The sequence below is a fragment of the Gopherus evgoodei genome, chromosome 1 (assembly GCF_007399415.2).
Source record: "Gopherus evgoodei ecotype Sinaloan lineage chromosome 1, rGopEvg1_v1.p, whole genome shotgun sequence".
In the NCBI taxonomy this organism is placed as follows: domain Eukaryota; kingdom Metazoa; phylum Chordata; order Testudines; family Testudinidae; genus Gopherus; species Gopherus evgoodei.
The window spans coordinates 164,634,238-164,706,326 of NC_044322.1; the positions used below are offsets into that span (position 1 = coordinate 164,634,238).

The 72,089-nt window shown below is 42.9% G+C and overlaps 1 protein-coding gene across 2 annotated transcripts; it reads right to left on the minus strand.

The window, feature by feature from the left end:
- Positions 1–11,351: 11,351 nt before the first annotated feature.
- MORC3 (MORC family CW-type zinc finger 3) lies at positions 11,352–58,991 on the minus strand. 2 transcript variants are annotated; one of them, XM_030578109.1, is made up of 17 exons: positions 58,861–58,991; positions 49,001–49,073; positions 46,189–46,321; positions 44,907–45,121; positions 44,453–44,597; positions 41,808–41,958; positions 40,440–40,571; positions 40,092–40,211; positions 38,034–38,131; positions 32,014–32,118; positions 31,747–31,869; positions 31,578–31,652; positions 30,680–30,722; positions 25,045–25,232; positions 21,146–21,977; positions 16,016–16,179; positions 11,352–13,514 (listed from the first exon to the last, which is right to left on the minus strand). In XM_030578109.1, exons 1-17 carry the CDS (start codon positions 58,897–58,899, stop codon positions 13,361–13,363), a joined length of 2,790 nt encoding a protein of 929 aa, XP_030433969.1. In that variant the 5' UTR covers positions 58,900–58,991; the 3' UTR covers positions 11,352–13,360. The 2 variants fall into 2 exon arrangements, with proteins under 2 accessions (XP_030433969.1, XP_030433978.1); XM_030578118.1 differs by lacking the exons at positions 11,352–13,514; positions 16,016–16,179 and adding an exon at positions 16,198–16,882.
- Between the last annotated feature and the right edge of the window lie 13,098 nt (positions 58,992–72,089).

The following is a 72,089-nucleotide window of genomic DNA, read 5'->3' on the forward strand; positions in this document are numbered from 1 at the left end:
AGCCTTCCAAGGGAAGTAGTCGGGGCAAAAGACTTTCCTGGCTTTAAGACAAAGCTTGATAAGTTTATGGAGGGGATGTTATGATAGGATTGTTAATTTGGGCAATTGATCTTGGATTACCACCAGATAGGTCTGCTCAATGATCTGTAGGGAGATGTTGGATGACATGGGAACTGAGTTACTGCAGAGAATTCCTTCTTGGGCGCTGGCTGGTGAGTCTTGCCCACATGCTCAGGGTTTAGCTGATCGCCATATTTGGGGTCGGGAAGGAATTTTCCTCCAGGGCGGATTGGCAGGGGCCCTGGAGGTTTTTCGCCTTCCCCTGCAGCGTGGGGCACGGGTCGCTTGCTGGTGGTTTCTCTGCAGCTTGAGGTCTTCAAACCAGTTTTGAAGATTTCAATAACTCGATCCTGGGATAGGGGTTGTTATAAAATTGGATGGGTGGGGTTCTGTGGCCTGCCTTGTGCAGGAGGTCAGACTAGATGATCAGATTGGTCCCTTCTGACCTATTAGTCTATGAGTCTATGATGGAGATCAGGGATTTCCCTAGACTCCCCCCCCCAGGGGGGTGTACACCCCCCCTGAATTTCCCCAACACCCACCCTAGTTTTGTGAGCTAGTTACATACCAATTTAGTGACTGTTTGGAAATCTGAATTTAAACTGAAACATTAATACACACTTAAAAGCTTATACAGTGTATGATAAAATATGTGTATCTGAAAAAGTATACTAGATTTGTAAACTATGAACATAGACTTGCTTCCTTATGCAGCGGTTGTTGTTTTTTTGATGTCAGTGCATTCATGATGTTGGCCAACCTAACAATATCAAATGATGATTTGTAAGCAAAGTCTAAATGAGCTCTCCCTGACAGCTAGTGAGCTGGGGCTGTGGGACCAGATTATATTTACATTCACACCTAATCTACCTAGGTATCCAGCAAACAGAGCTGTGTTATCCAAGTGATAGATTTTGGCTGGGGTTGGGTTACAAACCACTTGAATGTGGGGGCGGGCGGGGGGATGAAATGTTGTTCTATTCTATGAGTAAAGGGCAGTAGAACTGTACTTAGGCCATGGCTACACTGGAGAGTTGCAGCGCTGGTGAGGGGGTTACAGCGCTGCAATTTAGGATGTGGCCACACTTGCAAAACACGGCCAGCGCTGCAACTCCCTGGTTGCAGCGCTGGCTGTACACCCGGTCGAGCCTCGGGTGTAGGGATTCCAGCGCTGGTGATCCAGCACTGGTCAGCAAGTGTGAACGCCCACCAGCGCTTTTATTGACCTCCGTGGTATAAGGAGGTATTCCAGCATACCTTAGAAGCCTCTCTGGTAATCATGCACTCTCCACTGCCCTGGGCTCAGTTGACCCCACCTTTAAATGCCCCGGGAATTTTAAAAGTCCCCTTCCTGTTTGCTCAGCCAGGTGTGGAGTGCAATCAATCAATCAATCAATCAATCAGCAATCATGCCTCCACGCCCCAGACGAGCCCCAGCATGGAACAATTCCAAGCTGCAGGACCTCATCAGTGTTTGGGGTGAGGAAGCTGTGCAAGCATAGCTGCGCTCCAGCCAGAGAAATTATGATACCTATGGGCAGATATCATAGTCCTTGCTGAGAAGGGGCCATGAACGGGATGCATTGCAGTGCAGGGTCAAAATAAAAGAGCTGAGGAGTGCTTACTGCAAAGCCCGTGAGGGAAATCGCCGCTCAGGAGCTGCCCCCACAACTTGCCGTTTTTACAAGGAGCTGGATGCCATACTTGGGTGTGACCCCACTGCCAATCCTAGGAGCACGATGGAGAGTTCAGAGCAGGGAGAAGTGGGGGAGGGTGTAGAGGAAGCCGACAGTGAGGCTACTGGCGTGGAGGGAGACACCCCGGAGTCCCAGGAGGCATGCAGCCAGGAGCTCTTCTCAAGCCAGGAGGAGGCTAGCCAGTCGCAGCAGCTGGAAGTTGCTGGTGAGGAAGAAGCAGAGGATCGTGCTCGGGGTAAGCAGTTTTTTATGTTTTGGGAGAGGAGGGTTTGGGTTATGGCTGCCTGCATGCATGCCTAAACGTGGAATAGCCCATTGATTTGCTCTATCACATCTCTGTAATCTGCCTCGGTAATCTCTTGAAAAGTTGCAGCCAGAGCGTGGGCAATGTGCTTGCGCATGTTTATAGGGAGAGCCACTGTGGTCCTTGTCCCGGTCAGGCTAACTCGTCCGATCCACTGTGCAGCGAGGGGTGGGGGGACCATGGCTGCACACAGGCAAGCTGCATAGGGGCCAGGGCAGAATACACATTGCTGTAGAAGACCCTCCCTCTCTTCCCAGGTAACACGCAGCAGTGATATATCTGGCAGTAGGAAACCCTGTTGAGAATTTAGGGATACTTGAGTGCAGGGCGCCAGGTTCGCGGTCCCCCCACAGCCCCGCGGTGCGTTCTGGTCTCCCCCCCTCCTTTCCAGCAGGAAGCCAGCCCCGCGGTGCGCTCTGGTCTCCCCCCCCTTTCCAGCAGGCAGCCAGCCCCGCGGCGCGCTCCGGTCTCCACCCCCCCTTTCCAGCAGGCAGCCAGCCCCGCGGTGCGTTTCCCCCACCCTCACCAGCAGGCTGGCATTTACGCGGACCGCCCCCCCCCCCCGCCAGCAGCTCGCCACCTTCCTGTTCACTACTGTCCCCTGTGCAGGACACCAGCTACCTCCTGTACCCAGTGCAGATAAACCCCAGTGACCCATCGGTCAGTTCTCCCTCCCAGGTGCAGTCGGGACGGAAACACTCACCCCATTGCTCGCCATGCCTTCGCTTCCCTGGCCCCTCTGTGTTATGTTAGGTATGTGGGAAGGATGCTACAAAAAGTCTAAAAACTCCTTCACTGTGTGATAATAAACAATGTAGCCTCTGTGTATTACATGTTTCTGTCTATGTTTTTTTTAGTGACTTTGACTAATGCAGCCGGATCACCGGCCTCACGTCGCTTGCAGAACTTGAGAAAAAATCCGCGAAAATCAAAAGAAGAATTGATCAAAGCAGTTATGATTCACTACAACAGAGAAAGTAGGAAGACGCAGGAATGGAGAGAGAAAATGTATGAGTGGAGGCAAACAGAAAGCAGGACAAAGGAATTGGCTACCAAAAAAACCTCAAAGCAGATGATAAGCCTCCTGGCTTGCCAAACTGAGTCTTTCGAGTCTCTCGTAGCCATGCAGGCAGATCTGTACCGTGGTAACGCACACCCCTCCCAAAGCTCTCTTTCTTGTTCCCCAGTATTTGCACAAAACACCTTTCTCCAGCAGCCAGTTTCTTATTACCCCCAGCTGCCCCCAACACCTGTATGATCACCTACCAGCCCTGATAACTACAATTCTTACCCTGTGCACTCCATCCCCATTACCCTGCAGCATAGTAATCCTGAAGTGCAGCAGACATTGAACAGTAATCCAAACAGGACATATTCAAACCTCTGAATGTACAGTCCACCACCCTAACCCCCCTGGCCTTTTATGTACTGTACTTTGAATAAAGGATTTTATGGCTTTTACAATACGTTTTATTATTGCAGGAAGTGGTAAATATTGTACCCCAAGGTAGAAAGGAGCACAGCAAAGGCACCAAACATTACTGTTGGCTCTCAGCATCAAATTGCTCCCTTAAGGCATCCCTAATCCTTGAAGCCCTTTCCTGGGCCTCTCTAGTAGCCCTGCTCTCTGGGTGTGCAAATTCATCCTCTAGGCGTCGAACCTCGGAGGTCCATTCCTCACTGAATCTTTCACCCTTCCATTCACAAATATTATGGAGGGTACAGCACGCGGATATAATAGCGGAGATGCTGCTTTCCCCCAAATCTAGCTTCCCATAAAGACACCTCCAGCGGGCTTTCAAACGGCCAAAAGCACACTCCACAGTCATTCTTCACCGGCTCAGCCTGTAGTTGAACCGGTCCTTGCTCCTGTCAAGCTTCCCTGTATACGGTTTCATGAGCCATGGCATTAAGGGGTAAGCGGGGTCTCCAAGGATCACAGTGGGCATTTCGACGTCCCCTACTATGATCTGGCGGTCTGGGAAAAAAGTCCCGGCCCTCAGCCTCCTGAACAGGGCACTGTTCTGAAAGATGCGTGCATCATGCACCTTTCCAGGCCATCCTGAGTAAATGTCAGTGAAACGCCCACGGTGATCCACAAGCGCTTGCAGAACCATGGAGAAATACCCCTTGCGATTCACGTACTCTGATGCCAGGTGGGGTGGGGACAGAATAGGAATATGCGTCCCATCTATTGCCCCTCCACAGTTATGGAAACCCATTTGTGCAAAGCCATCCACAATGTCCTGCACGTTCCCCAGAGTCACAGTTCTTCTTAGCAGGGTGCGATTAATGGCTGTGCAAACTTGCATCAGCACCATTCCAACGGTGGACTTTCCCACTCCAAACTGGTTTGCCACCGATCGGTAGCTGTCTGGAGTTGCCAGTTTCCAGATTGCAATAGCCACCCACTTCTCCACTGGCAGGGCAGCTCTCAATCTCGTGTCCCTGTGCCGCAGGGTAGGGGCGAGCTCAGCACACAGTCCCATGAAAGTGGCTTTTCTCATCCGAAAGTTCTGCAGCCACTGCTCGTCATCCCATGCTTGCAGGACGATGTGATCCCACCACTGAGTGCTGGTTTCCCGAGCCCAAAGGCGCCGGTCCACGGTGCTAAACACGTCTGTTACTGCCACAAGCAATTGAGTGTCTTGAGCGTCAGGCGTTTCAATATCATCGTCTGACTCTTCACTGTCACTTTGGAGCTGAAGGAATAGCTCCACTGCCATGCGTGATGTGCTGGCAACATTCATCAGCAAGGTCCTCAGCAGCTCAGGCTCCATTTGTAACAGAAATCTCAGAAATCACGCTGCAGACTCACAATGCTGCTAAACTGCTCAGAATGTGCAGCAAAGCACCACGGGGCGTTGGAACAGGAAGCGGAAAGACACTCACACTTCCTTCCCCTTCCCCTAAGCCACAGCGCCAAAATGGGACAAGGTGGTCTGTGGGATAGCTGCCCACAATGCACCACTCCCAACAGCGCTGCAAGTGCTGCAAATGTGGCCACACTGCAGTGCTGGTAGCTGTCAGTGTGGCCACACTGCAGCGCTGGCCCTACACAGCTGTACGAACACAGCTGTAACTACCAGCGCTGCAAAACTGTAAGTGTAGACATGGCCTTAGCCTGTAATGATTTGAAGGCATCAAGCGAGAGGGTGGGGATCTGTCCCTCGCCAGTGTTTAAAGACAGAGCTGATTAGGCTCCATACATAGTCTTTTGTTCTGTTAAGTGACCACTGCAGCTGAAATCACTGACAATCAGGTCTAAGGCCATGTCTACATCTAAAATTTTGCAGCGCTGGTTGTTACAGCTGTATTAGTACAGCTGTATAGGGCCAGCGCTGCAGAGTGGCCACACTTACAGCAACCAGCGCTGCAAGTGGTGTTAGATGTGGCCACACTGCAGCGCTGTTGGGCGGCTTCAAGGGGGGTTCGGGGAACGCGAGAGCAAACCGGGAAAGGAGACCAGCTTCGCAGCGGTTTGCTCTCGCGTTCCCCGAACCACCCTGCAAACCGCAGGGAAGGAGACCTGCTTGCTCGGGGTTCGGGGAACGAGAGAGCAAACCGGGAAAGGAGACCAGCTTCGCAGCGGTTTGCTCTCACGTTCCCCGAACCACCCTGCAAACCGCAGGGAAGGAGACCTGCTTGCTCGGGGGTTCGGGGAACGAGAGAGCAAACCGGGAAAGGAGACCAGCTTCGCCGCGGTTTGCTCTCGCGTTCCCCGAACCACCCTGCAAACCGCAGGGAAGGAGACCTGCTTGCTCGGGGGTTCGGGGAACGAGAGAGCAAACCGGGAAAGGAGACCAGCTTCGCAGCGGTTTGCTCTCGCGTTCCCGGAACCACCCAGCAAACCTCAGGGAAGGAGACCTGCTTGCTCGGGGTTCGGGGAACGCGAGAGCAAGCCGGGGAAGGAGACCTGCTTGATTACCAGAGGCTTCCTCAGGTATGCTGGGATACCTGCTTATTCCACGGAGGTCAAGAAAAGCGCTGGTAAGTGTCTATACTTGATTACCAGCGCTGGATCACCAGCGCTGGATCCTCTACACCCAAGACAAAACGGGAGTACGGCCAGCGCTGCAAACAGGGAGTTGCAGCGCTGGTGGTGCCCTGCAGATGTGTACACCTCCTAAGTTGCAGCGCTGTAACTCCCTCACCAGCGCTGCAACTTTCTGATGTAGACAAGCCCTAAGTGCTTAGTCCTGTTGTGGGGACAGTGTTTTTGTGGAAGAGACAGCCCAGACTGCTCTAGCAGCGAGGTTCCCCCAATGAGAGCTCAGCTGAAATAACTGAGAGCTGGTGGAACCTCAAGAGACCAACTTGCAGAGGTCACAGGGGCAGGTGGCAGCAGAAGGTGACTGTGCAGGGCCAATGGCAACACAGCAGTGGCGTGTACGGTGGCACAACGAACAGACGTGGTCAGAGCGAACATTGAGCAGCTGGAGGAACAAGCAAGGTGCCTTCTTGTCCCCCCCCGGGAGGTGTACTCACGTGAAAGCACCTCTGAACTCTGAGTTTCCACTGACCACGGACAACACTGGTGAGTGGAATGCGGTGGAGGGGAAAGTGAGGGGCATGTTAAATAAACATTTGTTTGATGGACTATATTTTAGTCACTTTGCTACAGAATGCTAGATTTGTGACTGAGGGCTTGGCTACACTTGGAACTTCAAAGCGCTGCCATGTGAGCACGTAGTGCTTTGAAGTGCAAGTGTGGTCGCAGCACCAGCGCTGGGAGAGAGCTCTCCCAGCACTGCATGTACTCCACCTCCCTGTGGGGATTAGCTTACAGCGCTGGGAGCCACGCTCCCAGTGCTGCGGCACTGTTTACACTGGCGCTTTACAGCGCTGTATCGTACAGCGCTCAGGGGTGTGTGTTTTTTCACATCTCTGAGCGAGAAAGTTGCAGCTCTGTAAAGCACCAGTGTAGCCAAGGCCTGGGAATGGAAACTTATATAAACATGTTTCCTAATAGGCCAAGATTTTTAAAATGCATTATTTGCCAAGGTTGTTATCTCACATTGTTGCTATCTTGAGAGGTCATTATGTTGGGGAGTTTCTGAACTAAACATTTTTATTATTATAATTAATTTTTACATAAGAATGGTCATACTAGGTCAGACCAATGGTCCACATAGCCCAGTACCCTGTCTTACAACAGTGGTCAAGGCCAGGTGCTTCAGAGGTAATGAACAGAACAGGTAATCATCAAGTGACCATCCCCTGTTGCCCATTCCCAGCTTCTGGCAAACAGGCTAGGGACACTCAGAGCATGGTGTTGCATCCCTCCCCATCCTGGCTAATAGCCATTGATGGACCTACTCTCCAGGAATTTATCTAGTTCTTTTTTAAATCCTGTTATAGTTTTGGTCTTCACAGCATCCCCTGGCAAAGAGTTCCCTAGGTTGACTTTATATTGTGTGAAGTACTTCCTTTTGTTTTTTTAAAACCTGCTGCCTATTAATTTCATTGGGTGACTGCTAGTTCTTCTGTTATGTGAAGGATTAAATAAAATTTCCTTATTCACTTGCTTCGCACCAGTCAAGATTTTGTAGACCTCTATCATATCCCCATTAGTCATCTCTTTTCTAAGCTGAAAATTCCATCATTTTAATCTCTCCTCCTGTTTCATAACCCTGATTATTTTAGTTGCCTATCTCTGTACCTTTTCCAATTCCAATATATATATTTTTAGGATGGGTGACCAGATCTGCACATAGTATTCAAGGTGTACATGTACCATGGATTTATATAGAGGCAATATGATATTTTCTGTCTTATTATCTATCCCTTTCTTAATGATTCCCAACATTGCTTGCTTTTGTGACTGCTGTTGCACATTGAGTGGATGTTTTCAGAGAACTATCCACAATGACTCCAAGATCTCTTTCATGAGTGATAACAGCTAATTCAGATGCCATCATTTGTATGTATAGTTGAGATTGCTTTCCAATGTGCATTACTTTGCATTTATCAACACTGAATTTCATTTGCCATTTTGTTGCCCAGTCACCCAGTTTTGTGAGATCCCTTTGTAGCTCTTTGCAGTCTTCCTGGGACTTAACTATCTTGAATAGTTCTGTATCTGCAAATTTTGCCACCTCGCTGTTTACCCATTTTTCCAGATCATTTATGAATATGTTGAACAGTATTAGTCCCAGTACCAACCCTCAGGGATACCACTATTTATCTCTCTCCATTCTGACAACTGATAATTTATTCCTACCCTTTGTTTCCCATCTTTTAACCAGTTAATGATCCATGAGAGGACTTTCCTCTTACCCCATGATGGCTTACTTTTCAAAAGTCAATTTAAATTAAATATTTTTTTAAATGTATATTTTTTTAGAAATCTAGACCTGTTATGTGTTTTGATGTAACTTGCATTATTCTTATGTTAAATTTGCATAATCCTAACAAAACATTTACTTTATTCATATCTCTTTTATTTATCTCATTGGTCCTGACACCCCCCCTGTAAATTCAAATACCCCCCCCCCCCAATTTCAATTCCTGGGGAAACCACTGATGGAGATTCAAGTGTATTTTCCTCTGTTCATTCAGTCCCCTCCCGTAGCAAAGTGAAACTTTCTCAAGTTCAGTCATTCCACTAGAGTGGGTCAGATAAGAGGCAGTTCCCCGTGCCCACTCCAGCTGTCTGCTCCATTCTTTGAGGCTCCTGTAAGCCATACCAGGTAGGTGGGCACTGGCAGAGCCATGCTGTTAGCACAGCCATAGGGATCCTACCCTCTATAGAACAGCAGGGGTCTTTTTTGTTAGGAAAATGTGCTTTAAGCAATTGTCTCTATGTAAGTATTAAGGGAGTGGGGGCATTAGAGAAATGGTAACAGAATTGAAACGGCTGCACTGCTCTTATAATTGAAATTAATTGTACCTAACCCAACATGGACTCCTCATCCATAGATCACAAAGCACTTTATAAAGCTTAGTATTGTCCCCATATTACAGGGCAGCAGAGGGGTTACAGCACTGGATCTCAACTTGGTTTTTGGAATTTACACCATTTCCTATAGTTGCCAAATTTTGTTAAGTTGCCCTAGTGACATTTTATGCAAATTATGTCACAATCTAATTTGCATTCTTCCAAGTTTCCATAGGACCATAAGCTCCATCTGATGGCCAATGCATTCTGCCCAGAGCTGTAGCAGGATGTCAGGCGACATGAAATTGCTCAAAACTTGACAATTAGCCCCAGGGCTGCTAGACTATGAGTGAGTGGAGGAGGGTGCTTGGTGTGTGTAAATGGTGGATGCTAGGCTGTCAAGGTGGATAACTGCTAAAACTGTGGAGAGAGGGGTGCTGGAGTGAGTCAAATTGCTAACAGGTGCTGGGGGGCAGCAGCTGGCTGTTTGGGAAGGAAGCTGGGGGAGCTAGGGGTACAGTCCTGTGGTTGGGAGCTGACTGAGGGAATGGCTTGAGCCATCCTGGTGCCTGTTCCTCACCTCTTCCCCTGGGTCTGCTGTTGTTGCCATCTGTAGTTGTAAAACAGGGAATATGGTGTGAGGAGAGACAGAGGCTGGGTGTAGACTCCACAGCAACCTCCACTGTACTCAATTAACAGTTACAGCCTTTTCTGTAGCCCATCTGAATGCATGATGCAAGTTCAGTATTCACAACCCCAAAAGTTCAAAAATAATTATTCAAACCCTAAAACTATGAGATTTTTACAAAAGCCCATGATTATGTGCCAAAGATTAAATGGTGTTTTGGTCCGTCTTCTTCTGAATTCCTTTTGCCCACCCTCAAATATGTGTATCTTAATTACAAAATGGCCAACCCTTGCAAATTTAGCTCTCGCTATACTTAACCTCATACCAAACATATTATATGGGAACAATTTTTAATCCCTGCGGAGCTGGACAGTTCAACTGAGTGACCTAGTGCTGAAATGCTCTGGAGCAGTGCTTCTCAAAGAGCGGTAGGAGTACCTGTACGGGTATACAGCAGTCTTCCCAGGGTACATTAATTCATCTAGGTATTTGCCTAGTTTTATAACAGGCTACGTAAAAAGCACTAGCAGAGTTAGTACAAACTAAAATGTCATGTGTTTATTCTACTCTATATCCACCAGTTCGCTCTGCATTTTAATTTAATTTTAAATGAAGCTTCTTAAATAATTTAAGATTATTTACTTTACATACAAGAGTTTAGTTATATATTATAGACTTATAGAAAGAGACCTAAAAACGTTAAAATGTATTACTGGCACGCGAAACCTTAAGTTGTAAGTCAATAAATGAAGACTCAGCACACAACTTCTGAAAGGTTACCGACCCCTGGTCTAGTGGTTACAGACTGGATAAACAAATGTACCTGTGACAGATTTGTCCAGGGTATTGCAGGACACTGCCCAACCTTCTTGAAGTAGGTTTGTTTCGTAGGCTATGGATTGTATGCAATTCCATGTGGGGAAGGAGATCACAGTCTTCCAGGAACTAAGCTGAGTGGAGGGGTGGGGTTAGGCAAATTCACTCCAGTTGTAACACTTCCAGAGAGCTAGCACTGACTGGAGTCTTGCATATACTTGTTCAAACTGAACTATCCTGGGACCAAAAAAGAAGGAATGTTGTTTAAAGAGTTAAAACTAATGGACAGCTTTCCTTCTAATCCAGCAAGCAGAGAGCCCCAATCCTCAGGGAAGTGTTAAAGGACTGACAGACTAGAGCCCTTGTGGAAGATGGGGTGTGATCTCGAGTAAATTTAGTGTATGTGTACATTTTTATTAAGAATAAATGTGCTTGCTTAGAAAGAGCTGTGTGGTAATTTAAATTGTGGCACTGTTTATGGTCCCTGACATGAAAAGTAAAACAGGCCTGCTTGGGCAGTCTGACTACTGGGGAATTCACAGTATAGGCAGGGAACTGTGCAGCCTGGAAATAACCTGATTAGGAGGGAGAGAGATCTGACAACTGGGAGCTTAGATGGGTGCCCTTGCTGGACCACAGCGTGGGAGTAGATGCAGTTGCTCTGAACTGTGACAGTACCAACAGCCTTTGTTTAGGAAATCTCGCACTTAAACTGGGACTTCAGAACATGAACACACTAACCTCCAGCACTTGAGTTAAAGAATCAGGTCTCTTAGCATGGAAGTAAAGTCAAACATCTATATGTGGTCTAACCGCTGAAGAAAGTGACAGAACTACACTATTAGTGCAGATTACAGAAGCAAGCAATTTGACATTCTTCTGAAAGGCTGCATGGTAAAGTGGAGGCCAGATTCCTCTTAAGGATGAATGTTAAAATAAAGCCAGAGAGCGCTAGTGTGCATATTATTTAAAACAAAATTAATTTTTTATTGACCAGTTAAAAGTTTTGATCTGACAGAAAACCAGAATGTGTTTTTTTACAAAAAAATACATCTATGTACTTTAACAAGTAAACTTACTTCCATTTACCCGCTGTTCCTCAAAATTTAAATGTACAGTATAAATTTTTAATTTTCAGTATAGACATTTTACCAGTCATCTATAATAAATTCAACTACAGAAGCATCTGGACAAAACACTGAGAAAATAAATAAACAAACAATGACAGACAATGAAAAATTGCACACCAATTTATCAAAAAATAATGTTCGCATACCTAAGCCATATTTCAGCTACCTGTTCAAAATTAAACATTAAAAATTTAGCCATTATAAGCACAATAGTATTTCTTTATCCCTACTAGCATAATACTAGATCAGGTATTCAAGATACTCTTACGCTAAACAGACTAGCATAGTACAACTAAGGGAATGCAACCTAATTTAAACAAGATAGTAAGATTGCTTAAGCCAAAAAACGTAGGTTTTGTAGAAACATGTTTCACATTAATATGTTTAAAATTAAAGGGATGTTTTCATGACTGTTTTAAAGGTTTTAATTGAAACAATTTTTGTTTCCCACTAGTCAAATGAGGAGGACACCTCTCTTGGCTGGGGAAAAAAGATGGTTTGAAGGAGCATCACTATCCCCATATTTGTCCTCAGCACTTAAATTTAAACATTCACCTGTTTTGCAGATATTGCAGCACTGTGCTGGTACATGAGAACCAGGAAAAGAGACTAGAAACAAAAGGGCTAGCCCATTTTTTGTCCATAAAAAAATGTGCAAAATTTAAACAGCATAAACGGTGAAAGCAAATTAGATTTAAGTTTTCAGCTTTAATAAAGTCATTGGTCATTACCACCATAAATAAGGTAATTAATTTGCTTTTAAAAGTATCTAACTTAAATGCCCTTTTAATTACTTAATTCCTCTAAAACTGAGTAGCCCATTGTAATCAAATAGCATGCTGCATTATAGGTATTTTCATGGGAAGCTAAATTAGGAGAGAGTGATTACAGTGGTGTCATTTCAACAAAGCTAACAAAGGGGGGTTTCTATGCCAGAGTCAGTAATCAATATTGCAACAATTCAATGTTCTGAGGTTTTTTATTTTAGGACATCTTGTCCCTATTATGTATTTGCCAACATCACAAAACCACTATTCAATTTAACAGGATTCGCAGTCTTCGCTCAAGGGCAGAGTATTAAAATGGTAGCAGTTCAGGTCAGTATTGAGATACATGAATAAGCTTACACAGCACATACCAAAACTATGCCTACTTGTAGTTAGTACCACAGCAGTATGCATCTGAGTGGTATGAGCATCTGCAATTCCCACTGGCTTTGGTGGGAACTGCAGGTATTAGCACTTGTCAGAATCAGACCCTTGTACAAAAAAAAAGCTAACAACCCATATTGCTACCAGGGACCACAGCCCAAACATTTCATGTACCAACTATGTTTGATCATAAGTAAAGGCAAATGCACAAAACTTGCCTGTTCCATTATTGTTTACAAGCAGAATACTGATATTTACAACAATGCTTTTGTGGTTTGTTTTCAGAGGGGGATCAGAGAGGGTAAGTTTAGTTTTGGGGGAACAAATACATTTAAGGATCACTGAGAATACAAAAGTTAAAAGCAAAATGAAAAGCTCGGTAAAAACTGCTTAAGATTCCAAAGTAATAGAAAATATTTGCAAGTTTAATTACATTTATTTTTAAAACAAAATTCTTAATAAGTTAGGTACATCCACGGCCTGTCAATGTTGACTGTTCCTTTAAGGAGAAAGTTAAAGGTACATGAAAAGTACCCACAGTATTTGTGACACCAGAGTGCACACAGTATATATATTTTACACTGGATTTATATCTAAATTACTCCAACAAAAACAAAACCAGTCTTTACAATTTGGAAAGCATACAATATAGTGGAAGATTCAGCAAGTATCTTAATGTCTTCAGTAAAGGATATTAAGTAGTGGTGACTTCATGCATTTGTTCCACAACTTGTCCTAAAATTTCATCAACTATATCAACATCATAATTAACTTGCTGCAAATCTAAATCAGGCATAATTATGGCCAGTAGCTGTCCAACGTTAACTCGTAGGGATCGCAGTTTCAGGCTGTAAGGAGATAATGTTGATCATATTAAGGAAGATTTTATATAGAGAGTGCAGATAAATTCTGAAATTACACTCCCTAACATTTTATATTGAACTTTATAAACAATGTGACTGCCTTACTGAAAAGAGAAGGTTCTGCAAATCTGAGTTTTACAAAGAAAAATATCAGCCAACATAAGACATGATGAAATTTAATTTAAAGTAATCTATGAAGTAACTCAAGGCAAGGATCTAGCTGGACCAGTTTTTCCAAGGAGACTACATGCTCATTCCGTTTTAAACGAACACTAAGGGCAGAACTTGGTTCCATCCTCCTCGCCACAAAATAGGGGCTCTTTTGAAGCAAAATGAAAGGGATTGTGTTTGTTTGGGTAGCACAAACTCAAATACTGACCCAGATACCTTACTTCAGTCTCCATTTTGCTTTCTCTAAACAATTCCAAAGTATTAAAAATTGGAAGTACATGCAGAAACATGATAGGGCATGGCATATCTGGCCCAAGTGTGAGGCACACACTGAAAGCCACCTCTAGAGACAGACAAAAGGAGGAGGGGAAGTAACCAGTTGGAAAGAGAAATTAATTTGTCCAAGAACTACCTTAAAAATAAAGCTACAATAGGTATGTAAAGCTATGTTTTAGCTATATTTCTCTGTTACACTCTACAGGTTTTTTCTGCTTCAGCCTCTTTCCTTTCCTTCTCCTGTTTATTTTGTGTGTTCCTTCTCTTATTCTTGCTTTCCTGTGTTCATTTTCTCACCCCATGCTCTTTGCTGCTCCAAGTTACTTCCAACTCAACCATCCTTTTTATCTTTCTTCCTTCTGCCTGCATTTCCTTCCAGGTTAGGCTGGGACTTATCAGCAAAATGGATGCTGATTTGTGGGTGGCTACTAGTGCAACAAATTCAAATAATCCGCAAATTCTTCCAGGGAGTACAAGACATTAAAGTTGGAGGCCAACAGCAAAGAAAATGCTGGCAGACAGAGGAACGATCACAACTCATGCAGCTACAGCTCAAACCTAATACTAGAGATCTGGCTAGCAGTGACAACTCTGAACAGAGTTGTATGGATTGGTAACTCAATCTATTACTACAATTTGCAATAACATTTGAGGAAGGGTGTCAGTAATCCATAAAAAACATTTAAGGCCTAGTCTACACTACAGAGTTAGGTCAACATAAGGAAGCTTACGTTGACCTAATTTTGTTACGCATCTATACTACAGTAACTCATCCACTACGCTGACCTAATAACTTCACCTCTGTATGCAAAAGAGTGCACTTAAGTCGATGTAGTTAAGTTGCTTACATCACATGTTGCTTCTTTTGACAGCCTGAACCCTGTTGCCCTTGCATGGAGCCAGCCAGCGCCATCAGCCCCAGCTTCGCTGCCCCCACATGGAGCCAGCCGCTCCAGCCCCAAGTAGGGGCAGCAGGACTGAGGCTGATGGCACCGGCCCCATGCAGGAATGGTGGGGCTGATGGCGGTGGCCGCCAGCTGATGCCAGCACCCCAGCCGCTCCCTCACGGGGCAGAACAAGCCAGCTCATGCCAACAGCCCCAGCACTGCCCCTCCTGCACAGGGCCAACCACTAGCTGACTACCATTAGAGTCAGCCTGGCCAGCCTCCCCAGCCCTCCCCTGTCGCATCCAAATGGGGCATGCTGGTGGCATCAGTCTTGCCCCATCACCTCTGTATAGGGCAGGCAGCCTACCATAATCCCTTTCACGTGAGGCCAGCCAGTGCCATCAGTGCCAGCCCCACTGACTGGCCGGCTGCCATCAGCACCAGCCCCGTCGCCCCTGCCTGGGGCAGGTCAGTGCCCTCAGGACCCACCGCCATCAGCACCAGCCCCACCGAAACATACAGCCCTAGGGCAGAGGGTTCCCACAGTCAGCCCTGCACCAACTGTCAACGTTGCAGTGGTGGGGCTCTGCCTGTCAGCCCCTGCAATGCCCCCACTTAAATCAATGCAGGCACTCCTGGTGAGGACGCAAACCATTGGCACAAGGAGGGTGGTGTTGACATGAACAGCTGATTTAATTAGTGCGCTGGCTGTAGGTCAACATAACTTACGTTGACTTAATTTTGTAGTCTAGATCTGTGCTAATATACATTTGGAGTAAAAATGCCTCAGAAAATGGACAATGTCTTCTGTGTGTTGTATAGCGGTAAGCAAGCAAGCTGTTAACACCAATAAAAAGCCATTGTTCTACCTGAATAAAGAGAAACCTTATTTTATTTTTTTAGGATTTTAAGACAAACTACACATTTAGATTCTTTTAACATTTGCAATCTGGACCATATTATACAAACTAATCTGAAATATTTTTTTGGAAGATAAATTGTGAACATTAGCGGGGAAAGAAAGGGGCAGTGAAGATTCAGAAAGTCACAAAAGATTACAGAATGAATCATGAACTTTGACAGGGTTTTAAGGTACAAGCCTGACAGGCTATTCCAGGCAAATTTCTGGTCTAAAAGAAAAAAACGCGATACCTTTCTTCATCAGAATAACTGACAGGATCTTCAATGTTACTGGCTGTAGAATCATTTGCACATGCTACCACTTGAGGAATTGTAGCTTTTAACTGTGCAACTTCTCTTTTAAGCTCTTCGCACTGAAAACCAATTTGAGTTTTTTCCATTTCCAGCAGTTCAATCTGAGACAGGTAAATCAAAGCAAGTTAATTTTATATGTCTGAAGTCAAGGTAGAGTAATTTAAAAATAAGGTGATTTAAATCATTGGCTTAACTAATGATCAAATCACTTGATTTTTAAAAGTTTACTGATGCTTTAAAAAACTAATCTGAAAATGTGTTTTACGGCAATGAATTAAAATTAAACAAAATTATGCTTTCTAAAAACATCACTACTGGTTGGGTATCAGCTGTATTTTACAAAATTGCTACAGGAAAACAAAATATTGAAAATTAAAACCATGATCCTGCAAACACTTAAGCAGGTATGCAATTCTGCTCACATTAATATCATCAGATTTTCGTCAATGTAACCGCTCATCTGCTTGAAACCAACATGAGTGTACACAAGTTTTTGTGGTATCAGAGGTTAAAATTGTAGTTATTAAAAAGTTTTAGTGCCATAAAATCTTTCCATTCAAAACAAATTGCTTCAATATTAACAATCAGAAGTTAAGACTTTCAATACATTAGTGAACATACTTTACATGCCCCAAAATTTTCAAAAACAGAAGCCTAAAGTTAGGCACTTAAAGCTAATTTAGACACCTAACAGTTGGATTTTCAAAAGCACTTAACTTATTTAGGAGCATAAGTTCCATTGATTTCACACTGCAAACCCTGATGGTTGAGTATAGACTGGTCAAAGCAGTTCAGCTTTCTTGACTTGTGGAAGTTCAATATATCAAAAAGTAGAGTTGAGTACAAACAGCATGGGCAATTTACTTATCAATTCTGTATCTGTATGTTTTCAGATTAAGGCTATTAATGAGGCTCTTGACTTCAGCATAGATGAGCATTTTAAATCTGAAACTTGGAAGGGCGCAATCTATAAAATCTGAAATTCTATGAACAATTAGAAAGCTAAAGAAACATACAAAACATCCACATTAGCAATTTAATACTATAAGATAGGGAAATAACTACCAACATTTAAAGAATTGATCTTTTAAAAACTAATTTATCCATCCTGTGTGAATTCCAAAAAAACCCTGTTAGCTAATATTAGAAACTATCATTTTCTTGGTGAGCAAAAAATGGCAGAGTATAGATACTCTCCTCTAAAAAATATTTTGAAAAAGATGGAGACAAATTACCAAAACTGATCAATTTCCATAACACATGTACATACAGCAATTTTGTTTAGAATAGTTTTTTTTAAATATTAATGGTTTCTCTCCAAAATGAAAATTTTATTTCTCACAACGATGCCAGATTGGGTGTCAGATGCTTTGGATGGCAACTGATCTAGGAGAAGGTCAACTCCAAAGTAAAACCACAGCAGGTTCAGCCATGAGTGGGCTACTTAGCTCCTGGGTTCCTGGTGTGTTCTTTGAATGGAAGTATTTAAAACATGTAACCGACACTCTTTTCCAGGCAACAGCGACAAATTGGCCAAGTCCTGAGAACAGCAACTTGGAATATAGGTTCACATAGAGGTAGGTCAGGAGAGCTGGTAGAGGCAATGGCTAGAAAGAAAATCCACATGGTGTAAAGACAGAAGTATAATTTTGAAAAATGGATTTAAAGCTTTTTTGGTTTGGAGAAAAAAAGAAAATGAATGGGGTAATGAGCTTAGATCACTGATGTCATGAGTGCAGAAAGAAGAGGGAAATGATTGATGATAGTACAGTTGATGATAGAGAATAGGGTTGTTTGATATCAAAGTTTGCTCCACAAATCAGGCAGACCTATGGAAGAGAGGAAGAACTTTAGAAATGAGCTGGAAAGTTGGTGGTTATGGTTGAAAGTGACACCTTGTTAGCAACCAGCAATCATGTTGGTGAAAGGAGCCCAACAGAAGAAGTGGTGGGTAAATTTGGCTTTGGTAAAATAACTGAGAAGGAGAGAACTGGGTTAAGTGGTGTTTAATGGGAGTTTAGTGGTGAATACTGTTTTGTTTTTTAAAAAAGAATCCCATATGAGGATATATTACAGTGGAAAAAGCAAAGCCCAGATAAACTATATTTTGGTAAGAGAGCATATGAAAATGGTGAAGGACAAGGGTTGTTCTGCCACATATTCACTCAGTATAACAAGTATTAATAGCTAAAATGTATAACCTGAGAACACAGGAAAGAATGAAACTGAGGAAGAAATTGCACTAGTAGTTAGTTAGGTAAGGGGGCAGAAAGGAAGTTTGCTAAACAGTAAAGGAAGGTTTTCATGCATTGCCAAAGACAGTGAAGTGAGTGGAGGGAGACTTAAGAAAGTTTAAGAACATAAGAACAGCCATACTGGGTCAGAGCAAAGGTCCATTTAGCCCAGTATCCTGCCCTCAGACAGTGGCCAAATCCAGGTGCGCCAGAGGGAATGAATAGAACAGGTAATCATCAAGTGATCCATCCCCTGTTGCCCATTCCCAGCTTCTGGCAAACAGAGGCTACAGACACCATCCCTGCCCATTTCATTAAAGGCAGTGAAGGTAATGTGGCAGAACGAGTGGTAAGATAGGGTACTTTTGGATAGCAAGTAATTAAAAACAAAGAATTAAAGAGTCTGAGAAAGCAGGTTGGGATGAGAATAATAAGCACACAACATACAAAAAAGGCAGTTGCTAAGGTGAGAATGGAAGCTGAAGAGGAATTATACAGAAAGCTGGAGCAAGATGTCAAGAAAGTATCAGGGGGTAGCCGTGTTTTGTTGCTTTTTACAGATCCAGATTAAGAGTCCTGTGGTACCTTATAGACTAACAGATGTATTGGAGCATAAGCTTTTGTGGGTGAATACCCACTTCGTCAGACGGGTTGGCAAAAAAGATGAACAAATGAAACACAGGATAGAGCTTTCTGCATGAAGGATGGGAACTGTGTGATGACTAACCCTAAAGGTGTGGTAGTGATATGGAAAAAATATTTCCAAAGGCTGTTAAACAAGAAGAGAATTGCAACAGCAAGCACCTCCAGCAATTATGGAAAAGCCTCAAAGAGGTATTGATCTCTGTAGAGGAGGTAAAAGTTCTGAATAAGAAGAAGAAAAGTGAGGCAGCAAGTGAAGATGAGATAACCGTTGATATGATCAAGGCAGATACTCGCTTCATACATAACTGTTTGCTGGGATCCTATTTAACTGGAGAATGGGATAAATTATGCCTCTCTGGGAGGGCACGGGTGATGCAAATAATCCAAATACTTACTGGGCATCACTCCGTTAAATCAGACTCAAGTCCTTGAAAAAGTTTTGGAGGTAAGGTTTTGGTGCAAGGTGGAGGAAAATATAGGAGAAGGGAAGGAATACTACAGACATATTTACAAGACAGAAGTTTGAAAGAATTATAAATGGAGGGTGTAACTGCTATGTAGCATTTATTGATCTTGACAAAGCATATGACATGATTCTGCATTGTTTACAGTATTGAAATCGATGGGACGGGGACTTCAGAAATGGATATGATACAGAAACTTTGAGGGTCAAGAGCTAAGGTGGTAACAATACATGGAATTTCAGAGAGTTCTGAGGCAGCAGTGGGAGTCAGACAAAGCAGTGTGCTGAGTCCTCTTTTCTTCATCCTAATTATGGAGTTAAGTAATAGGAGTACCAAACCCATGGAGATAGAGAAAGGTAATCTATGTTGACCATCTGGCCCTTTTGGCTGACAGCAAAGAGGAACTGGTAAATATGATATCAGGGTAGGCATTTGTGTTTGAAGATCATAGTTTGAAGGTAAACACAAAAGACCAATTATGCAAGTAAGGAAGAATGACAGAAGAGCTGCTGACTGAAGTTTCTGGAGAGAAGAAAGAATCTCTATGCTTGGGAAGCATATTTCATGCCACTGGACCAAGATCTGGAGAACTGAAAAGAACCCCACAGTGAGCATGGATGGCAGTGAAAAAGGCAGGAGTACTGTGGAACTTGCAATTAATTCACAAACTGAAAGGAAGAGCATTCACTGCATTTGTCTGTCCCTGCCTGCTCCGATTTGGCAGTGGATAATATAAAATAATATAGTGAAGAGAATGGCAGGCAAGTGGAGAGTAAACAGAGTGCACATGGAATAAATTAGGGGGAAGATGAATTTGAGACTCTCAGTGATAGCAAAGAAAGGATGGGAGAAAGAGGACAGCAAGAAAGGACATGGAAGACAGAGGACACAATGGAAAGACTGTCAAGAGAAGTTTGAAGAGAAAAGGACTGGAACTCCAAAACCTAAGAACCTGTGCCATGGACTGCAAGGAGTAGTGAAGAATCATAGGCACCTCCGACCTCATGTAAATGGGAAAAGGAGTTGAAAAGTGAAGTTAAAAGATGGCAGACAGTCTCCAGTGGTATCTATTCTGTTTATTAACAGAAACAAATAATGAACTACCCAAAAGCAACGAGAACTCTATATTTGTATATCAGGGTGTCTCAAGCTTACTCTGGAGGGATCACTTCAAAAGAAAAGTTAGAGTAAATCTATGCCAATTCAATGCTTGGTATCTTTTCTAGCCGTTTTTATTAGTTGTGTTACTTGAACACACAGTACATGATAAATGTATTTACTAGACATATGTTAATTTTTTTAATTGTACTATTTGAAAAAAATATTCGTACTTGAACTTTTGAAATAGAGGCTACAGTTTACTAAAAAATAACAAAGGTATTCACATCTCTAGCAATTTACAACAAATCAAGATCTAGTATATACACAGGAGATGTCAGCTAATGAGATAATCCTAATTTATTTCCAATTAATTGATTTGCATCTGAATAATTATGATGATTTGTATGTGCAATTGCCTCCACAAATTTTGACCCTGATCCTGCAGTGTATTCAATGTGGCTGTTCTCTTTGCTCATAAGGAGCCCCACTGATGCCATAGGGAGTTCTGTGGATGGAGCTCATTACAAGATCAAGGCCTTGGTGAATAATTTTATAGCTAGCTTTAAAAAGACAGGTCCTGTATATTCACTTTACCTTGCCATAAACCATATTAACATACCTACCTCACTTTTATATTGATCTCTCTCAGTATTGCATTTGTCCAGTTGTCTGAAGACATCATCAAGCTGCACAGCAATTTCATCCACGTCATTTTTATTTTCATTGTTAGAACATTTGCTGCATTCTGTTTTTAAGTTTAGCAAAGTACTACACTGTTCCTTTAGCTTTTCCATTTCTTTTAAGGCCTGCTCATATAAAATAGCCACTTCTTCTGGACTTTTCTCTTTAAAATTTTCTAGTTTGTCATCTGGGAATATAATAGTCTCAGTTGACTGATGACACATTTCCTTTTTCACATAGTTATCATTCATTTCTAGTATCTTCTGCTCTAGTATTTCCATCTGGTTGGTTAACATTTCACACTGTTTTCGGTAATTTTCTTTTTCTTGGTTTGCTACTTGCAGCTGATTTCTTAGTTCGTTTAATTTGATGCAAAAATCCACAGAAGACGTCTCAGAAGCATTGATGATTTCTTCTTGGCTTGTTTCCAAAGCTGATCTGGTTAACTGCATATCTATATTATCTTCTACTTCTTCCTTTTTAACAACTAAACTTGGGATCTCCGTTTGGGTTGATGCAGTCCACTGCTCATATTTATCTTCTGAACTAGCTGCACCACAAGGCTCCTCTTGCATGCTGCCTTGTTCCATGTTAATATGCTCAGTTTTTACTATTGTAACATCATAGTCTGCTGCAGGTTTTGGAGTACTGCTCTCCTCTAAGATGATGACGTCCTCATCATCGTCATCTTCAATGTGATTGTCAAATGTGTGGTTATTTAATCGTGGTGTCTTTAAAGTAACAGGTGAACAACCAGAAATCTTCCGTTTAAGGCTGGGGAGGGAAGAAATGAAATAAATCAGCTAGTGCAAAGTACTATATTATTCAAAATAATTCCTATTTTCCCAACTGTATAATTCCAAGTTTGTGTGAACAGTGCTTATGAAAATAAAGTACACATTTTTTGGAGTGACCTGGTGATTCTAGACAATCTGCACTTTTTAATTTCTAAATTTTGAGGTCAACTTTAGGAGTTGTAAATCCTACCATTTTGGAGTGCTCCTGAAAATTGGACATTGAGTGAACTGACACTATACAGGGTGAATGAGGCCTGGTCTACACTACGTGTTTAAAACAAATTTAGCAGTGTTAAACCGATTTAACCCTGCACCTGTCCACATAACGAGGCCCTTTATATCGATATAAAGGGCTCTTTAAACCGGTTTCTGTACTCCTCCCCAACGAGAGGAGCAGCGCTGAAATTGGTATTGCCATGTCGGATTAGGGTTAGTGTGGCTGCAAATTGACGGTATTGGCCTCTGGGCAGTATCCCACAGTGCACCACTGTGACCGCTCTGGAAAGCAATCTGAACTCGGATGCACTGGCCAGGTAGACAGGAAAAGTCCCGCGAACTTTTGAATTTCATTTCCTGTTTGCCCAGGAGCTCTGATCAGCACGGGTGGCGATGCAGTCACAAATCCAAAAAGAGCTCCAGCATGGACCGTATGGGAGATACTGGATCTGATCGCTGTATGAGGAGACAAATCTGTTCTATCAGAGCTCTGTTACAGAAGACGAAATGACAAAGCATTTGAAAAAACCTCCAGGCTATGATAGACGGAGGCCACAGCAGGGATTCAGCACAGTGCTGCGTGACAAGCGTAATGGAAAGCCAAAGAATCAAATGGATGCTCATGGAGGGAGGGAGTGGGTATTGAGGACTCTAGCTATCCCACAGTCCCTGCAGTCTCCGAAAAACATTTGCATTCTTGGCTGAGCTCCCTATGCCTGAAGGGTTAAAAACATTGTCCGGGATGGTTCAGGGTATATCTCATCAATTTATCCCCCTCTCCCCCTGGAAAAAAAGGGGAAAAAATAGTTTCTTGCCATTTTTCAATGTCACCATACGTCTACTGCATGCTGCTGGTAGACGCGGTGCTGCAGCACTGAACAGCAGCATCCCCTGCCCTTCCTTTCCTGATGGCAGACGGTACAAAATGGTGGAAAATTGTCATCAGCCCGTGAACGTTCCTGGCTGGCCTCGGTGAGGTCGGCCGGGGGCACCTGGATAAAAATGGGAATGACTCCCTGTCATTCCTGGCAGACGGTACAAACTGCTGGGTAACTGTCCTCATCATAGCAGCTGGAGCCTGAGCTCCATCAGCTCCCCTTCCCCCCCTTTCGTGTCTAAAGAAAAGATTCTATACTCCCTGGACTATCATAGCAGTGGGAGGCTGCCTCCCCCTCATTTTATCTCGCTAAAAAGTCAGTGTTTCTTATTCCTGCATTCTTTATTACTTCATCACACAAACGGGGGGACACTACCACAGTAGCCCAGGAGGGGTGTGGGAGGAGGGAAGCAACGGGTGGGGTTGTTGCAGGGGCACCCCCTAGAATGGCATGCAGCTCATCATTTCTGCGGGATCTCTGGGGCTCTGACCCGGAGTGGCTGTGCTCTCTGGCTCTCTAGTAGACTTGCCCCATATTCTAGGCAGGACTATTTTTAGACAAAACAAAGATGGGAATGACCTGGGGAGTCATTCCCATTTTTAGTCCATGCACCCCCAACCGACCTCAGCGAGGCCAGCCAGGAGAACCCATGACAGCAGCAGACGGTACAAAATGATTGATAACCATCATCTCATCGCCAATTTACAATGGCAGATGGTGCAATAGGGATGGTAACCATCTCTGCTACCTTGCAAAGGCAAATGAATGCTGCTGTGTAACATGCAATACCGCCTCTGTCAGCAGCATCCAGTACACATACGGTGACAGTGACAAAAGGCAAAATAGGCTCCATGGTTGCCATGCTATGGCGTGTGCCAGGGCAATCCAGGGGAAAAGGGCGCAAAATGATTGTCTGCCGTTGCTTTCACGGAGGAAGGATTGAGTGACAACGTTTACCCAGAATCACCTGCGACACTGTTTTTGCACCATCATGCATTGGGATCTCAACCCAGAATTCCAATGGGTGGGGGAGACTGCGGGAACTATGGGATAGCTACCCACAGTGCAATGTTCCAGAAATCGATGCTAGCCTCGGTACATGGACGCACACCACCGAATTAATGTGCTTAGTGTGGCTGCGTGCACTCGACTTTATACAATCTGTTTTACAAAACCAGTTTCCATAAAATTGGAATAATCCCGTAGTGTAGACATACCCTGAGAGGATCTTTCTGCTTATCTATTATAGTGAGACTGTTGGTTGTGCTTGGTACAGTTAAGAACATTAGGAGAGATCAGGTTTCATGGCTGAACTGAATCAAAAGGATTCATCCAAGGCTATCTGGGACAATGGAAGCAACAACAACATCTTTAGTTAACTAATTCAGAATTACAAGTAATTAGCAGAAAGACAGGCCAAGTCAAGAGAAAGATGTTCTTGAATAGAACAGATGTCAGCAGAGAGAGGTTCTGACTAGAAAGAGTGTTATGCTAAGAAAAAACTACATATCACTAGTCAGTCAGGGTACATATCAAGCATTATTTTTATAGTAACTTAGCAATTGACTTGTTTTCACACTATATCATGAAACAGACTAATAAACTTGGACCAAGAAGTGACAATATAATAAAAGGTTACCAGCAACGGAAGCTTCTTTGGAAAAATATACTGGAAAGACAACTAACACAAATCAGTCTTTCCTGACTAAGAGAAATAAGTAATCAATCAATCTTCCTCCTTGTTAGCAAAATGCTTCCTACATTTGCTTTCACTCTTCAGAAAGCATTTGATCTAATATCTGACAGCTATCATACTAGCTCAGATAACATCAGTCATTATGGCTGTCACAACCTGGCAATTGACATATTACCAAACACCATAATTACTTTCATCTGCAAATTATTTATTCCTGAGATGAAGGGAAAGCTACTTTGCACTTATTCACTCACCTGTTTTCAGGATCCAAATGAGGTGAAGATACTAATCTATTGTTTGAAGTGTTTATAGATCTTGTAACAGAAGTGTTTAAGGCTTCTGTTAAGTGTGATCTTAGAGCACCCTCCTTTCTACTCATAGATGACAATGCATTTTTGATTGAAGAGACAGAAGGTGTTTTAAAATACATTTCATTATTAACCTGTAGAAAAAGCAGTATTTAATTAGACTAAGCACAGAAGTTATAGACATGTTGAAGGTAGGAAGGGTACTTGAAATCTAAATTTGGGGGAACTATGTACCTTATTACATAAATTCACAACATGTCCTTGGGTACTTGGGTCACCTTCACATACAGCTGAAAACCTGCCTTGCATTTACCAATATAAGAAGGGCAGGATGGTCATGAGCCTCTGGTTGAAAACCCCTTTTCCCATTAGAACAAACAACCCCAAGCTGACTGTTGTAGCCCAACCACCAAATCTTATTCAAAAGTGCCATTTATATTCTGTATTCTTTTAATACATTATATTTATGGATGATGGAACTACCTTGAATGGTGCAGTGCCCATTCAAAAACACTATAAAACATCCAACCACTGAAATCCTATCCAAAAGTTCTGTTTAACTGTGATGTAAAAATACATGTCACTAAGGGAGTAAACATAAAAACCACATGGTGGAGTTTTGGAAATAAAGATTAAAAATTCCTAGACTGGAAACAGGTTCACATAGTTTATGGTTAAGACCTGTTAAGGAAACATTATAAATAAACTGAACATCTTTGTATGCGTCTGTGTTATTAAATTTTACCAATGTGAGTTACCATAAAGAACTGTGCTCACTAAAGAGAGGTAAAATTTGCGTAAACACCATTAAAAGGACTTTCTAGACAAAAATGTGTAAGAGTGCTGAGGGGCCAACTACATTGAAAGAACTTAACAGAACTGGCACAGGAACTAGACTGCTTGAAATCACTATTTTGCTAATAGAGATGCTGTGGAAACAACCAAGCACTCTGATAGCAGATAGCAACAAAAGTACTATATCCATTAAATAAGCAAAACCAATAACTCATTAATAAAGCTTTATTAACTGTATATAACATGTGATCTTGTAACTGTTTTAAGGAAATATGGAATTAAGTCTGTGCGTGCTAATAACGTACGTGGGGGATATACAAGCTATACAAAGTAAAAGTGACCCTAAGTTATATGCAGCAAGAAAACCTGCCCTCTTACCACAAACAAGTTAAAATTTATTGTAAGAAATATTCCAGTTGGTGCAGTGCAAACAAATTAACAAGGATCCAATTCCATGAACTTAAATGTAAAACCACTGAAACCCATATGGTGTGGGAAAAAAAAAAAGTTTTCCCTCTGTTGCAAGACAAAGCAAGATTGGGAAAGCCCCAGGCTTGTACTGCTGTTCACTCCTGGGAGACAATTATGTGTGCAGCTGTAAAGTCTTACAGACAGAGTTGCCAGTATGTGGATTTACTTTGGGGAATCAGTCTTCAAATTGCACAGTATGGCTGAAAAACTGATGCTCATAAAGTATAAACTGTCTATGCTAATAACTATTGTGTAGTGGCTAAAAAAACCACTTCTGGCATAAATGCAGAAAATATTATTTTAATTGGTCTATGTTCTGTTTCACACCTAAACTGCCTGTAGTAATAAATATTTTGAACCAGTTTATAATATAATTAAAAGAAAAATTAAAATGACAAAAAATGCTTTAAAGGCAAATCAAGCTTATAATGTATTATACTCTAGTAGGCTATTCCATAATCTTGCACCCCCTGGTTTGTACTTTAAGCTAGTATTAAATAGTAATTTAAATAATTATAACTGCTATAATCTTTAATATGAGTTGCTAAATAATAAACTTTTAAGAGATACACAAAACAAAACTACAATGCAAACAAAATAAATACCAATACAAAATAGAACAACAAAAGTAGTGGAATGTAGACAAGGCATTTATTGGGAGGCACAGTTAGGAGTCAATCATTCAAACCCTACATAAGGGTTTTTCTATAACGACTGATAGCTGTTAACTCAGAACAAGCACATCCACAAATAGATCAAGTCCTTCCACATACAACCATTCTCAGGAAGGACTGTCTCCCCTCTTGGACAGAAAGTCCTGTCCATTTGTTGGAACAGAAAGAAGGCCCTGCATCAGTTTAAACTCAAGTAGTACAGGTGGTGGTACTTTGAGAAGTGTGTTGCAACCTGAGTTAATTTACCTAATCACTCCCTCTTAGCTCCTGGATGGCTGTAGTTCCCCCTCCGCCCCCACAGAATTACATACAATCCCTGGCCCACAATGATATATAAACTTAATATAGTAAGGCTAAACTTAATCCAATAATGTTTTTCCAGGGTACTGCAGGAAATTGCCATGTGTATCACACTGGACATCACTTCTCCTATAGCATCACTCACTTTTGGGGCTGCACTGGCCCCCTTTCTTCTTCCTTCAATCATGAATAGCAGGCTAGAGATGCTTTCTACCACTGCAATTTTCTCCCAACATAAAAGCTTTTTGTTATTGGGGCACATGGTGTTTTTTCCCAATGGCAGGCTGCACCTAGTTTTATAGCTAGTAAATCCTCAAAATAAAAAAAATTGTAACTTAGCTTAGTTGAGATGCAAAGGACAACAATTACAAGAAAAAATATAAGCCTCAAGACTGGACACCTCATTTTTAAACAGAGATACTCAGCTGTGTCTACACTACAAGCGCTACAGCAGCACAGCTGCAGCAATGCCGCTGTAGTGTAGACACATTTTACAGCAACAAGAGTTGCTCCATCACTGTAGTAAATCTACCACTTTGACAGACGGCAGCTAGGTCGATGAAAGAATAGTTCTGTAGACCTAGTGGTATCTACACTGAGGCTTAGGGTTCGCTTAACTGTATGTCTCAGGGATGTAAAAATTTCATTCCCCCTGAAGAGCATAGCTAGGCTGACCTAAATTTTAGGTCAAGACCAAGCCTATGTCTGACTAAAGTAAGAGTTTTTTATTGAATGCAAAAGGGAACCAGGATACTATAAAGTGGGTGCATAGTTGGATGGAAAACCATTCCTAGAGTAGTTATCAGTGGGACACAATGAAGCTGGAAGGGCGTACCAAGTGGGGTCCCACTGGGATCAGTTCTGGGTTTGGTTCTTTTCAATATCTTCATCAATGATTTAGATAATGGCAGAGAGAATACACTTAAAGTTTGTGAATGATACCAAGTTGGGAGGCATTGCAAGTGCCTTGGAGGATAGAATTAAAATTCAAAATGATCTGCACACACTGGAGAAATGTCCTGAAACAAACAGAATGAAATTGGACAAATGCAAAGTACTCCACGTAGGAAGGAACAATCAGCTACACACATACAAAATGGGAAATGCCTGAGTAGGAAGGAAGTACTGCGGAAAGGGATCTGGGGGTTATAGTGGATCACAAGCTAAATGAGAGTCCGGTGTTGCAAAAAAACCCTCCATCATCATCCTGGGATGCATTAGCAGGAGTGTTGTAAGCAAGATACAAAAAGTAATTCTTCCACTCTACTCCATGCCGATAAGGCCTCAACTGGAGCATTTTGTCCAGTTCTGGGCACCACATTCAGGAAAGAGGCGGACAAATTGGAGAAAGCCAAGAGGAGAGAAGAAGATATAAACTGGCCATCAGCAAGTTCAGGCTTGAAATTAGGCGACGGTTTCTAATCATCAGGGAACTCTAGCTCTGGAATAGCTTTACTAGGGGAGCAGTTGGGCCAAAAAACTTAACTGGTTTCAAGACTGAGCTTGATACGTTTATAGAGGGGATTGTATGATGAGACTGCCTACAATGTCATGTTGCCTATCTCTGACCACTAGCAGGAAATATCTCCAACAGCCAGTGATGGGACACTAGATGGGCAGTTTAGATTGGACATTAGGAAAAATTTCCTGTCAGAATAATTAAGCACTGAAATAAGCTGCCTATGGAAGTTATGGAATCTTCGTCATTGGAAATTTTTAAGAGCAGGTCAGACAAACACCTGCTAGGGATGGTCTAGATCAGTGGTTCTCAACCTATTTACCATTGTGGGCCACATATGTAGCTTGCTGTGTGTTATGTGGGCCATATCCACACTACATATATATTAGATACACACACACACACACCCTCACCCTGTATGGCCCTGAGGATGTAACATGGGCTGCAGCTGTGTGCTGATTGGGTCGCAAGGGGCCCACAGGCCACGGGTTGAGAACCACTGGTCTAGATAATGCTTAGTCCTACCTTGAGTGCAGAGGACTAGACTAGAAGACCTTTCAAGGTACATTTCAGTCTAACAATTCTATTATCTGCCTATTAAAGCATATTTTGTGATTTTACTTGCATACTTTTATCAACTTTTTTCACGAAAGCTATGCTTTTATATATTCTCTAGTAATTTTAATATTTAAATAGTTTTGTTTACATTGGTTCAATTACTTTGGAGAGTGCATTTTAATACTTTAATAATTAATCACTGAACTTTGAATTCTGCTCCCAAAATGTGACTATGAAAACAGTATCTTCTTACTGAATGTATTTGAAAATCGGGGAGCAAAGAGACACATGCATATCGTGAAATATGCATACTAAGTGTTCTTGCACACTAAATTTTGCCATTAAAGTAAAAAGATGATCTGGAATATATATAGAGAGAGGACCAGGTTTTCAAATGTTTACACTTTTTATTTGTTAGCACTACAGCATTAATATAGTTATGGCAGAAAGCCTGTATTTTTTTTTCAATCTAATGAATCAACTGAAACATTAAGTTCAAAATAAAGGACAATTCTGCAAATAGTTTTTGTAGGTAAAAACCCCACTGAAGTTAAGGTTGTCTGTGCAGAATGAAAGCAGAATTTGGCCAGCAGAACCTTTACTGCTAGCAATGATACAGATCTGAGGTTGAATCTGCAGGACTGACAATTTAAAAAAATTCTTACTTGTAAATTAAGCAAGTTGAACCCAGAAGATACATAACATAGGGCCTCTCGATGCTGTTTTAAATACCTTAATTTGATCAAATAGAAGATACATAACATAGAGCCTCTCAATGCTGTTTTAAATACCTTAATTTGATCAAATAGTCAAAAAGTATATGGCTTCTTAAACTAGCGTAATGGGATCAGATACCAGTATGTGTTCACTTGCGTATATAAAAACATTAAATATGAGAAGTGTGTATATTTATTTACACATCTTCTAAATAAGAGCAGCAGGCTCATTGCCTTTAAAAATGTACTAGTAAAACAAAATGCATATTTAAAAATATTATAGTGTTGTGTAAATTATGTTTGAAGCCCCTTTCAGAATGTTTATATAAAAATATTTAAATGCATTACAAAGTAGTTTGAGTAATCTCCCTTATATCCTCTCAAACAAAATCAGACACTCAGATGGAAAAAAAAATATCCTGACTTCCCGAAGTGTACATACAGAGTTTTGAATTTACAGCTTTTGCTAAATGCACATTAGCGGCTACAGTCCAATATACTGAATATATATTCTTGAATGAATTACATCTGGGAAATCATCATTCAGGTGCGTTTACAGCCAAAACTACCAAATTCAAGAGCAAATCAAGATTAAGAGAGACAGTTACCTGTTGGCTGTACTCCAGTCGCCTCCTTAGTTTTTCCCTGTCTCTTTATACATTAGGGGAAGAAAAAGTTTAAATCAAAATATAATTCACTGTAAAAATCAATTTCTAGCTTAAAACGAATACAATATTCTTCACCTTTCGAAGATGAAAAGAATGAACAACGGTTTTCACTAATATTTTGAATTACTGAATATAATTTAAGCATGAAGGCTATTAGGAGTTAAAATTAGCATAACTTCAATTACTTGTGAGACTTGACCACTGTAAATCATCCTTTTTAAGATAACCCTTTTCATCAGTACTCAAAACAACAGACTTCCTGAACTATCAGCTAAGGTCCTGTTCATGCTCAAATTACTGTGTTGGGGTAGTTGGTTACACCCAATTGTATGTGTAGGCTAGACAAGGGATCCTCAGTTTATGTAGCCTGCATCACACCTTAGAGTGTCATCTTCCCATTCACTGTGTGGACCACCTTTCCCCTCCCCATTAAAAATTATGCAACATCCCTGAGCCAATGCCAGCAATTGCTCTAATAATATTACCCTATGAGAGTATTTACATTGACAGCTAAATATGTATTAATTTAGCAACTGGAAAGGAGGAGAGAGCATCATGTGACCAGCAGTCAAAAACAAAAATGTCACCAGTGGTCCACAGAACAATTTGAGAATTTCTGCATCAGTCCATGCTAAAAGGAGGGATTATATATGACATTTATAACACTGTAGCACTGTTCCCTTACAATGGTTTGGTCTGCTCTTTTAGGGCACAAACCATGCTGTAACTTGGTAATATCCCCCGAACAGTGGGTAAATTAAAAACTTAAAGGTGTTTTACTTCTCATATATCTATTCTATAATAGGTACATCTTTTCACACAAGTCTTTGGTACTCACTTTTTCTTACACGTTTTCTCATATGTCGGATGTATTAAGTCATCGTCTTCAGGTTCTTCTGGTACACTGCAATTCCTGATTAAGAGTATTGAGACAAATGGTGCTCTAGTCAACTGAGAAAAGTAAAACATGCAATAGCATCTAGATATTCCTCCAGATCCTACTTTACCTGAATTGTGGATCAGGATTCAACGAACAGTACCACTTCTCTGGCAAGCGATCTATCCCATCTGGAAGCTTCCTCCACTTCAGACATGAATCACATTGAACCCATGTCTGATCAGGTCGTTTTCTGTAAAGAAATATCAAAACATTCATATGAAAATGTTTTTTCCCCCCCACTCCTGTGCAATATCATGTAGGAGTAGAGAAACTAACATGCATGTATTCTAGTATTGAGGCCTTTACGTTATAGCTTGAGACACATCTTACTTACTGTATATCCTCTACTGGCAAATCTAGAGGATATTCTTCATTTTTCTTTGCTTTCATTTCATTCCAGTAATCATTAAGTTTTTCTCCCAGTGCTGCTATTGTAAGTCTAGCAAAAAAAACAGTGCCTCATGAGAAACATTTTGTAAAATATTTATTAGCCAGAAAAACATTAACTTTTCTATGCAATCTGTAAATGTATGATTATAGCAGAAAATTGTTCAAATAAAAAAAACTGTGGTTTTAAACTAAAGCACTGGACTTGTCTGAAGTCCTGTGTGTCAATAACTTAGGGCTTGTCTACACTACCCGTCAGATCGTATAGTACAGATGCGAAAAATCAACCACTGAGCGCTCTCCCATCGACTCCGATACTCCACCAGAATGAGGAGCGCAAGCAGAGTCGACGGGAGAGCGTCAGCTGTCTACTTACCACAGTGAAGACACCGCGGTAAGAAAATCAAAGTATGTCAACTTCAGCTACGCTATTCACATAGCTAAATTTGTGCATCTTCGATTGACCCTGCGCGGTACTGTAGACAAGCCCTTAGTGATATATTTCTGGCTTTGATTTGGGAAAACTGCTGGTTCAAATACTGGACAAGTCTTTGCACTAATAGTGAAAATAAAGGCCTCAAACTCAATTTACAAATGACTTTCAGAGAAGAAATAAAATGAGCACTGAGTAACACGATGGTCTATGGCAGAGGAGGGCAAACTATGGCCCGCAGGCCACATCTGGTCCGCAGGACCGTTCTCCCCGGCCCCTGAGCTCCTGGTCCAGGAGGCTAGCCCCCAGCCCCTCCCCTACAGTTCCCTCTCCCCCGCAGCCTCAGCTCACTGCACCATGCTCTGGGTGGCAAGCTCCTGGGGCAGCACAGCCGCAGAGCCCAGCCTGACCCGGTGCTGTGCGATGCGTGGCTGACTCCAGCCGGGAAGCGCGGCTGCCTGTCAGGTGCAGCCACACCACCAGCCACCGGTGCTCCAGGCAGCGTGATAAGGGGGAAGGAAGCGGGGAGAGGGGTTGGATAAAGGGCAGGAGAGTTCGCGGAGTGGTCAGGGTTGGGGGTTTGGATAGGGGTGGGGGTGGTCAGGGAGGAGGAGTGGTTGGATGGGGCAGAGGTCCAGGGGGAGACCGTCAGGAATGAGAGGAGGGGTTGGATGGGGCAGCTGGGGTCAGTCGGGTGGGGGTTCCAGGAGCAGTCAAGGAGAAAGGGTGGTTGGATGAGGCAAGGGTTTAGGGGCAGTCTGGGGACATAGAGCAGGGATTCAGGGGAGCCATCAGGGAACCGGGGTGGTTGGATGGGGCAGGAGTCCCGGGGGGCCATCAGGGGCAAGAAGCGGAAGGGGGGGGTCAGATGGGGCAGGGTCTGGGCCACGCCTGCCTGCCTGCCTGGGGAGGCACAGCCTCCCCTAACGGGCCCTCCACACAATTTTTGAAACCCGATGTGGCCCTCGGGCCAAAAAGTTTGCCCATCCCTGGTCTATGGGACTGAGTCTCTGATTTAGGTATGAGGGAGTCTGGGCAAACACTCACAGCGGTGGTGAAAATTTAGTCCAAAGTACAATTACAGTCTGCAGAAATAGCAGCAGTTGAAGAAAACAGCTTTTGATTCAAAAGAATGGTGAGAGATAAGGCAATACAGCTATTAAAAAATAATTCAAATAGTACATTTGATGGTCCTGTTAGTACTTATGTATCAGAGGGTAGCCGTGTTAGTCTGGATCTGTAAAAGCAGCAAAGAATCCTGTGGCACCTTATAGACTAACAGACGTTTTGGAGCATGAGCTTTCGTGGGTGAATACCCACTTCCTCAGATGCATCTGAGGAAGTGGGTATTCACCCACGAAAGCTCATGCTCCAAAACGTCTGTTAGTCTATAAGGTGCCACAGGATTCTTTGCTGCTGTTAGTACTTGTTCATGAATATTAGCCCTTTTAGTCCTTTTCTTAATATGTAAATGAATCAATATACAATAAACTATTCTTTAGAATCTTTATGATATTAACGAAGTATGTGGAATGTTAAGGCCCAGACCTATAAGTAACCCTATTCATGATTCTATGCATTAGGCTGTATCCAATAATCTGTGGTGCTTCCATGTCTATAAAACTCCAAATATTCTTGGAAACCATTCCTTTAAAAAAAAATATTATATTATAATGCTTACATAAGCATATATAAAATTGATTGATGAGGGATGATTGTTACAGCAGATGTTTCCTACTGAGGAATCAACAGGGAAGAATGCTTATGGGGGAAGAAGAACTCACTGAGAGGTATCTTGAAGAATGTTGGTCCTCCGCTGTAAAAAATTATGCCTTCACACATAAATCAGGTAAACTAAGAATGTACAGATATTAAAGGAAATCCCATCGGAACACAAGAAATGACATCAGAACATGGTTCTGGGAGAGTGTTTTTGGCGAAGAGGGGTCATGGGCTGAAATCCCTATATAACAACAGAAGTTTTGGAACTTAAGTGAGGAATGAAACTGTGCATCACACCAGTTACAGTGAAGAGGAGACACACACAGCATTAGAACTTTACCTTACAGTTAGGGTAGTAATGTATCTATTCTTTCTGTATTCTATACAGTGCTGTACTAATCTCTGACTGAACATCTATGATTAATCAATTTCAGTTAAGCCTGTTATTTGACAATGTTGGACAGTCATTAAGTCAGACATGCAAAAGTCACAACAGTCTTAGAAGAGGAAGAGAAGTTTTGAGATCAGATTTAAAGATTTAAAGTCAGAAAAACAGGAACAAATGAACGTTCCAAAGAGAGGTCTAGAAAGAAAAATACCAAGGTAGACAGCTACAAAAAAGTGAATCATAACATGAATGAAGGAGGCAAACTGGAAGGGAGGAGTAAGTAGCACAGCAAAATGGATAAGAAGCTAGTGAACTGAAGAGGCAAAGACATGGAAATAAGCAAGCCAGAGCAAAAGTTATAGTACATGAATTAAGTAGGATGGTTTTGGACCAAACGAACAAAGGATTCTACAAGACTAAACATGACCTGTAAAATGAAAATACTTGTCTAAACGGGAAATACAGATGAGACCAGTAGGAACAATTATCTGTATACAAGGAATAGGCACTAAAGGAGGAATAGAGTTGACATCGTAACCAAAGTCAACAGAGGTTTTCCAGAACATATTCAGTTGCAGGGCTGAAGCCTAAGGGACGACAAGGAAAGCAGACTTGATAGGGTGATGGGAGCAGATGCACAAAATCTAGGTGTCTTTGAAAAGGTGTGTTGTGTGTGTGTGTGGAGGGGGTGGGGGGTTGTAAGATAACACCACTAAACAGTCATAAAACTGTACTAGTGTATTAAATGTATTTCAATATTTTTCATTATTTACCAGTCACCTGTCAATTAAGTGAATTATTTCTGAAGTCTCCCAAGCTCTCTTCAAATGAGAGAAAAAAAAAATCCACTGTTTAATAAATATAAGTACCACAATTTTAGATAAAAGTTGAGAAAGTTACTGTTATTGTAAAGGGTTACCCAAATCTCTGTTCTCAATCTGGTCTCTCTGAATGCAACCCCCTCACGTGTTAGGTCTTGTGCCTTTACCTATCTTGTGGTGTGTTAGTCAATACAAATATATTAGAGATTGCATACATGCCATTAACGAGTATAATCCATATTAACACAATTTGTTTACACATACAAAAAATGTTTGTATATGTAATGCTCTCCCCACAATTCTGTTCACAAGATCACAACATTTTGCAAAGCTGAAGTCAGCTTTGCCATTAGAAAATAGGAAGCCTGTTAAGCTAAAATACAAAGAGTGATAGGTCCTAGCACAGATTGGGATGCACCTCTTCACCCAATTAGGTTTGGAAAGTACTAGTCAAATCAAAAATAAGAAAAGAATAGAACAAAAGTTAAAGAACTGTTACAAACTGATGGATTGGATTTTAGTGATGTGTAAAAAGCTTTGTAACTTGTAAAATGATACAAATATTACTCAGACTTTAAGGTCAGAAGAGACTTATGATCTTTTAGTCTGATCTCCTGCACAACGCAGGCCACAGAATCTCACCCACCCACTCCTGTAACAAACCCCTGACCTATGTTTGAGCTATTGAAGTCCTCAGCTTGTGGTTTAAAGACCTCAAGGTGCAGAGAATCTCCAGCAAGTGACCTATGCCCCATGCTGCAGAGGAAGGCGAAAAACCCTCAGGGCCTCTGCCAATCTGCCCTGGAGGAAAATTCCTTCCCGACCCCAAATATGGCAATCAGCTAAAACCCTGAGCATGTGGGCAAGACTCACCAGCCAGACACCCGGGAAAGAATTCTCTGTAGTAACTCAGATCCCACCCTATCTAGTGTCCCATCACAGGCCATTAGTCATATTTACCACTAATAGTCAAAGATCCATAGCCAAAATTAGACTATCCCATCATACCATCCCTTCCATAAACTTATCAAGCTTAGTCCTGAAGCCAGATAATCGCTTGAAGTCTTTTGCCTCCACTGCTCCCCTTGGAAGCCTATTCCAGAATTTCACTCCTCTGATGGTTAGAAACCTTCATCTCATTTCAAGTCTAAACTTCCTGATTACTAGCTGATAAGCTATTTTAGAAGCATATATTCCATGCAAGAATTGCTTCCCAGAAAGAAGGCATGTATGTCTCCTTCTCGTATTGTACTGCTTTGTCTTTAGACAATAAATTTCCATAAGTCTGGTTATTTGGTCTCTTGAAAATTTAAGAACAAACTATGAGCATAATCAGACAATTGTCTACTTTTTGTCAATAGGTGGGATTCTGCAATTCTCGAGACCAGGCCCTGGACTACAGTATCCTGTGGATCAATTGTACTTACTTAACAGGTTCAAGTGAGTTCAGGTACCTGTACTTCTTCCCTGATGGTAAGCTAAACAGGCCTAACTTCTTCAGATATCCTCAGAAGGATCCGAGGTTTTAGTCTAGTTCCCCTAAACAGCTACCCTCCCTTTTGAAAGTTGTTCTTTTTGAGTTTTTGATCCCAGTGATCAAAAGCCTTTTTCTGTCCTGGGATTGTCAAACACGTGTGCAGTTACGAGACAAGTCGCTTACCTTGAGCCATTTTTCCCTTCTTGCTTGTTCTCCATTCACCCCTACATTCTATCCACTGTTTCTATATAACATCCCAATCAGATAAACATGCACTATTCGTAAATTATTATAGAGCAGCTCCAAATCTCAGTTACCACAACCCTATGCTGCTGAGAAATCTGAGTTGCTTACTTTCTGGTTCATCTGCCAAATCTCAAAGATTTAACAGAATTTCCATTCTAATGGCCTATCCATTTCCTTCAGTTACAGGCAACTGATATTGCTCAGCCTGGCAGAGAAACAGGAAAGCTGTATCTCAGAATTTTAAAAAGGATGAGTCAACTTTTATTTTTAAAATGGACAAATTATTAATTTACAGTTTTAACTATGGCATTAATTTTGAGACTCCTTAAATACACTCTCCAATAAGTCAATTACTTAATTATCTTTGCATGTAAAAAACAAGGAAAAATAGAAACTCCTAAGTATCTTCAGATGTAGATGACAATGTATAAAACTTTTCTTGCAGGTATTACTATTTAACACACAACAGCTAATAAATTAACTTGGCAATTATTTGTTGTTGTTATTTTTCACCTCACGCCTCCTCAAATACATATTCAACATTTAAAATACTCCACATGTTAGCTTATGAATTCAGCTTTACAGCCAGTTAACTCTACCAATAGAAAGAAGCATTTAAAGAAAAAAGCATGAAAGTGTTTGAAAGATAAAGTAACTTTTAAAAACAGAATTATCCACCTTTGTTTTCAATTTGGTAACATTTACTGTCCGAAGTGGTGGTAGTATTTCATGACAATTTCAGATTACAAAGTACTTATACAATACTTAGGGAAAAATTGACATTTTATAGCTAAGAAAATAGCATGCTAGGAAACGTATTTAATACACCCACTGTAAACCCATTTTATAATATGTCTAAATAAAAAACATATATATTCACCTGTATTCATTGGTATAATCAAAATCTTGTTTATTATGAGTTGGTTTTAGGAAGTTACATTCTATAACCCCAACTACACCAACACCCATGTTGTTTGCCTGTAAAAGATTAATATAGAAATCAGAAAAAGATGCCAACTTTTATACTGAAACATTCCTATATACAAAAGGAAAAAACAGACTATTGGTAGTTTGGATTTTACAAATATATTCAATTTAGCAACAAGGTTGTCAGAAAAGTTTACAAGCCACATGAGCAGAAGTTACAAAATTTAATTTTGACATGTAGTTCCTCTTGAAAAAAAGGGAATTGTCCTGTATTTTGTACCTATCATGGATGAAAACATACCCAATGTGGATAAAGGAAAGCTTTAAAATAGGTCCAAAGAGGGCAGGTGACAAAAGCTCCAAGGTCAGTATAAAAACCCCATATTAACAGAGGACTAGATGTTCTGGGGAAGGGAGGAAGACATGAAAATTTACAATAGGGTCACAGGAGCAACAAGAGGGATATCAGTCAGGGAATCTGTTCAACATCTCAGGTGTCTATGCATAAATGCAAGGATTATGGGGAATAAACAGGAAGAACTGGAAGTGTTGGCATATAATAAATAAGCTTATCACAAAGACTTGGTGGGATAAATCTCATGACTGGACTATTGGTATAATAAGAGGGGTATAATTTGTTCACAGGAAGGTCAGGCAGGTGATGTAGCATAATGCATCAAGAATATAGATGCTTGTTCAGAGGTCCAGAAGGTGATGAGAGGCAGACAAGTTGAAAGCTTCTCGGTAAAGATAACCGAGGGAAAAATAAGGGTGAAATCATGGTATGGGTATATTATAGACCACCAAATCAGGAGGAAAAAGTGGATGAGGCACTTTAAAACAAAACAAATATCAAAACCACAAAATCTGGTACTTATGAACAACCCAGACATCTGCTGGAAAAGTAATACAGGCAAAACAACAAATGTCCAATAAGTTCTTAGAACGTATCAGGGACAACTTTTTGTTTCAGAAAGTGGAGAAAGTAATCATGGGGACAAACATTTTAGACTTGATTCTGACCAACAGGGAGAAATTGGCTGTGAATCTGAAGACAGAAAGCAATTTGGGTGGAAGTGATCATGAAATGCTGATTTCATCATTCTAAAGAAAGAAAGGAGCAAAAGCAGCAGAATAAGGACATAAAAGGCAAGGGAAAATTCCAACTTCCAAGCTAGAACACTAAGTAGCTAATACATTAACTTGGCAATTATTTGTTTCTATATCTCACCTCACACCTCCCTCAAATCCATGTTCAAAATTTTAAATAAATACTCTACTGGTTAGCAAAAAAGCAGACTTTAACACACTCAGAGAACTCATAGGTAAAGTCCAATGGGAAGAAAAGCTAAGGGAAAAATGAGTTCAGGAGAGCTGGCAGTTCCGCAGGATGACAATATTAAAGGCATAACTGCAAACTATTCTGATACTATTCTATCTTTCCTTTGTAAGAGGCCAATAAGGCTCCATCAGGAGCTCTTTAACAACATGAAAATCAAAAAGAAATTCTACAAAAAATGGAAACATGGTTATATTAATACAGAGGAGCACTAAAGAACAGCGTAAGTATGTAGAAACAAAAATCAGAAAGGATAAAGCACAAAATGACCCTTGGCATAGCACATAAAAGGGAATAATGGGAGGTTCTTTAAATACCTTAGGATCAAGAGAAAGAAGAAAAAAATGCATCTTCTGCTTAGCAGAGAAAGAGAGCTAATAATTGATGACATCAAGACAGCTAAGGTGCTTAATGCCTATTGTGCTGCAGTCTTCACTAAAAAGATTAATGACCACCAGATACTCAACAAAATTAATATTGACAACCAGTGGGAAGGAATACAAGCCAAAATAGGAAGAGAACAGATTAACCAATATTTAGATAAGTTAGATGTATTTCAAGTCAGAAGGGCCTGCTATTAAATTTCTCAATTAAACAAATTAGGTAAACTGTTTTGAATTAAACTAGCTTCTAATTCACAAATATTAATGTTTTTCAAGGTTAACGTCTTACCTTTAATTGACAGCCAACCCTTTCATAAGCTTTGATTAGTCTGTTTTTGTGATACATCATTATTCCATAATGGTCTTTGTTTCTGCAGTTAAATCCAAAGGTGATTCTTACAGTTTTAGCCTTGTTTTTGGATGTTAAGGATAATTTGATCACCCAAGAGTTTCTTCATACTGAAAGTTCATTCAAAAATGAGCCAATACTTTCAGACTAGAACAATTCCATCAGTCTCTAGGTTTGGTATAACATCTTAACATGGATATCTGCAACACAACATTTTGTCACAGCCAGCCTACTTACATCAGGTCTTCCCATTCAGCATGCAATGACATACAAATCAGTAAAGGATACAGCCAAAAATTTTGGTCTATAAATATCACGTTCAATGTATGCAAGACTTTTGGAAATCAGCTGCGTTTTCACTTTTTGTCCTCTGATAATGATTTGCATTCTTGGCTTCAAATACAAAATACTGCTGTAAGCCTGCAAAGCACATGGTAATTTCTATTATGCAAGCCAAACCAAACCAACACGAATGGTTTATAATACATCTTCTCTCTATATAGAATAAATGCTGCTTAACAACAACCCTGATAATGACTTCCTGTTAAACATTTTGCCTGGAACTGAAATCATCCAACTGGATATTGACAACATGATTGCCACTTACTGACTTTTTTGCCTGCAGTTCTACATGGAAAGACCCAGGCCCAGGCAGGTTTGCAGGGCTGCAGTTAGGGACAGAAGTGCTAGGATGTGTGAAGCCCAGACCCCAAGGTAGGCTGCAGACAGGGTTGCTGCTGCCGCCTAGATGCTGGGGGGCTGCATGATACCTCTCCCTGTCGTCTCTGGGCTGTGTCCTGCCCTTGCAATAGGGGCCTGGCGTTGGCACTCCCAGCCACTTCCCCTGGCCACAGGCAGGTTTGCAAGTGGTGGCAAGGAGACGGACTGTTCCTTCACTGAGGAGACAAGCTGATATTGTGGCTTGCCTCATGCAAAAAGGAGCACCACCAGGGTTGGTTGAAAAATAGTGAAAGGTCTTTGGGGTGAACTTTGCTTTACAAGGCATTAAACAAGTCTAGATTCTATACTAAATAGTTAAATAAATCTAGGTTCTAAATGCATTATGATTTTATTTTATATGTAACCATTTGTTTCCAATATTTCTATTTGTTATCACTTGAATCTTTTTCCTTTGTTAAATAAACTTTTGCTTGTTTTCAATATAAACATATCTAAGTGCTGTCTGTTAAACAGAACAGTGATCTGAGGTGTAACTGGAAACTGCAGTGTACTGCAGCTGGGAGCACCAAAACTGTGAATACTGAGAGTTTTCAGAGAAACAGAGGCTGGGCACTAGGAAGATATTCATGGGCTTGGAGGTTGGACCACATCTATCACTAACCTGCAGAGAGACAGCAGAGCAAACATAGGCTGAGAAGGGAGTGCTTGTGTTACCTATGACTTGCGGAGTCAGGGAGCTGACATACAGCCGGCACAGAACAAGGCTTCCTCACACTAAAGGCAGGTTGTAGTTAGGTGCCTCACAATCCTGGGCACCCCAGAGAAGCATCACGGACACATACTTCAAAAGCAAATGGATTGGCTTTAAAATATTTTATGGCCACTGCTGCTGTAGTATAATCATTCTCATTGAAAATAAATATTTGAAACTTACTTTCCAGCTTTGTCACTGTTTTAAGTAAACAGTATACCTACCCGTAGCGAATAGTCACTTTCGGGCACAATCTGGTCCTGTCTCTCTTGTTTTTTATACCCTCTTTTCCCTGTTGCTTCATCTAAATCTTCTGGAATTCTGATGTCATATTTATCCTTATCAAAATCGAGCTCTGTTTCTCCATCTTTATCTCTGAGAAAGGAAGTCCAAAATATAAATAAAATGAATTAAAAATAATTTAATATAAATTTAAAATGATAAATAAATAAACCCAACACAATTACTGAAGAAGGCAGGGTACCATAGAGGGGTGAAAGAGGAAAAATCTTAGCAGGCAAGTTTGTTTCAGCTGGAGATTCTAAAGTATAGTTTCCTCAAGAGTATGTTCCTTTTTATTCATAGTTCTCTAATATTTACAAGGTAACGCTGCAGTGACATTCATTTGTTCTAAATGAATCCTAACAATACTTCTACAGAAATACTTCCTAAAATACTCAAGGAGCTGACTGAGGAATTATTTGAATCATTAACTATTATCTTCGAAAACTCATGGAAGATGGGGGAGATTCCAGACTGGAAAAAGGCAAATACAGTGCCAATCTACAAAAAGGGGAATTGAGATAACCCAGGGAATTACAGACCCAGACCATAGTTATCAGTGGTTCACAGTCAAGCTGGAAGGGCATATCAAGTGAGGTCCTACAGGGATCCCTCCTGGGTCCAGTTCTGTTCAATATCTTCATAAATGATTTAGATAATGGCAGAGAGAGTACACTTAAAAGTTTTCAGACGATACCAAGCTGAGAAGGTTTGCAAGTGCTTTGGAGGATAGGATTAAAATTCAAAATGGAGAAATCATCTGAAACAAACAATAAAAAACAATAAGGACAATGCAAAGTACTCCACTTAGGACGGATCAACTGCACACATACAAATTGGAAATGACTACCTAGAAAAGAGTACTGTGCAAAGGGATGTGGGGGTTACAGTGGATCACAAGCTAACTGACAGTCCACAGTGTAACACTTGCAAAAAAGCAAACATCATTCTGGGATGTATTAGCAGGAGTATTGTGAGCACGACACAAGAAATAATTCTTCTGCTCTACTCTGCGCTGATTAGGCCTCAACTGGAGTATTTTGTGCAGTTCTGGGCACCTCATTTGAGAAAATATGTGGACAAATTGGAGAAAGCCCAGAGGAGAGAACAGGATATAAACTAGCCATCAACAAGTTTAGGCTTGAAATTAGGCAAAATTTCTAATCAGAGAACTGAAGTTCTGGAACAGCCTCCCAAGGCCAGTGATGGGGAGGGCTCTGAGTTACTACAGAGAATTCTTTCCCAGGTGAGTGGGGCAGGTTCTGCGGCCTGCAATGTACAGGAGGTCAGACTAGATGACCATGATAGTCCTTTCTGACCTTTAAGTCTCTGGGAGCAACAAAAATGATTGAAAGTCTAGAAAACATGACCTATTAGGGAAGATTGTAAAAGATTGGGTTTGTTTAGTCTGGAGAAGAGAAAAAGATGAGCAGGGAGTGGGGGGAATATGATAACAGTTTTCAATTCCAAAGAGACTGTTACAAAGAGGAGGGAGAAAAATTGTTCTCCTTAACCTCTGAGGATAGGAGAAGGAGCAATGGGCTTAAATTGCAGCAAGAGCGGTTTAGGTTGGACATTAGGAAAAACTTCCTGTCAGAGTAGTTAAGCATTGGAACAAATCTCCTAGGAAGACTGGAGAATCTCTCTCGTTGGAGGTTTTTAAGGATAGGTTAGACAAACACATGTCAGGAAGGGTCAATTATTACTTAGTTCTGCCTTGAGTGCAGGAGACTGGACTAGATGATCTATTGAGGTCCCTTCCAGTCCTACATTTCTATAGGGCCCACTCCTGCAGAGGCACGTGGATGGAGAAGTTGAGCTAACAAATTTGTTCTCTAATTTCTACTGACTTTCAGACTGTGACTAATTAAGCCTTTTATTTTGCTATGGTAAATTGTGTGGGAAAATTCTGGATTAGATACTGTAAGAGTCAACAAACTAGAATTAAACTTGAAAAGTTCCAGGCATTTTAAGTAGACTACTGCTAGGCCACAAGAAAGTTTAGTTAAGGAGCTGCCTGGTGTCTCACAAACAGCCATTCAAATATTAAAACAGATAGAATTTAGCAAGATATCACATTTTAGGGCTAGTTTACAACTGCAAGAGCTTTGCTAGTACAGCAATAACAAATCTCTCTAGCAGAGATCCAACTTATTCCAGCAAAAGTAATTCTTCTGCAGGCACAGTTAAACTACCTCCTCAAAGGACATAAGCTATGCTGACAAAGGTCCTCTGCTTGTATTAACTGTCAAATACAGGATTTTTTGCTGGCATAACTAACAGACATAGCTATGCCAACAGAACGTTGTTGCATAGACCTGGCTTTAGACCCTTTGCCTCTGGCTATTTTACTTGCTCGGTCATGATAGTTCAGTGGCAGTGGGTAAATGACCTTGTAACTCTCAAATGTATCCATCCGATTCCACATGTTCCCACTAACTTACAACCAACTCATGCTCATTAGCTTTATAGCTTTAGAGAGTAGTTCCACCAAGACTTCTAAAGTCTAGCTGCTTATCACCAAACTCATGCATAGTGAACACTTGTTTTAAGTTCACAAGTTACCAGACACTGGACTTCATCTTACCTTCTAAGGTTCCAAATGATGATTCTTGTTCCTTTTTTCCCCATGATAGCATCAAGCTCTGCCAATAATTTCTCCTCAGTAGAGAATAAAGAATGTGCCTGAATGGCCTTAAGGCTGGCTTTGTATTCTGGATTAATTATTTGCCGTAAGAACTAAGTTAAAGACTTAAACATTTCACAAATTAAAATAAATTTCTAGGTGAGCTTCTTTGGCACAGCCACAGTACTCAGGGCTCTCTCACTTAACAGGCCTCAGACACGTGTTATGCTGCTAGCTTACTGCTTTTATCCAACCCCATAGCCCTCCTCCCTCCTTATACATAAGGAGAACATCAGCACAACTGCAATTCCCATCTCTTGAGAGGGCAAGAAGCACACCTGAGAGGCTCTTCATATCCTACTTTTACACATGCAAGTTCTCTACTTTTTATGTTTGAAAATAGTCAAAAGGATATGTTGCATGTTAAATGATACTATAGGAACAATGACATGTTCTGCCTTTGTAGCTTCTAGGAAGGTCTGAGATAACAGGCCAACGCTCATGGTCTCTCCATTTTTGGTAAAAACAATCGCATCTTTTCCCAGGCGCATAGATCCTGATTTAAATCCATTTCCATACAGTCCCACTGGAACGCGGCCATTTATTGTAACTTTGTCACTGAAGCCAAAGCTGAAACACATTGTAAGAACATTTTGTAAAACAGTGTAAACCTACAAAAGATTGATGTCAAAATAGGTTTAAACAGATTATGCTAATCCCTACTTCTGATATCAGTTGACTACAGCATAGCTAAAAACAATATTTGCTCAACAACCAGACAAAGGCTGAGGATCTGACTGAGGTTATAATGCTAAACTTCTCCCTAGTGTGATCTATTGCCATCTTTAAATATGTCTAAGGGGTATCATCTGTATGGAATTATACAAAAAGTCCTCCCAAAGCAGTCTAATAGTCAATTATATGTTAAAAAACTGAACTGGACCTTGGTGAACAGTTTTTCCACTTCTCTCAATTGCTTTTGCAATTATTTGTAAACAAAACAGTCAACTTTGCATTAGTAAATGAGACAAAGGAGACATTTCATTAAAAGTGATGATCTGTAGATGTGCAGTGAATTTAGCATTAAGCCTTTAACTCACAAGAAACAATACCTTAGAAAAAAATGTTAAAAGAAAATATATTACTGTTCATTACAGTTATTCCTCATCCCCTTAATTTTTCTACAATACCTTCAATTTTGAACAATGTGCAAAATCTGAATTCTATTACATTTCACCTACAACCCACTAAGTCAAAGAAGCAACTGTACAGTCATGCTGGCAGTTAATAGTACTGAGTTAACTACCTTTCAACTTTGGCTACCTGGGTTTATATTCACACAAACCTGAGTTGAGCAGGTATGGCCTCCTCTTCTTCCCCTATCCTATTCCATTTAGGGACATTACAAAACCACATATTTCTGTATGGCCGCTGACTCAAAATAGAATCAGGAACAGACAAATGGAGATGCGTGATTCAGGAACAAAATATACTGCTGATCTTGATGAACACTTGACTAGCATCTGCCTATTGTTTGGATCTAGTTATTAATCTTAGCCTCGCTTTCACAAGCATTAAATTCATTTGCAGATTTGATATAAAAAAATATGCAGGAATGAGCAGAACATTAAAATCTGAAACTGAAAATTGGAATGATTGTGGGAGACCATAAAAATATCCACAAAACAGTTACCCACCTGAGCATTTTGTGCAATTTCTCTGAAGTCATGCCATTTCCATTATCAGTAAATGTCAAACATATGTTGCCCTTTATTACTGTTTTGTCTATCCAGATCTGTTTAGCATTCACATCTGGATCGTAAGCATTGTCTGAAAATCAGGGAAGTGTGAAATTAACAAGAGCACAAATTAAAATGCTATAGCATCCATACATTCAAAATACATCATTCTGGTGAAAGGCTTATATACCAAAACCGTCTGTGAAAATTTTTTCCAGGTAAGTGGATTCAGCATGTCCCATCTCTACCTCATAAAATATTAAATTCCATACACTTCCTTCCCTGACCCTCCTTTTTAAATCAGTTAAAGCCATTTTTAAAAGTTAAAATATTGTACAAGGTCTACAAAATGAGTGGTTTATAGTTGTTGTTTTAGGATCAACCTTGAAAGTTAGTTCCCACTTAGTACACACCAATTTTTATAATCACTCATATGGATAGCCACCATATTATCTGGGCTGTTTGCTGATGACTTTCTACCACTAATCACTCAGAAAGATGTAGGGTTAAACTATGACTACTTGTTGCCAAGTAGCTTTCAGATAGAAAGCTTTTCAAAGACTAAAGTGGATCTGCCATTTAGGAACCACTTAAACTATTGCTGGCAGTGCTGATGAGCAGCTACTGGAATGGACCTATCACCTTGATTAAATGTAAACCCTACAGAATTTTAGTAATTTGCATTAAAGGCCCATTCTGAATTTGTGAGTGAACAAACGTGTAAAAGCAAAGGTGCATAACAAAGATGTCCTTTATAAATATATTTTGTCATTTTTAATTATGTACATTTCTTCATAGTGTATATATACAGTGGTACTTTGCAAAATTAATTTGTAGTAATACAATACCTCATTACAGCATCTGCCACAAACTCTAATTTGGGGTGAGGGGATATAATTTTTTCCTAGTGACTAGCACATAGTTTTGCAAAGCACCGAACAGCGAGATTTTGCTACTTTGTTTAAAAATTAGCATAAACCCTGAAACAAAAACCATATACTGAAGACACACTTGATGATGAATGTCAATGCTAGAATCAGAAATAAATTTTAGTTTTATTTTCATCTCTTTGATGAAGTCATCAGATTATATATAAAATATGTAAAAGTTGATTATTAATCTTTTGTTTTGAGTCAATCTGGGGAGGCTAACACCCCTCCAACCCCCTAGCAGGAATATCAGATCACATTAAACTTGAATGAACTGTAGTTTTAAATGTGTGCAATATGCCCAATGCATGTAGTGAAAAAGAATGAAATCATAACAGTTGTGTTAAACTTTCAGTGACCCTTCAAAATACCCGTGTTATATTATTTAAGGTTTGTGCTGAAGTAACAGAAATAAAACCTGGTTCATTGGGTAACAGGTACAGTAAGTAATTGTCTATATAAGTTTGTTAAATATATTATAAAAAACTGCTTCACCTGGCCTTAGCTAAGGTCCAATACTTGGCAATGACATCACTTGTTCATTAAAGAAAGTAAACATTGCTAATACCTGCCTGAACAAGTTGGAGCCAACCAATATGAGTATAAGCATCCCTGTAAGCCCTTTTGTAAATATTTTTAATCAAATGCTCATAAGTGGTGTTACTGTTTGGATATTTATTATTTAAGCTTTTAGACATATTTAGAGCAATTGCAGAAATACCATTGGGCCTTCAGATTTAATAAAGGAATTTATGATTGAACTGGTGTCATGGTAGTATCCTATATTAATAATTTCAATACACACAGCCCCCAAACTATTGCCTCTACAATACTGCCCCTATTTATAGGTCAAGATATATCATATGTAAAATTCCACTCAAGACATCATCATAATCAAAAAAGAAAGAAAAAAATCTTGTTTTCCAGTACCTTGTATAAACAAAATGTTACTAATTTGCTGCCTATTAGGGAAAAAGCTAACCTATTTTTAAAAATCTAGATTGCAACGAATGATCTTCACACAAAACCAGATGCTAAACATTAAGGCTGGCCTCAGTTTCCTTCAAACCACCACTGAATGGCAATAGAAATGGGCAGTTTCTCCCACTCACCCTACTCCTAGGTTTCTCTTTAGTCCTTCTCAACCAGCTATGCTCCTAACTAAGCTGAACTGCAGTTCAGGAAAAGGGAGCACGTGGCTAACAAATAAGGTTATGAAACATTTTCTTGTTGGACAATCAAATATGAGATACAAATTATTCTGAGAAAATGTACCTTCAAAAAGGTCTTCTAACACAAACTTCTAGCTTTTATAAAGCTAGAAATTGTGAACAAAGATATAAAAGCGAAGTGCAGTTTGGCTTACTGGCAAGTATCTGTTATTACAAGTAGACAGGTCCAACATTTAAGTTTTGCTATTGAAAACTTAACAAAAGCCTAAGAAATGATTTTATGGATTTTAAATGAGAAAAAAATGTCTTAAATTTGAACATTTCCCTACCAATGTTCAAAATCTAAATTATACCACTGTGCTACTACAAGTGAACCTGAGAGATCTACTTCTAAACAAAAGAAACCACAAATAGCATACATCGCAAAAAAGTTTCTTTTTAAAATTATAATACACTGTATTAACACATGTAAGGAAGTTTCAAATATGACTAAATTGAAACTTTTGATTGCTGTCTATGTACCATAGAATCAAAATTTAAAACCTTATTTCCCCTCCACTTTCTATTACAATAATTATTTTAGCTGAATTTAACTTTTAATGTCAAAGTCACTGCACAATTTAAACAAAAACAAAGGGGTCGAATATTCAATAAACAAAGCATTGATACCTATAAGTTCTGCAACTGCACTGAATGGCCAAGTGTGACTGGTAGAATTTGTGTGCAAGAACTTTGGACAAAGCTGAAACAAAAAACAAAAAAAGGTTAGTGTTAGCTCAGTTTGTTTCCTTCCACAATATAAAGTGAAAGACAATATCTATTAAATACTGTGACATTTACTTTAGCTATTTTATACAACAAATGTGTCAAGTAACCATACTTAAATATTGGATATATTCTTCAGATTTTTTTATTATCAATATTCTTCAAGAAAGTGAATGATCAGCAAGATTTAGCTCTTGTTGTTATGCTGTGTTCTGGACTAGAGTCCTCAAGGTCATCCTATGAAGTTGGTTTCTCTTTTTTGGAGAATATTACATTACTCCTGAGGGAGGTGCAGAGCTACATAGGGTGGCTAAGTGAGGACAGGGGAGGGGTACAGAGACACATAGGGACAGGGGAGTGGCTAGGTGAGGTCAAAGACACATGAGGACGGGGAGAGGGGGACAGGGGAGTGGCTGGGTGAGGGCACAGAGATATGGTGATGGGGCAGCGTACAGGGACAGGGGAGTGGCTGGGTCACGGCTGAGACATGGTGATGGGAGAAGGATACAGGGACACACAGACAGGGGAGTGGCTGAGTGAGGGCAGAGTCACATGGGGGAGGGAGTACAGAGCTACATAGGGCCAGGGGAGTGGCTGGGTGAGGGCACAGACACACATGGGGGAGGAGGAGGGGTACAGGGACACAGAGGGCCAGTGGGATGACTGGGTGAGAGTACAGAGACACATGGGGATGGGGGCAGATGTGCCTGACTGAATGGGAGAGGCCAGAGATCAGCCAGGGTCTGCACAGGGGAAGCTCCCTGACAATCCCTCCTCACCCCTTCCCACCCCCCCCTCCAAAAAACCCAAAACCCTGTTCCATACTTTTCCCACCCATACCCAATAGCCCTCCAAGTTCACTCCCAGGCTCCTTCCCAGCAATTTATTTCCTTCTCCTTCAGCTCCTCCATTACCCCTAACTCCCCCAAGCCTTTGCACTGATTCTGAGGGGTGCAGGAAATACGGTTCTGTATTGTAGTTTAAATGAATTATTACTCCAAGTTCTGTATTAATATGCCTAGTAAGGAATCTATTTGTCAAAAAACATTTCCTGACTCTTTTGTCTGTATTGCTACAGACATACTTGCTGACAAATATTTTGAAATAAATGACCAAAAATAATTGAAACTGGTGTGATTATATTCTGCATATTTTATTTGTCAAAATAACACAATTTTGCAGAATTTTAAAATATTGTGTGCAGAATTTAATTTTTTGGCCCAGAATTCCACCATGAGTATTACATGTAACAAACTGCAATTACATGCCCACTGACAGTAGAGGTCATCAGAGGAACCAAACCTCAGCTCTCCAGCACAAGCCTCAATCACCTGAGCTAAAAGAATAATCTTTAGCTTTAGGTATGTAACAAGAACTTATTCTTAATGGGGGAAACCACCAAGAGGAGCAATACATTGGCTTAGGCTTTGTCTATACGACAAATGCTTTGCCAGCATAGCTATAACGGGGAGTGCCATAGTGCAGACATAGCATATACTGACAGATGGAGTTTTTCCACCAGAACTGTAACATCACCTTTCCGAACAACATTAGCTATGACGATAGAAACACCCTTCTGCCAGCACAGTTGCATCTAAACTGGAGTTTTTGGTGGCCTGGCTGTGTTGACAGGGGGTACCGTTTTTTCACACACCTGAAAGACGCCTCTCCCAACTAAACTTTGCAGTATAGACCTGCTCTTAGTGTGTACAATCATGTCCCTGTAGTAACTGGGTCTGTTTAGTGAAGGCTTATTTACCCCTAACCAAATAGCTCCTTTAGGTCAAGCAGTGGTGACTCACGGTTTCGATAGTCAAGCTCCTAGATTCTATCCCTAGGAATGACCAGAACAGCTATACCAGGAAACCCTTTCTAGTGTACACAAGGCCTAAGTAACCATGAGCTAGTCACCCTGTCCGTTATCCCCACAGATACTATGCTGTTGACCTTCTGCCAAGCAGAGCAGAAATCAGGACCTTGTAGGTCAGTTTTCTGTTTGAAGTGGAGTCAGGTATTTTCTTCAGGTAACTTGTTTATACAAAACGCACACCAATTCTATTTCCTTGAATGGGGGTAGTAAATGGCACATAAGCAACTCTTTCTTGCAGATACCTCAAGTAAAGCATTTCTGCCTGTTTCCAGGACACACTCACCAATATAACTGCTTAATTTCTGAGACACTTTCTCTCCCTAAACACCCCTGCATTTCTACGAGGGCAAGTCTACACTACAAACTTGCAGTGGCACAGCTGCACCAATGCAACTATTCCAAAGTAGCACTTCTGGCACAGACATTCTAAGTCAATGGGAGCAAGCTCTCCCATTGACTTAACTCCACTGCCATGAGAGGCAGTACCTATATTGGTGAGAGAGCTCGCCTGCTGACATAGCGCTGTCTACACCAGTGCTTAGGTTAGTATACCTATGTCACTCAGGCCATGTCTACATCTAAAATTTTGCAGCGCTGGTTGTTACAGCTGTATTAGTACAGCTGTATAGGGCCAGCGCTGCAGAGTGGCCACACTTACAGCAACCAGCGCTGCAAGTGGTGTTAGATGTGGCCACACTGCAGCGCTGTTGGGCGGCTTCAAGGGGGGTTCCGGGACGAGAGAGCAAACCGGGAAAGGAAACCAGCTTCGCCGCGGTTTGCTCTCTCGGTCCCGGAGCCACCCAGCAAACCGCAGGGAAGGAGACCTGCTTGCTCGGGGTTCCGGGACCGAGAGAGCAAACCGGGAACGCCACGGTTTGCTCTCTCTGTCCCGGAGCCAGCCAGCAAACCGCAGGGAAGGAGACCTGCTTGCTCGGGGTTCCGGGACCGAGAGAGCAAACCGGGAACGCCGCGGTTTGCTCTCTCGGTCCCGGAGCCAGCCAGCAAACCGCAGGGAAGGAGACCTGCTTGCTCGGGGTTCCGGGACCGAGAGAGCAAACCACGGCGAAGCTGGTCTCCTTTCCCGGTTTGCTCTCTCGGTCCCGGAACCCCGAGCAAGCAGGTCTCCTTCCCTGCGGTTTGCTGGGTGGCTCCGGGACCGCGAGAGCAAACCGCGGCGTTCCCGGTTTGCTCTCTCGGTCCCGGAACCCCGAGCAAGCAGGTCTCCTTCCCTGCGGTTTGCTGGGTGGCTCCGGGAACGCGAGAGCAAACCGCGGCGAAGCTGGTCTCCTTTCCCGGTTTGCTCTCTCGGTCCCGGAACCCCGAGCAAGCAGGTCTCCTTCCCTGCGGTTTGCTGGGTGGCTCCGGGACCGAGAGAGCAAACCGGGAAAGGAAACCAGCTTGATTACCAGAGGCTTCCTCCTTCCACGGAGGTCAAGAAAAGCGCTGGTAACTGTCTACATTGGATTACCAGCACTGGATCACCAGCGCTGGATCCTCTACACCCGAGACAAAACGGGAGTACGGCCAGCGCTGCAAACAGGGAGTTGCAGCGCTGGTGGTGCCCTGCAGATGTGTACACCTTCAAAGTTGCAGCGCTGTAACTCCCTCACCAGCGCTGCAACTTTCTGATGTAGACAAGCCCTCAGTGGTGTGGATTATTCACACCCCCGAGTGACAGTTATACCAAAGTAATTCTGTAATGTAGCCCAGGGCTGAGAAAGTCCTAGTCCCACACTGCTCAGGGAGACAACAAGGCCCGAAAGCTGGCCCATCAATACTTTTACACAGCAACTCTGCAACACAAAGGCAACTTAGAAAGGTCTAATCACCTGCACAAAGAACTGATTTAGCTCACACAATATCCTTAATGACTTTCAGGGAGTGAAGTATCAGAGGGGTAGCCCTGTTAGTCTGGATCCGTAAAAAGTGACAGAGTCCTGTGGCACCTTATAGGCTAACAGAAGTATTGGAGTGGGTATTCACCCACGTATTGGAGCATAAACTCTATACCCACTCCAATATGTCTAGTATCAGAGGGGTAAGCCGTGTTAGTCTGGATCTGTAAAAGCAGCAAAGAATCCTGTGGCACCTTATAGACTAACAGACATTTTGGAGCATGAGCTTTCGTGGGTAAATGCATCTGACGAAGTGGGTATTCACCCACGAAAGCTCATGCTCCAAAACGTCTGTTAGTCTATAAGGTGCCACAGGATTCTTTGCTGCTTTTCCAATATGTCTGTTAGTCTAAAAGGTGCCACAGGACTCTGTCGCTTCCTTCAGGGAGTGGTTATTGCATGAAATCTTTAACTTCCTATGGAGAGCTTAATCCTGGGTACTTTTAGATTTTTGTATATGTATATGTACACACACACACCTCTAACAGGCAAGCCACTAGTGCTATAATACTAAAAGGTTGTCCAATGAAAGATATTACCTCACCCAACTTTGTCTCTAATAACATTGCTCATCCCACATGAATGTTGTAAAGCTTGTTTGAAAAGCAATTATTACATACATGGAAGAGTTAAATGGAACCCAATGCACATAACAGGAACACATGCTCATGAGGCATATGCTCGAACCCTTTTCTATTGATTAAATTAAAACTCACACACTGTCCAGCAGAACTCAAAGGTTTAACATGTCTTTGGCCTTGTCTCACTGCAAAGTTAACTTGAGTTATACTTGAGCATCACACACAAAACTCCTTAATTAGAATGCAGTGGTGCTTTTAACTCAAAATGGCAGGCCCAAGAGATATACGTTACCACAGAAGTGAACACAGCTCATCAACTGTTCAACTACTGAAGTTTGGACGCAGGCGAGCTTCACTGGGTGCCACCATTAGTCCAATGCCTTCCAACAATTTTCCCTGTGTTCCCAGAAAGAACAGATAAGTTCTCTCACAATGCACTAAGGGTATGGCTACACTTGCAACTTCAAAGCGCTGCCTGGGAGCACTCCCACAACAGCGCTTTGAAGTGCGAGTGTGATCGCAGCGCCAGCGCTGGGTGCAAGTACTCCACCTCCACGTGGGGATTACCTCCCAGCGCTGGGGCACTGTTTACACTGGCGCTTTACAACGCTGTAACTTGCTGCGCTCAGGGGGGTGTTTTTTCACTCCCCTGAGCGAGAAAGTTGCTGCGCTGTAAAGCACCAGTGTAGCCAAGGCCTAAGAAATAATTCATAAAGCAGCTTAAATTTCTACATTGCTAAGAATCACAGAATTTGCCCCCAGAAGTTGTAGCACTAATCAATGAGCGAGTATAGTAACTCCTCACTTAATGTCATCTCAGTTAATGTTGTTTTGTCACTGATCTATTATAGAACATACTCACTAAAAATTGTGCACTGTTTGCATATAACGTCGTTTGGCTGCCGCCTGTTAGTGGGTAGGGGCTTGGAACAAGGGTGAGCTGGCAGCCCCCCATTAGGTTCCCTCCAACCCACCCCATGGATCAGCAACTCCCTGCTCATTCCTTGTGCCTCCTGCCTGCAGGGCTGCATCCTCACTCTCCCTCCCCCTCCCCTTAACCTCCTGAACACCGTGACAGCTGACTGCTGTGGGCAGGAGGCACAAGGAAGGAAGGGGGAGGCTGCGCTAACTAAAACCTCTCCAGCACATCATCAAGGATCTACAACCTATCCTGAAAGATAATCCCTCACTCTCACAGACATTGGGAGACAGGTCAGTTCTCGCTTAGACAGCCCCCCAACCCAAAGCAAACACTCACCAGCAACTACACACCACACAACAAAAACACTAATCCAGGAACCTATCCTTGCAGCAAAGCCTCTTGCCAACTCTGTCCACATATCTATTCAAGGGACACCATCATAGGACCTAATCATAGCCACACCATCAGGTTCACCTGCACGTCTACCAATGTGATATATGCCATCATGTGCCAGCAATGCCCCTCTGCCATGTACACTGGCCAAACCAGACAGTCTCTACGCAAAAGAATAAATGGACACAAATCAGACTTCAAGAATTATAACATTCAAAAACCAGTTGGAGAACACGTCAACCTCCCTGGACACTCAATTACACACCTAAAAGTCGCAATTCGTCAACAAAAAAAACTTCAGAAACAGACTCCAAGGAGAAACTGCAGAACTGGAATTAATTTGCAAAATGGACACCATCAAATTAGACCTGAATAAAGACTGGGAGTGGATGAGTTATTACACAAACTAAAACCTATTTCCCCAGGCTAATTTTTCCCCCTACTGTTACTCACACCTTCTTGTCAATTGTTTGCAATGGTCCACTCTGATTACCACTACAAAAGTGTTTTTTCCTTCTGCTGATAATAGCCCACTTTAGTTGATTTGTCTCAGAGTTGGTAAGGCAACCCTCATCTTTTCATGTTCTGCGTGTGTGTGTGTGTGTATATATATATCTTCCTACTGTATTTTCCACTCCATGCACCTGATGAAGTGGGTTTTAGTCAACAAAAGCTTAAGGCCAAATAAATTTGTTAGTTTCTAAGGTGCCATGAGTACTCCTCGTTCTTTTTACTCTTATAAGTTACATTTTCCCCTCTGTTCCAACTTTATAAGCTTAATTCTGCTCATCTTTATTTTCCACTTGTTTATGACAGATGGAATCTGGAATTTTCAATTATATTATCTCACACACCTTACACACTTTTTCTAGCTTTGTACATAACAGTCCAGATGAAAATAAATCGCGGAACCATCTGCACTAACAGTACGTACCTAGCGCAAAATGCATATTTAGCAAACTTCAACAGAACATACATCTTGCTTTTGACATATTCTGCATGTACAAAGAACAGACATTACAACAATTTAAATACTAGTGAATTTCCACAATAAAAACTAAGCATGAATATGAAAGATTCTGGGAGATTTTAACTAGTTCAATGCACTGACTGTGAACATTTGAGACTATAAATGTTTATCTTCTTTCACCTATTCAGTTCCATACTTCTAAATAAGCAGGTTTCTGAATCTTCATCTTCCTAACTATAATTTTACTTCATAGATACAGTAGTAACGTTAGCAAAACTTCCATTCTAAAAAAATTCAGAGCCACTATAGATTTTATTAAGTTACTTCTGCAAACAACACAGCTGATTTTTGAAAATAAGATTTGTTTGTTTTGATTATCTTATACACTGTATTTGAATGGTATTTAATTGTGCATGAAGTTTTAGAATCACTTTTCTTTTGGAAGGACCCATTTATTAGAAAACAAAAATAATACTAGGGATGCCAACTGTTTAATCACCAAAAAAAACAAAACAAAACAAAAAACCCAAAAAACCAAACACCCTTGCCCTGCCCTGTTTCCCAAGGAACTGCCCTACACACTCCATCCCCCCTCCCTCCATCACTTGCTCTCCCTCACCGGGCTGGGGTAGAGGGCTGGAGACCAGGGGGGATGCACGCTCTGGGTTGCGGTTAAGGGGCTCAGAATGTGGGAGGGACTCCGGGCTGAGCCTAGGGTAGGGGTGCAGAACAGGGTGCGAGGTGCAAGTTCTGGGAGGGAGTTTGGGCTCAGGGATGGGGCAAAAAGTTTGGATGCAGGAAGGGGCTCCAGGTGGAGGGGGTGAGGGCTCCCGTCGGGAGGCACTTACATCAGGCACTTACCTCGGAAAGCGCCACAGCGGGGCTAACACAGGCTCCCTGCCTGCCCTGGCGCCACACCATTCCTGGAAGCAGCAAGCACATCCCTACGGCACTTGGGTGAGGGGCAGCGGGCTCCATGCTCTGCCTACACCCACAAGAACCACCCCCGCAGCTCCCATTGGCCACAGCTGCCAGATAATGGGAGCTGCAGAGTCAGCACTTGGGCAGCACACGGAGCCCCTCCCACACCCAGGGGCCACAGGGACATGCTGGCCGCTTCCAAGAGCATTATGGGGCTAGGGCAGATAGGGAATCTGCCTTAGCCCCGTTGCAGCTCCCAACTTTTACTGGCCTAAAATCTCCCGGTTTGGTTTGAGTAGCCTCTGGGATATAGAACCTGATGCCAGCAGACTCCTAGCAAAACCGGGAGGGTTGGCAACCCTAAATATTACTAGTCATTTTTAAACATCCAGAACTTTGAAGTGATTTGGTCAGCTGGTTTTAGCCCTTGGTTATAGTCACAGCCATGGACAATGCTAGTGCCACTATCATGGTCAGCTGTGCCTTTGACCCCCTACTGATCTCTCTGAGTCTGCTTCTCAGGTTTCATGCCTTCTCCCCTGGACAATACTGCTATTCTCCCACTCATAGAATGGGTCCTAGGCTACAGTAGCCTGCATATCAACTGTGTTCACCCAACAGATCTGACTAGCTTGGTGCCTACTGTCCTTCCTTTGGGAATCTGTGACCAATGGATTGCAGTGGCCCAAAATGAGGTTTCTTAAAACAAAGTACTCTTTAGTCCCAACAGTGGGAACACAAAGAATAGCGTAAGAGGAAAAAGTTTTTTTTAAAAACAAAAGCTCTACATGCCTCTCTTATCTAAACCCAAGTTCTGTTGGTGAGACAGACAATCTTTAAAGCTACACACAGCTCTTTTTCAGATCTGGGAAAGGTATTGAGCCCTAGTATACACTAGGGACTTATGTGGTTATAACTATGTCACTCAGCAGTAAAGTACACACCAAACTTCCTGTGTACACAGCACTATGTGAACAGGAGGGTTTCTTCCTCCAGGTACCTGTACCTGAAGTGCAGACACGCCTTCAGAGTGTCACAACTAAATACAAGACAGTTCAACATAAATCGTTAGCACATATTCTAAGGGACCATTCAAGATGAAGTGGCCCATTAACACCCATATGTCATATGACAAAAAGTAGGGCTTGTGGTTACAGATTACTGTAATAAGCCATGAAGCCAGTGCCTTCATTACAACCATGATTTTTAGTGTTTAACAAAATTATGAATTTAAGCTCTCACTCATCTTTTGGAAGTGTTGTGCAGGTTTCCTTTGAGGATAACAACTGGTACGTCAGATATAGAGAGATCGCTTTATGAAAAGTGTTCACCACAACTGATATGGTATTTTTGTCTCTCTTATTTGTCCAAAAGAAGTTGGCCTAATAGAAGATCTATTACCTTGTCCACCTCGTGTCTCTAATACCATAGGACCCACACAGCTACAAGAATTCTGCATAGTATCTACGCCTTTTCATCACATGAGAAGGACACAGGAAACCCTAGCTGTTTAATAACTCTGCAGGTGTCTGTGGGTGCCAGCAGGTTTCCCCTGAAGAGGTCCCTGACAATTGCCTACCCCACTGAATGATCATGTTCTTTTAAATCTAGCAGTGTTTTTGTTCGCCGCCGCCTCCCAATCTCGGGCTTCCTGCCCAAACCTGTCCTGTGACCTCCATAGGCAGGGCCAGAGCATCAAATCGAAAGGCGTTTGCAGTGTCTCTCAAGTCCCCCTCCCCAAAACACTTGAGGGATGCCTCAGCTCAACTCATTACCTCGCCCTCCTGTTTCCAAACAGCCCCGATGACACCGCCCACAATAGCCAAGCGACGACCATCCCCGCCGCCAGATGGGCACAGAGCGCCGAGCCCCTCCCGCACAGCCACCCCCCCACCAGCAGAGGGTGGAAACGCCCCTCCAGGGCCCTTCCCCGCCCACTCGGACTCCCCAGGGCGGCGCGGACCGAGCCCCCGGCCCGTCTCTCGGGACCCGCCAGGAGGCTCCGCGGTGTTTTGGTTTTCGGAAGCGCAGGTTTCCCTGCCCGGGGCCAGACCTCCGCCCGCCCCCCTGCCGGGCTCGGCCGCACACGGCTCGGTCGGGGGGTGCGGGCAGCTGGAGCAGCAGCAGCAGCGGCCCCCAGGGAACGCACCCGAGGGGGAAGGCGGGAGAAACCAACTCAGTCCCCCGCAAGGGCGCCCGGCCGCCCGCTCACCGCGCTGAGGCGAATCCCGCTCTGCGTCTGCGCCGCCATCTTAGCTCCGGTGCAAAACTAGCGCAGCAGCGGAACCATCCCACTCCCGTCCCAACCCGCGCCCCTCTCCGCCTCGAGCACTTCCGGGGCGGGGCCGAGCACTTCCGGCCCGAGTTGGGGGCGGGGCTGGGCGCTGAGGGAGAGCCGCGAGGCGTCAGCCCCGCCCCCGCCTGCGGGAGTGGGGCGAGGCGCGGAGACTTCGGCTGTTCGTGCCCGGAGCTCGTGGGCTCGTGCGCCGCTGCCGGGCGGGAAGCTGCAGGAGTCGAGCTCAGCGTGTCTCGCACACACCCCCTGCATCCCCTTGGGTACATCCCCGGTGCAGTCTCTGCTCCGCCATACACGCAGCCGGGGTCCAGCCATGCTCCTGCCCATATATTCCCACACACACCCGTCCTGTGGCCACATGCTCCCCTGTACACATCCACCCTATATCCCCTGCATGCCCACGCTGTGTGCACACCGACCCCTGCATGCCAGCACCCTGTGCACACCCATCTCCACACACAACCTGCATGCACCTACCCCCATATCCCCTGCATGTGCACATCCAACCCCACATACCCTGTAGACACACCCTGTACACTCTCACCCCACATTCCCTGCACGCACATCCTCATACACATCCCCCCCACATCCCTTGCATACACACACCTTTGTACACATCCCCTGCGCACACACCCTCGTACACATCCACCCCACGTTCTTTGCACACACCCATACCATGTGCGCACACCCACCGACATCTCCTGCACACACACATCCTGTGCAGACCCAGCGCCACCTGCCTTGCATGCACACACCCTGTACACATCCATCCACACATTCCCTGCACACACACACACTCTGTGCACAGACTCAGGCACATTGTTGGGGGCTGAAGGTGACGGCTAGTGCCGTCCTGTTACTTTCTTTGTTGGGCCTGTCCTGGAGTAGGTGCTATGGGTACCTGCATGGTCCCACAGTATGCCAACATTTTTATGGCTGACTTAGAACAAGGCTTCCTCAGCTCTCGTCCCCTAACACTCCTAATCTACTTATGCTACATCGATGACATCTTCATCATCTGGACCCATGGAAAAGAAGCCTTTGAGGAATTCCACCATGATTTCAACAATTTCCATCCCACCATCAACCTCAGCCTGGACCAGTCCACACAAGAGATCCACTTCCTGGATACTACAGTACTAATAAGCAATGATCACATAAACATCACCTTAAACCGGAAACCTACTGACAGCTATACTTACCTACATGCCTCTAGCTTTCATCCAGACCACATCACATGATCCATTGTCTACAAACACATTTGCCCCAATCCCTCAGAGACAAACACCTACAAGATCTCTATCAAATGTTCTTAAAACTACAATACGCAGCTGCTGAAATGAAGAAACAGATTGACAGAGCCAGAAGAATATCCAGAAGTCACCTATTCCAGGACAGGCCCAACAGAGAAAGTAACAGAATGCCACTAGCCATCACCTTCAGTCCCCAACTAAAACCTCTCTGGTGCATCCTCAAGGATCTACAACAGGGATTCTCAAACTAGGGGTTGGGGCCCCTCAAGGGGTCACAAGGTTATTACATGGGCGGGGGGGGGTCGGCAGCCGTCAACCTCTACCCCAAACCCTGCTTTGCCTCCAGCATTTATAATGGTGTAAAATATATAAAAAAGTGTTTTTAATTTATAAGAGGGGGTCGCGCTCAGAGGCTTGCTATGTGAAAGGGGTCATCAGTAAAAAAGTTTGAGAGCCAATGATCTACAACCTATCCTGAAGGACAATCCCTCACTCTCGCAGATCTTGGGAGACAGACCTGTCCTTGCTTGCAGACAGCCCCCCAACCTGAAGCAAATACCAGCAACTACATGCCACACAACAAAATCACTAACCCAGGAACCTATCCTTGCAACAAAGCCAGTTGCCAACTTTGTCCACATATCTATTCAAAGGACACCATGATAGGACCTAATCACATCAGCCACAACATCAGAGGCTCGTTCACCTACACATCTACCAATGTGATATATGCCATCATGTGCCAGCAATGCCCCTCTCTCATGTACCTTGGCCAAACCGGACAGCCTCTACACAAAAAAATAAATGGACATAAATCAGACGTCAAGAATTATAACTTTCAAAAACCAGTTGCAGAACACTTCAATCTACCTGGTCACTCAATTACAGACCTAAAAGTTGCAATTCTCCAACAAAAAAGTTGCAAAAACAGACTTCAAGGAGAAACTGCAGAACTGGAAGTAATTTGCGAATTGGACACCACTAAATTAGGCTTGAATAAAGACTGGGAGTGGATGGGTCATTACGCAAAGTAAAAACAATTTCCCCATGCTAATTTTTCCCCTACTGTTACTCACATCTTCTTGTCAACTGTTTGAAACAGGCCATTCTGATTATCACTACCAAAGTTTTTTTTTCTCCTTCTGATAATAGCCCACCTTAATTGATTAGTCTCATTAGAGTTGGTATGGCAACACCATTTTTTCATGTTCTCTGTGTATATATATCTTCCTACTGTATTTTCCACTGCATGCATCTGATGAAGTGGGTTTTAGCCCATGAAAGCTTATGCCCACATAAATTTGTTAGTCTCTAAGGTACCACTAGTACTCCTTGTTCTTTTTGCTGATACAGATTAACACGGCTACCACTCTGAAACCTATATAAATATACTGTGTCAGGAGTGAGCTGGATATGCAGGGCCTTTGTCATGGCCTCTTCCTGCCGGGGGGTTTCATGTCCACATCCCAGGACCAAACTGCCTGGCTCTGGATCCCTGACTGGTGAGTGCTGAGGAGAGCAGGTGGGGACTGGGTTCTGCAGGCACATGTGGGAGTGACCAGGCACCTCACTGTTCTGATCCCCTCTCTGCTCTTGGTGGCCTTTGCTACAAGCAGAGGACATTTGGGCTCCTCTAAGGGCTCATTTTAGCTCAATATCTCAGAGTGCTTTGAAGACGCCACATTTGCCATCACTCATATAAATGTTTTTGGCAGAGACTATTGTTCCGAATTTTTAATTTTTTCCCCACAGATCTTTTAAAAGAGTATTTCTGCTTTGTTTAATGTCCATGATGGTCAGCAAGATAGAAACTGATTATACAGGTACTGTATGCACTGATACTACCTATACACAAAGTACGGTCTAATGCACAAAACAAACTGAAAAAGAAAAAGAGAAACTTTTTTGGTAACTTCTTTCAGTTAAAAATATCTTAGGTGTTATAAACAACTGTACAATGCTGTCTGTAAGTAGACTTGCCAGGGTTACACTGTGAATCACTGAATTGAAACTAAGAGAGCAAGTCAGGAATTGAAACAGAGAGAGATGACTCACAGTTCTTTGTTATAATTGGTAGATGTACTGCTTTGTAGTGTATACTTAGAGCATCAGCAAAACATATCTCCTGATGTGTGTACTGTTTAAAATTATGAACCTTATCCCTGGTTTACTGGGTATGCACTTTCCTTTCCTAATGGAGAATGGAAAGAAAAGCAATTGACAAGTTTGTCTGAATATTTTGCCTGGTGGCTGTCATATAAAACTGTGATTTGGGTGAGGGAAACTATAGAGAGCCTGTTAAACACATTTGTCACCAAAGGGAGAGAGTCTTACAATTTCCTAACACATTTATCACAAAGGATGGAGTTGTCCTTGTGACCTTATTGACAGGAATTGTGACCATATTGATCACTGTTGCACCTGGTCTTGTACAGAGGAGGCCAAGTGGGGTGTCTCTGGAAAGGTTGTAGTTTGCTGGTTATAATTATACTGTCTGTAAGTGTGTATCATTTTTGCATTTGAAGTTATGAATATTGGCTATGTACTTGTTTGATTTTAAGTAGCCTCAGTGAAGTATTTGGTCAGCTTCTTGAGAAAAGACTATTCTCAGTTAGTGCCCAGTCAAGAAACACTTAAGCTGACAATGAACTTTGAGAGATGCCAATCTACATCTGAGCTTAACATCAGCCTGTAAAGAACTGAGTCATGCATGGACATGTGACTTGCCCATGTGACTGCAAAACTCCATCTTGTAGCTGTGATTCTGCATAGGAAAACACAAGGTGTTTCCACCCACAAGAGAGACTATATAAAGCCCTCCATTTTGTCTTTAGCTGGCACGAAAGATAGCCTCTCCACCCCAAAGAAATGCCTGAAAGAAACTGGAACAAAGGACAGTAACTACCTGGGTGTGAGTGATTGCTGGACCCAGACTAGGAGGAAGTCTAGTCTGTAAAAGAGGCTTATTGGAACATCTCTGAGGGTGAGATTTACCTGCATGTAGTTTCTTAGTGTTTTAGGCTTAGACTTGTGTTTTTTATTTAATTTTGCTTGGTAACTTACTTTGTTCTGTCTGTTATTACTTGGAACCACTTTTTTGACTGAGTATGGGGTTGCTGCTATGGAGGTATGTAAAGGTTAAATAAACACCTGGGTAACCACTATCATGGTAATAGGGAGTAAAGCACAGGTAAGCACTATTTCTTTGCTTGATAGATGAAGTTGCCATCCCTTTCCCTTCCCTATTGCTTGTAAAGGATAGATAAGCGTTGCAGCTACATAAGGAGTAAGGTTGTCTGAAGGATACTTTTTTTGTGTGGAAAAAGTGTTATCTTCCCACTTCCTTCCTCTCCCAGCTACATAAATGAGCTCAGGGTCACAGCTTCTTCCTCCCCTGTGAACTACTGATTAAGGGAACGTGTGGCTACAGTTACTGCAAAGAAATGTATCTTCAAGGAAAAAATGTCTGTGTAATATAATATGCTTAATGCTATAAACAGGGGCAGGTATAATTTATATTCAGTATATAGCTATTAATATTCATTATACGGGCATTCATAATATTAAATAAGGGTTTTGCGGGCGTTGTAGTAAATGTGAGTATTTACATGTTAACTTAAATAAAAGAGTGTGATGTGATTAATTTGGGGGTTACTCAACAATTGGGTTGAGGAGAATAAGTACCACAATAAAGAAGTCTGTTTACTCACTCCACCTCTGGGTCTCCTGCTCCTTCTTTCCATCTCTAACAGCTATAACCCTTCATTCTGCTCCTTTTTGGTAGAGGAGAGGTTTAGCTGAATATTAAATGTATTGTGACCTCTGTATACATGCAGTATTTGTGAGGTTGGAGGAAGGGAAGGGGAAAGGATCATGATTTTTATAAGAAAGCCTTTGCAGTTTGGGGTTAAATAAAATTTCTCACTGATTCTTGTGCTTTTGAGATATTCAGAGCCAGGAGGGAAGGAGGTAGACACAGCTGCATACAGTACCTGGGAAGTGAGCTTAATGTTGTTTCATGTTCAATATATAACAACTTCATTCACCATTGTGGTCAAAAGAGAGAGCCTGAGACATGAGGCCTGGTATAAGGAGCCTGCTGAGATAAAGCAGAGTCCCGCTTGTTCTACGCCCTGGAGAAAAGGAGGGGAGCCAAGAAGCACGTCACCTGCCTTCTGGCAGAGGATGGCACCCCCCTTGCGGATCCGGCAGAGATGTGCGAGAGGGCCAGGACCTTCTACGCACTCCTTTTCTCCCTGAATCCGACCAATCCTGCCACTTGCAAAGTGCTCTGGGATGGGCTCCCAATGGTCAACGCGGGCAACCGGGACTGGCTAGAGCTGCCTCTCTCTCTGGTCAAGTTCTCGGAAGCCCTCCATCACATGCCCACCAACAAATCTCCGGGCATGGACGGGCTGACCGTGGAGTTCTATCGCATGTTCTGGGACTTCCTCGGCCCTGACCTGGTCACCGTCTGGGCCGAGTCCTTGCAGAGTGGGATCCTCCCTCTCTCGTGCAGGTGAGCCATGCTCCCCTTATTGCCAAAGAAGGGAGACCTCTGTGACTTACGAAATTGGCATTCCGTCTCGCTCCTCAGCACGGACTACAAAATCATCGCCAAGGCCATCTTGCTGCGGCTGGGGTCTGTGCTGGAGGACATGATCTGCCCTGCCCAGACCAGACCTACACTGTCCCGGGCCGTAGCATCTTTGATAACCTGTATCTGTTCCGGGCTCTCTTGAGCTTCGGTGCAGGGATGGTCTGTCGTTCGCCCTCCTGTCCCTGGATCAGGAGAAGGAGTTCAATAGGGTGGACCACGGGTATCTCCTGGGCACTCTGCGAGCGTTAGGCTTTGGGTCCCAGTTTGTGGGTTTTCTCCAGGTGCTGTATCTTCCGCAGAGTGTCTGGTCAGGCTCAACTGGACCCTGACCGAGCCGGTCAGCTTTGTGTGGGGTGTACGGCAGGGGTGCCCCCTCTCGGGCCGCTGTACGCTCTGGCGATTGAGCCCTTCCTCTGTCTCCTCCACAGGAGGTTGACGGGGTTGGTGCTTTGGGAGCTGGAGCTGTGGCTGGTCCTGTCAGCGTACGCTGACAGCGTGCTCCTCGTGGTCCAGGACCCAGGTGACTTGGCGTGGGTGGAGGCTTGCCAGGCTGTGTACTCAGCAGCATCCTCCACCCGGGTCAACTGGGTCAAGAGCCTGGTGGTCGGGGATGAGTGGCAGGTGAGCTCCCTCCCACCCGCGCTTCAGGCCATCCAGTGGAATGCGGGTCTGCTGCTCTATCTCGGCGTTTACCTTTCTGCCATGCATCTGTCTCCGCTGGAGAACTGGCAAGGTTTGGAGGGGAATCAGCTCTTCCTGTCCATGCTCTGGTACTAGCTCAACACCCTGGTCCTGGTCCCAGCCCCAATTTTTCTGGCCATCCTCCGGAAGGTGGTTCTGGAGTTCTTTTGGCTAGGACTGCACTGGGTCTCTGCAGGGGTCCTCCTCCTGCCCCTGGAGGAGGGAGGGCAGGGTCTGAAGTGCCTATGCACTCAGGTCCACGTCTTCCGCCTCCAGGCCCTGCAGAGGCTTCTTTATGGTGTGGGTAGTCCGGCGTGGAGAGCACTGGTGCAAGCTTTTCTGCCCCGCTTCCAAAGGCTCCAATACGACTGGCAGCTCCTTTATCTCGATCTGAGGGGTCTTCCGCGAGACCTCTCTGGGCTGCCGGTCTTCTACCAGGACCTCCTCCGGACCTGGAAGCTGTTCTCTGCAACCAAGTCCATGGCGGCTACCGAGGGGGCAGATCTCCTTGCAGAGCCCCTGCTACACAACCCCCAGCTCTGTGTGCAGGTGGCGGAGTCTCCCGTGGTGCGCCAGAGGTTGGTCCTGGCAGAAGCTACCAGGGTCGGAGGCCTGGATTATGACTGGGGAGAGTGGCTGGATCTCCTGACGCTCGCTCGGCGTATGGGGTTCTCCAGACCTTGTACTCCCCGGCATGTACTACAGGAGGTGAAGGCTGCTTTGCCGCCTGCTTCTCGGGCCTACCTCGACCGGGGCCTACATGAGGGCACGCCCCACCCTCCACCCCGAGCCCTCTGGGCCTTTTCATCGGGCCCCTGCCCCGTGGACCCAACCGACCGCCCTGCCCTTTCTCAGCAAGCCGGCTGCACGATCTGCACCGGTCCGCTTCCAAACCGCACCAAGGAAACATCTCTACACGCTCATGCTCCACACCCTTCACTTCCTCACCCTCGTGTCCTGCCCCAACACAAAGTGACGGGACCTCCTGCCACCTCTCGAGGGTGAGGAGCCCCGGTGGGCCAGCCTATACTCTACCCTGGTCCCGAGGCCCACTGGGGATATTAGCTGGCGGCTCCTTCATGGTGCCGTGAGCACGGGCGTGTATTTGGCACGGTTTACCCTGTCCCAGACACCTGCCCCTTCGGCAGCGCGAGGGAGACCCTGGCACACGTTTACTTAGAGTGCGCCAGGTTGCAGTCCCTATACCGGCTCCTCACCAATATCCTGTTACGTTTCTGGCTGCACTTTTCCCCTCACCTCCTTCTCTGTGCACTCCCTATCCATGGCCCCACAAAGTCACGGGACCTCCTGGTCAACCTCCTCCTTGCCCTGGCTAAAATGGCCATCTATGCAACCAGGGAGAGGAGGTTGGCCAATGGGGACTCTTGTGACTGTGGGGTTTGTTTCCGATCCTTAGTCCGTTCACGCATCCGGGCAGAGTTCCTCTGGGCGGCGTCTACTGGCTCCCTTGATGCCTTCGAGGAGCAGTGGGCGCTGTCTGGGGTTCTCTGCTCGGTGTCCTCATCAGGATCCCTTCTTATGACCCTCTGACCGCAGTCCTGTCCCTGTTGGGTTCTGAGGTCCTGTAGATCCTCCCCTTAGGCTGGGGCGGGGATCTGTTAGCAGTGGACGGGCTTCCGCCCGCCCAGTTCCCAGAAACCCAATAGGTAAAGCAGAGTTAACAAGTCTCAGGCCAAGTCAGGCCCTGCTGTGTTACAAAGCAGAGGCTGCCTGCTTGCAGGTTCACTGTCCAATACATGAAGTTAGGAAGTGGCACTGCAAAAGCACAAGCACTCCTAGGCATTAAGTATTTATGTAAATACATTCCATAAGCGTAGTACCAGAACACCCCGATACAAGATTATGATTTAAACACACTTCCTGAAGATGATACAAAGACACATTAAGTATCAGAGGGGTAGCCATGTTAGTCTGGATCTGTAAAAGCAGCAAAGAATCCTGTGGCACCTTATAGACTAACAGACGTTTTGGAGCATGAGCTTTCGTCGGTGAATACCCACTTCCTCAGATGCATGTTCCAAAGACACTTTGACACCCTCTTAAAGATAAGGTCAGGATGACACTGTGATGAATAGAGATATTTTGATTGAACCAACTTATACAAGGTAAAGGGTGGTAATTAACCATGTCAGAGGGGCAATACGTAACTTGTTTGTATCAGTGTATAAGAGAACTGTCAAAGAGAGAGTCTTTATCCAGCCAAGCGGGGAATGGAAAGTCCCGTCATTCACTGAGCTGAGTCCATTGTAACAGGCATAGAAGTCTTACTATCCTCATAGCATCTGCCAGGTGCTATTATCATGCTTTGTTGACAATAAACCTGGCCAAGTGCCTTCACTACAGAAACTGAGTCTGTGGTCTTTTGGGCAATTAGCTGGTACAGCAGGCTCCAGTCAATCTGGCTAGAGCCAGTGCAGCAGGCAGAGAGAACACACATGCAGCCAATGACTGACTACAGCCTTTTATTGTTTGAGACATCTGCCAGCCCTCAGTTGGGTTACAAGTACACCTTTTCCCCAATATAATGCGACCCGATATAACATGAATTCGGCTATAACGTGGTTAAGCAGTGCTCTGGGGGGACGGGGCTGTGCACTCCCGTGGATCAAAGCAAGTTCCATATAATGCAAATTTTACCTATAATGCGGTAAGATTTTTTTTTTTTGGCTCCCGAGGACAGCATTATATTGGGGTAGAGCTGTACCAATATTGGGGTTCTGATTTTGAATTTGATTGTCCTCTCATAGCTTTGTTGCTAATGTGGATGAACTCCTGCTGGGGCTTGTAGGTTTTTTAAATCATATCTATACTAGGTATCTAACAAAAGCTGTTATTTGGTGTACAGACCAATTTGTTAATTAAAAAAAGCCTTTGTTTCAATAAATGGATTGGGGTAGTTTTCAACCAGTGACTTTGTTTATTAACGCAGTAGAAATCTGGCAACCCTATTATTATGTAACATGTTCGAGTGGGTGGGTCCTTACTTTGCATGTTTGCTTCAGTGTTACTAAGCGGTGAAAGGTTGTGGGGGGTGATTGAGTCTTGAAAAGCATCAAAAATGTGTTACATAAATTATGGACAGCCTGCATACACCCTGTACATGCCCACACACATCATCTTTATCCACTGTATCCAAAAACCCTTCAACGCCAACTAGCAAAGGGGTTACAGCAATGTCCTGATTCTGATACGTACATTCTGGCTCAGAGAGTATTATGTGAGATCTCAGATGAAAGCCAGGGTCACACTGATTATACATACATTTCACAATGATATTAATAAAGAAGTTATACATATACCTCAAAATATTTTCTTCAGTCTGTATCAAGGTATGAATCACCAGCATTGATGGAAAAACTGGTTTTCTGTCAGACGAGATGTTTATTCTGTCTATTCACATGTGCACTGAGTATTGGCTCATTTACAGTGGGCTTCTAATCAGTTCAAACTGGATGCAAATGAAGGATTGTGAGGACTTCAGAGTTAAAAAATGTAGCAGGAAAAGCAGAAGGAAGGTTTCAGAGTGGTAGCTGTGTTAGTCCGTATCGGCAATAACAACAAGGAGTCCTTGTGACACCTTAGAGACTAACACATTTATCTGAGCATAAGCTTTCATGGGCTAAAACCCACTTCATCAGATGCATGCAGTGGAAAATACAGTAAGGCGGTATAAATACACAGCATATGAAAAGATAGGAGTTGCCTTACCAAGTGGGGGGGTTCAGTCAACTCCCATCTTTTCATATGCTGTTTATTTATACCTCCCTATTGTATTTTCCACTCCATGCATCTGATGAAGGGGGTTTTAGCCCACACAAGCTTATGCCTTGATAAATTTGTTAGTCTTTAAGTTGCCACAAGGACTCCTCATTGCTTTAGGAGAAGCAAGTGTCACACTGTATGGAGTGGCTCACAACTGTGAGTGCCTACCTCAGATTAGACTGTCAAAAACAGGGCAGATGCACTAAACTGCTGGTGTGTTTTGTACTTAAATTTCACCAAGCCAGTAACAAATATGAACTTCTTGGTCACTGACTTTTTTACCCTGGAGTCACAGACAGTCCCCTTAGACTCTCCAGTTTATCTTGCCTCCCAGTGATAAATGGCCACTTACACCAAAAATTACACCACATTCAGTTTGTTTCCAGTCCCAAGAGACCTGTCGCTTACCCCAGATTAAATGGTATCCTAGATCTTAAACCAAAGACAGTGCCTGTAGCCAATCCTGTAATAAACTATAAAAAAGTTTATTAACTAAGAGAAAGAAATGAGTTATTTAAAGATTAATGCAAGCAAGCACATACACACAAATGAGTTACCATTTAAATCCTAAGAGTGATAGAGTTGTGATCTCTCAATTCAAAGTGTCTTTCAGGGCAGACCCAGGAGGCAGGCCCTGGAGCTCACCTAGCTTCAGATTAGAGTCTCTGGCACTTCAAAAGTTCAAAGAGCCAAAAAGATGCAGTTTCTTTTGTCAAGGGTTTTTATTCCCTTCCTCCCAGAGTTCAAGATGATGGAACAAGTTCATGTGCAGGCCTCCTCTTTATGGGGGAGGGGGGGGTGAGCAGTCAAAGTCTTTTGCCCTCTGATGTTCCACAATGGTTTATCTGGTGTCTATAGGCATTCTTCCGTGGACAAGACATCACACCTCCTCTGGCAAACTAGTATTTCACACCTGGAAATGTTTCTTTCCTGACAGTGGGGGTTTACAGTTACAGAGCAAACATTTAACTATCACCTTATAACATGGGATATAGATATTATAAATGAGATTAATGCATACAGCAACATACAAACATTTCATAAAGTCTAAACACTAAATACATTCACATAAGACTAATACCTACTTTGAGCAAAACTAACACACAAGTGACCTGGTCTGGTCAGCTACAAAGTTGTCTGTTCTTAGCTAATGTCTACAGCCTGACCAAGAGCTGGCATCTGGCCTGCCAGTGTCACAGGGGGAACCCTATCTGGTGGGTGTCCTTCTGACTATATTTGGGAGGAAGAGAAGGTGCCCAGGCACCATTCCCTGAGGCAGGAAAAGGACAGTGCTTTTGCTTCATGAAAGAGGGGTCTCAGCCAGCCTTGGCTGAAAATGCTGGAAAGAACTTTGGGTGAGATAAGCGGCTTTAGACAAAAGAGAAACTTTTATGGAGTGCTGTAGCCATGTCGGTCCCAGGATATTAGAGAGATAAGATGGGTGAGGTAATATCTTTTATTGGACCAACTTCTGTTGGTGAGAAAGAAAGGCTGATCTCTCTCACCAACAGAAGTTGAGCCAATAAAAGATATTACCTCACCCATGTTATCTCTCTAAGAGAGTAACTTATTGAATGCCTACAAATCATGTTATGATTTTGTTTATTATGTAGCCATGTTTCCAGCATTCTAACTATTACTAGACTTTTTTTTTTTATGACAAACATTATTGTTTTCACTATAAATATATCTAAGTGCCATGGGGTTAAGCTAAGTGCTGGCTCTGAGATGAATATTGCAAGTTGGCGTGTAAAGTTTTCCCTTGGGACACTGCAGGGAATGCTCTGAGAACTTGGGGGTTGGTATGTGCCTATCACTGCCTGTACAGAGATAGCAAAGCCTGCGGCTGACTGGCAGAGACAAAACTCCCCCATGCTACGGACAACTGGTGGGGAGGTGCCTCACAAACTTGGAGAGCAACACACACACACACCGAACGCAGAGCCCTAGCGGGAATAGAGCCGTGCTCTGGGAAGAGCCAAGAAACATGTGAAAGTGTAGCCCATAGGGCTAGCTTGCCTTTATTATATTCAGCAGTAATGCAAGGAAGCTACCGGCCTGTATCCTGTAAGACATTGGTGTCAGCAGTTTTAGCATAAGGCTTGATGCCTTTGAACTTTGACACAGATAAATGGCCTAATGGAAAACGCCAAGTACTGGGGAGCTGAAAATAGTGTTTAAGGGGAACCTCTGACCACAGGAATATGAGTCCAAAGCAAAGAGTGTCATAGCAACAAGTTAACGTACATAACAATAACAGGTACATGAGCTACATCCTCAGATACCTAACATCAAAGGGCCATGGCAACAGATTGATGTATATGATAAGATATTGATCTACTAACCTATAGCAGAAAGCCGACACTCCAATGTTAGTAAGGTGAGGAAATATAAATAAGGAAAAGGGAAGAAACCTCTACTGATTATGCTTCAGACATAGTGGTGTCAGCCTAACATAATATAAAAGCTGCATCCCAGCCTAGGGGCAGTAGGACAGAGAGATCTAGGTCCCTTGGGAGGTGCCAAAATCATGGCCATTGGTGATGAGGGGGGAACGTGATGGTGATGAAAAAAATAATGGCTAACATTTCGGGATGTTCTGCAAGGGATGGTGTATGTATATGGATGTGCCAATGCACATTCTATAGTATCTCCTACCTTACTGGGTTGGAGTGTTTGTGACTGTGCTAAATGTATTAATAAACTATTTGTAAATATAGAAGAAGTCCTATAGTGTGAGTGTTGCAACAGGGCAGATCGGGGTTCCCAACTAAATAATAATTTTGAATAATTCTGGGCCAGAACTTGGAACAAGAACCTGTCAACCC

Coding starts and splice junctions, on each gene's coding strand:
- MORC3 (XM_030578109.1), bottom strand. CDS start 58,899: ATGGCGGCGCAGACGCAGAGCGGGATTCGCCTCAGCGCG. Junction 40,572..41,807: donor AAAGTGACTATTCGCTACGG/GTAGGTATACTG, acceptor TGTGCTTTGCAG/GCTTACAGCAGTATTTTGTA. Junction 31,653..31,746: donor AATCCTGATCCACAATTCAG/GTAAAGTAGGAT, acceptor ACTCTTAATCAG/GAATTGCAGTGTACCAGAAG.